The sequence below is a fragment of the Talpa europaea genome (genome assembly GCF_964194135.1).
Source record: "Talpa europaea genome assembly, chromosome: 5".
In the NCBI taxonomy this organism is placed as follows: domain Eukaryota; kingdom Metazoa; phylum Chordata; class Mammalia; order Eulipotyphla; family Talpidae; genus Talpa; species Talpa europaea.
The window spans coordinates 39,665,161-39,737,249 of record NC_140071.1 but is presented as its reverse complement, the minus strand read 5'-3'; the positions used below and the strand labels follow the sequence as shown (position 1 = coordinate 39,737,249).

The following is a 72,089-nucleotide window of genomic DNA, read 5'->3' as shown; positions in this document are numbered from 1 at the left end:
GGTACATTCACAAAGCCAGGAAATATGATCTTTCTTGATCAAAAAGGGGAGATTGATTTGTTAGTAAGATTTACATGCTTGACGTAGAAGAGACGGAGGTAGTAAAACTGTTCCATCTAAATGAGTTTCTGAGTGGACTATTGTGAACCTAAGACTGTATTAGGAAGAAGCTATTACACAAACTGCAAAAATTTCCAGGAGTCTTTTTTTTTCCTTTTTAAAAAAAGATTTATTTATGCATACAAGAGCTGGTGTACAGGCCAGAGATGCAGGGGGGTGAGAGGACTCACCAGAGACAGAGTGGGGAACAGAACAGGCAGACTGACAGAAATACACTGCTGAGGGGAGCAGCAGGCAAGTCAGAAGAAGTCTGCTGCACCATGTGGGTAGCTCCCTGGCTGGGGATGGAACTCGTGCTGTGAGGGCTGTGGATTGCTTCATAGTGCGGTGCTTAACCCCTTTGCGCCACCAGGGAGGCCCCAATTTCCAGGAGTCTTAATTAGGGGGAAGGTTGCCTTCCTAAGAAGCAGTTGGACATGTGGAGGAGTGCAAGGAGTGCTTTGGTTCTGTATTTTAGTTACCCCAAGTTTTTTAATGGTGGTGGCGAGTGCCTCTGGTGTAACCAGTGAGTAGGGAGTCAGGGATACAAAATATCTTTTTTTTTTAAGATTTATTTATTTATGCATACAAGAACTGGTATGTAAGCCAGAGGTGGGTGGGGGGTGTGTGTGAGAGATTCACCAGAGTCAGAGTGGGGAACAGAACAGGCAGAATGATGAAATACACTGCCGAGGAGAGCAGCGGGCAAGTCAGGAGAGGTCTGCTGCACCAATTGGATTGCTTCCTGGCCGGCTGGGGTTGGAACTCGTGCTGCAGTGGTGGCGATAGCTTGATAGCGATAGCTTGATAGCGATAGCTTAGTAGTGCTGTCTTTATCCCCTGCGCCACCAGGGAGGCCCTCATTTTTATTTTTTATAGGTTGTAACAGGTATAAAAGTTCAGACTGCTGCCTTTGCACCTACCTGTTCAAGCAATCAGAGAAGTAGCAAGGAGTAATAGGTAGAAAGAAAACTTGGACAGGAGGGTACCAAAGTTGTTTGTTGGAGAACCACAGTGATCCCCTCCTCTAGGTCAACTCCTCAGCCTGAGTGTTTGTATAGTCTTGTGCCAGCCTCAACCTCTAGGTATTTTGACAACTAGATGAGTCAAGACCGAGTTGAGACAAGATCAAGATCCTGGAGTTGTTCTTTTTTTTTTTTTCAGTAGAGTCTTGCCCTGGGGTGCTTGCTTCTATCCTTAAAATTCAGGTATGGTTAGTGAAAGCATTCAGTTGCTCAGGTTTTGGCCCTGAGTGGTGGTGTTGGTGGCTTTACTGAATATCAGGCTCAGGCTACAAATCACAACCTCGTTGATAAAGACACATGGGTGATCTAATCTGGCATTCCCTGGCTGTATGGGCTCCAATTTTCCTAGTTTGGGATCTTCAGGCTCAAGCTAGTATTTATAACTATCTTCCTGAGAGTTCTCTAGTGATACACGCTCTGTCCTGCACACCAACTCTGTGTGGCCCATTCCCCAGCACAGTGCTTGATTTCTCAAGTCCCCCATGTGGGTGTGTGCCCTTGGGTTACCAAAATCAACCACCCTGCCCTGTTGCGGATTATACTGCCCATTTGCCATTTTTCTTTTATTTTAGAAGGACTGGGTTGTAGGCCAGAGGTGCGGACTGGGTTGTAGGCCAGAGGTGCGGACTGGGTTGTAGGCCAGAGGTGCAGGGGGATGTGTGAAGGAATTCACCAGAGACATAGTGGAGAGCAGAGGTGGATTGACTGAAAAACACTGCTGAGGAACAGCGCGACAGCAGAGGTCTGCTACGCTGTATGTGGGCCAGCTGCCTGGCCTGGGATGTGACGCAGGCCAAAGAGGCGAGCGCTGAGATGTAGCCCCAAGGCCACCAGGGAGGCCTACATTTACCATTTTCCCTACCCTTTCCCACCACATCATTGCTCTTGCTGAATCACCAGATTACCTTTCAGGAGTTGGCAACTTTCTTTTGTTGTCATTTGGTTGTAAATATGCAGAGATGGTCCTGCGGTTGTCTTCACTCTCCTGCCTTGTTTTCAGACTCCACATGTCTGTTTTAACTTTTTTATTGAGGCAGCATGGGTTTACAACACTGTATATGATAAAGGGATAGGATCATATCCTTCAGATGTATGTTACCAGCTGCATACACATTACAAAGGCTCCTGTCGCCCTCCATCATCACCCAATAGGCCCCCTCCCCACTCTGGCCTACTTGCCCCCTCTAGCAGCCTCTTCTACTTATTTCCAGGCTTGGTATCGGTTTGATTGTATCTGACCCTTCCTTGTGTTTCACTGTGTTCCGCACACTAGTGACACCATCTGATATTTGTCTTTCTCCTTTGGCACATGCCTGTTTTCTTAACAGGGTGAGGACAGGCAATTTTATAACTTTTTTAAAAAATGTATTTATGCATACAAGAGCTAGGGTACAGACCAGAGGTGCAGGGGTGAGGGGTGGTGAAAGGATTCACCAGAGACAAAGTGGGGAGCAGAACAGGCAGATTGACTGAATTACACTGCGGAGGGAAGCAGCGGGTGAGTCAGGTCTGCTGCACCATGTGGATCTCCTCCCTGGCCGGGGATCGAACTTGTGCTGCAGTGGCGGAGAGCTTCATAGGTTGTGTCTTAACCCCTTGTGCCACCAGGGAGGCCCCGAGGACAGGCAATTTTAAATTTCCATTAAATCTATTCCATGGGGCCTTGCTGGTGGCGCAGGGGATAAAGACAGTGCTATCAAGCTGCTGCCAGCAGCTGGCTGCAGCACAAGTTCTATCCCTGGCCAGCCAGGAAGCTACTCACAGGCCACAGCAGACCTCTCCTGTCTTGCCCACTGCTCCCCTTGGCAGTGTATTTCAGTACATCTGTCTGTTCTGCTCCCTTCTCTGTCTCTGGTGAGTCCTCACACCTCCTGCACCTCTGGCCTGTACCCCAGTTCTTGTATGCATAAATCAATCAATCTTAAAAAAATTCTATTTTATAATAAGTAAAGTTTATGGTTATTGCTTGTGTCCTAGAAACGTTTACCCTCCCTTAAAGTTATCAAACATTCTTTTATGACTTCCTCTAAACTTTATGCTAGTTTCAGTTTTCATATTGAGGTACAAAATCCTTCTTCATTAATTTTTGTTTGTAGTATGAGGTAGGGATTAAAGTTCATTTATTTAAAATGTGGATATACAATTATTCTAGTACAAATACCTGAAAAAAAAAATCAATGTAGAAATGTGACTTTTTTACCTTGATCTTTATCTTTATCTCAATGACAGTTTTATTGTAGTTTTATAATAAAACCCTCAAGTTCTCTTTTGTCCTTTTCAAAATGCTATGGACATTCTAGGCACTTTGCATTTCCACACAAATTTACAATCAGTTTGTAAATTTCTAGTTTGCTTAGGTTTTGAATTGCATTTAATTTATAGAACACTGATTTTCCAACCCATGAAGATATTATATATCTTCATTTATTTGCATCTGCTTTTTCTTACTGTTTTATAGATTTTAATGTAGAAGTTTTGCACATTTTGGTAAAAAAAATTTATTCCTAACTTGCTGATACTATTTATTGTAAATTAATTGTAAAATTTCAATGTTCAATTATATGTTTCTAGTATTCCTAATAATCTTTAATGTTTGTAGGGTATGTAATGATTTATTAAAATTGAAAGTGATTTTTTTTGGTATATCCCATTTTCCCTGGACAAGTTTTGGTAAGAATTTCATCAATTTCTTTCATTTTAGGGGCAAATAATTTTTAAATTTTTATATATATTTTGCTTTATCTTTGTATATCTTTTGCTCTACTAAGGTTTGATTGACTATTCTTTTTTTTCTAAAGATTTATTTATTTATTTATGTATACATACATACATACATACATACAAGCACTGGGTACAGTCAGAGAAGTGTGGGAGGGTGAGAGAATTCACCAGAGCCAGAGCGGGGAGCAGAGCAGGCAGAAGGACCGAAGTACACTGCGAGGGGAACAGCGGGTGGCAGGTGAGGTCTGCACGCCATGTGGGACCCTCCTCTGGTGGCCAGGGAGCAGCCGGGGATCGAACCGGCGCAGAGCTCAACCGCTGCGCCATCGGGGAGGCCCTGATTGACTATTCTTATATAGCATCTTAAGCTCCAAATTTTGTTCTAAGCATTGCTCATTAGCACCACAACTTGATGTAATATATCCCTTATCTTTTAATTCAAAATAATTTTCATTTTTTTATCCTCACACGAACAACTCAAGCCTCAAATGATTTTGATACTGAATTCTAGTTTAATTTCGTTATGGTGAGAAAACTTCCTAAAAAGGAGTTCATACCCAAAAGCTTTTACGTAATTTTTCTTTTAGTGGCCCCAGAATATGACCATGTTAATCTTGAAAAGAATGTAATTCTGTCACTATTTGGTGCAGTCATCTATACAATCCAAATGTATCATTTTGTTTAAAATTCCATAATTTCATATTATATAAATATAAAATTGATTCTATATATCTTATCTACTTATCTGTGGTCAGTTCTTTTGGCTAGTAAGCTGAATTAAAGCTATTATGCATGAAAAAAATAAAGCTTTTACATATTATGGTGGATTTATCCATTTCTTTTACTTCAATTTTTGCATTCCATACTGAAGACATTTTGGGTACATAAAGATTAGGGTTGTGCTTTGTTTCTGTTGAAATGACCACCTTTATTATAATGAAATGAACTGACACATTTTTTAATGTACTTTGATCTGAAACTATAGTTAGTGACTTTTAGTGTTTAACCTTTTTTCACCTTTGACTTTCAACATTATTTTACTTTAGATTCGCCTCATAAACATACCATATAAACAGCTTTGTGGCAAGGAATCTGAAAATACTTTCGTATCAGATATTTATTCTAGCTAATCTAATTATAGATATAGTTGAGTTCATTATTACTTTTGATATCACATTCTTAGGTTTTATGCTTTTTCCTATCACTTCAATTAACATTATTCTATTTTCTTCTATTTTACCTCCCTTTTTTACTGTTTGTTAGTGATTATAATGTACATCCTTGTTTTAATCACTCAACTACAAATTATTACTTTCACGAAATAATTTTAATCCATTCACCCCCTCCTTTCCATTGTGCTGTCATGGGACACGAAAGATCTATTGAATTTTTGAAACAACATGAGACATTCAATTGTTCTAATGTCATCAATATTTATTTGCTCACCTGTTTATGGTGTCTTCTTCACACATTTCTATGTTTTTATCTACAATTATTTTCCTTCATTCTGTATGATAGTAATATATATTTTCAGTACAGTCCTAAGAAAAGTTTAGTCTTTTAAAAAAAATTATCTTTATTTCACTGTTACCTTAAATGGAACAGAATTCTATATTGGTTATTTTACCATAATAAAGACGTAAGTCGGTCAGGATGACCGAATAGGATCTCTCAGATGTGCTCTCCTCTACAGAGAAACAAATTCAACAATAAACAGAACAATCCCCTTTGTGAGAAATCCAGAAACCGGTTAAGGGGCTCCGCAACCCTGACAAGCACAAACAGTCCCATGAAGCTGGCTGAAAAATTTGGGCTATCGGTTGTCATAGTTTTACCTCCTAGATCAGTGTGGAAGGATCTGGAGAAAATCTCCAACTTCTAAATCTCTCTGGGGAGAGAGAGCTGGAGTATACATTTCCAATATTTTAGTTTTTCAGAACTACCCAAAGAATTGGTTTTGGTCTGTTTTGAAGTGTTGATGAGATTGCATGCTCTAGAAACCTGGGGGTTGCTGAGAATAAAAAACAACTGGACAATCTGCTGTGGCTGCAGAAGATCCAGACCTGCTAGTAGACAAAGGCCAATACTGATCAGTGGTCTTTTCCTTGCAGGATGGGGTTGGAGAAAGAAAGTGGAGTGTGCACCAGTATTCAGAGTTTTTTTCAAGGGGCTCTCCAAGGTTTTCTGTCCTACCACACTGATTCCTGACAGGGCAGCATACTCTATAATTGTGGGAGACTTGAGCCGTTCTAGAGAAGTGAGCTATGGTGCCGTGGATGGACACCAGAAAGAGGAAGAGATAATGGGCTCCTGAGAAGGAAACTGGAAAATCCTTCTTGCATGCAAAATCTACAAGACAGAGCCACAAAATCTGAAAGGCTTCCAGATTCTCAACAAATTACTAGCAAACCATATTGAACAGCACATTAAAAGGATTGTACATCAAATCCAAGTAGATTGTCTCTGGGATGCAAGGATATTTCAATATACACAAATCAATGATACACAACATATAAAAATATATGCATAAAAAGTATGAGAAAATTCTGTATCTTTACATAACAACTTTCAATAAATTAGATAAAGAACAAATTAGCTGAACATAATAAAAACTACTTATGAAAAGTCCATAGTTTACATCATATGCATTATGAAAAACTGAAAGCTTTCCTTTTCTTTTTTTAAAAAAAGGATTTATTTATTTATACAAGCACTGGGTACAGTCAGAACCACAGGAGGGTGAGGGAATTCACCAGAGACAGAGCGGGAAACAGAGCAGGCAGACCGACGAAGTACACTGCTGAGCAGCGGGCGGCAGGAGAACACTGCTGAGCAGCGGGCGGCAGGAGAGGTCTGCATGCCATGTGGGACCCTCGCCCGGTGGCTGGGGATCGAACCAGCGCTGCAGAGGCTGCGGGGCAGCTTCCCAAGCCAGCACTCAACCGCTGCACCACCGGGGAGGCCCAAAACTGAAAGCTTTTCATCTAAGATTAGGAATGAAACAAAATTACCCATTCTTGCTACCTCTATCCAAAATAGTACTGGAAGTCCCAACCAGAATAATTAGGCAAGAAAAGACATGAAAATCAGAAGGGAAGAAGGGAAATATTCAGTTTGTAGATAACATTATAAGTAGCAAAACCTGACAACTGTATCAAAAACTTGTTAGACTAAATGAATTCAGTACAATTGCAGGACAAAAAAAAACTGAACAGGGCCTCCCTGGTGCGCAACCTATGATGCTGTCCTCAGCCTCTGAAGCACGAATTCAAGCTCTGACTGGGGAGGTAACCACATGGCGCAGCAGACCTCTCCTGACTCACCCGTTGCTCCCCTCAGCAGAGTAATTCAGTCAATCTGCCTGTTCTGTTCCCCACTCTGTCTCTGGTGGATCCCCTTACCCCCCACACCTCTGGCCTGTACCCCAATTCTTGTATGCACAGATGAATAAATCTTAAAAAAAAAAATCAAATACAAAAATAACTGCATTTCTGCACACTAAAAATGAACTGAAAAAGAAATTAAGGAAAAAAATATAATTTACAATAGCACCAAAAAGAATAAGACTTAGGAATAAACTTAACCAATGAAATGAAAACTTCTACACTGAGAACTACATATCACTGATGAAATTAAATAAAACACAAAATAAATGGAAAGCTATGTTCATGGACTGAAATATTAAAATGTCTACAGATTCAATGTAACCCCTACTTGATGACATTTCTTCAGAAATAGAATAAAAAAACCCTAAAATTCAGAGAGAAACACAAAAGACCCCAAATGCCCAAAGCATTTCTGAGAATGAAGAACAATGTTTGGTACTTTTGAGAATGAAGGACAATGTTGGAGGCATCACATTTCCTCAATTTGAAATTACAGCTACATAATTAAAACATTGTGGTACTGGAATAAAAACAGACCTATAGCTCAATGGAACAGAATAGAGAAACCAGAAATAAATCCATGCAATTGGCCTTTGACAAGCAAGCAAAGTACACTATATAGAAAGGACAATTTTTTCAACAGTCTACATAAATTGGACTAAAGATTTAAATATAAATCCTGAAAATGTTAAGAGTCCTAGGAAAAAGCACATGGGAAAATCTTCATGACACTGGTATCCTTGATGACACTAAAGACAAAAGATGGTTAGACAAGTGGGACTACATAATATTTTTTTTTTTAAGATTTATTTATTTATTGATTGATTGATACATGCATACATACAAGCACTGGGTACAGTCAGAAGCACGGGAGGGTGAGAGAATTCACCAGAGCCAGAGCGGGGAGCAGAGCAGGCAGAAGGACCGAAGTACACTGCTGAGGGGAGCAGTGGGCAGCAGGAGAGGTCTGCGTGCCATGTGGGACCCTCCTCTGGTGGCCGGGGAGAAGCCGGGGATCGAACTGGCGCTGCAGAGGCTGCAGGAAGCTTCGCAACCCAGCGCTCAACCGCTGCGCCACCAGGGAGGCCCGGGACTACATAATATTAAAAAGCTTCTATAAAGCAATTGAAACAGTCAATATATGAAAAGGTAACTTACAGAATGGCAGGAAATATTTGTAAAACATACCTGATTATGGATTAATAAACTCTAAGATTCATACACAAATGAAGAGCAAAAAACAATCCAACTAAATAATGGGCAGAGGACTTGATCAGACATTTTTCCAAATACATACAATTTGTCAATGGGTATATAAAGATGCTTAACATCAGTAATTAGTGAAATGCAGATCAAAATTATAATATCACCTCATGCCTGTTAAAATGGCACAATCAAAAACCCATAAAATAACAAGTGCTGGTAAAGTTACAGAGAAAATGGAACCTCTGTATATTTTTGGTGGTATTGGAAAAGAGATACAGAAAGAGAGTAAGGTGACTCCTCAAAAAAATAAAAAAAAGAGCTATGGTATGATAGAGCAATCCTATTTCTGGGTATTTATCCAAAAAAAAAAAAAAAAAACAAAACACAAGATCTTGAAGAATGTTTGCACTCCCATTGTAACATTATTTACAGTAACCATAGGGTAGACACACTTAAATGTCCATCAAGGATAAAAGTATAGGAGTGGAATAGATTTACCTTTGGAATACTATTTACCTTTGAAAAAGGAAACCCCGTATATGCCACAACATAGATGACAGCATGCTTAAGGATATTAATAAGTGAAAGCCAGTCAAAGGCAAAAACTTCATGATTCTATTTATATGCTGCTACCACGTATAGTCAAACAGATAAGAAGCCAGAAGTAGATGGTGGTTGTTAGGGCAGAGAGGACAAGAGAAAGAAGAGTTACTATTCAATTGTTTAAGAGTTTTAGTCAAAGATGTGAAAATTCTAGAAATGTGCTATCCAACAATGTACACACATTCAACAAACTGCATTAAACACTTAAAAATTTAAGAAGGCAGATTCATGTTATATCTCTTATAATGTGATACACACACACAAAAAAAATGGAATACTCTTCAGTTATAAAAAAGATAAACTCCTGCCATATGTGATGACATGGACTGAACTAGGGGGGATTATAGTAAGTGAAGTAAATCAGAATTGGAAATACCAGGTGGTTTCAGTTACACGTGGAACACAGAGAAACAAAGGGTCAGATAAATGTCAGTTAAAGCCAACAAACCCTAGAAATCTGATTGTAGAGGATACTGGAGGGGTAGGAAAGAGGGGAGAGCAAAGTGAGGAGGGAGACCAATGGACTACGTACGGTGGACTAATGGTGTTTTGGTAGTGAGTGTGGTAGGGCAACACCTGAAGGGGAGATCCTGTAACTCTAAATCACAAACAACATTGTAAACCAGTGTTAACTCAATAACAAAAAAGTATACACAATGATTGGCTCATATGCTAACAGTTTAGTCAAATGCACCATCCACAAATGTTCTATTGGCAGCAATAGTGATATGAATAATAGTGAAGTAATTTGTGTTTTAATAGGAAGGACTCACTGTAAACTGATTTTGTTGATTGTGGACCTACCATAAGGAGGGGTCTACTTTATATAAATAACCCTCTAAGTAATGTGATCTGTAACCATTCCTGAAGCAAAAAAATAGCTTCATTTTTCTCCTGCCACCACAAAGAGAAATTGATATCACATTTAGATATATAGCCATACACGTAATGTAAATGATTTAATTTTACATATGACAAAACTGAGGTCAACAGAGATAATTCAGTTCTATTTAATTAGTATGTGCCAAATGCCTGATAAAAACAAATAGCTAACTACAGGCAGAAACAGGACAAGATGTTTCTCATTCTTAGACTTACATTCTTTCCATCCAATTATGTTACTTTAAGACAACAGTCTTTTGCCAAATGGGAGAAAGTAGAGTAACCACTTACAGGGAGATATGGGTGTGTGTTGGGGAGGGGGGGGATAATACCCACAATAGGATAGAAAAAAACATACTCTGAATCATTAGATAGGCTCAACAAAAATACTGGTAATAGTCTATAGCTAAAAAGGAGTTTAATAGTAATGGAAGGTAAGTATATGAACAGGCTGTATCTGTTGTTTTTTTTTTTTCTTTTCTAAGAAAGAAAACAAAAGAAGAGAAAAGGTGACATAGCTTTTTGACCATCCTTAGTCTCCAAATCAGTTTTCATCACATATTACCAGCTCAACTATAACCCAGGTTTACAGACACATCAAGACAAATGGAAGTTAAAAAGTGAGATTATGTAACAATTCAATACACTAAATTCAAGCTTTAGGATTGTAAGTGTGTTTAAGTCTGATTTTTTTAAACCACCTAAAGCTCCTTGGAGACACATGATGATCCACATTCAAAAATCACTTAGTTTTATTTTGTTGAATAGAGTCATATACCCATGATAGACCATTTTCAATTATGAGATGGCTCAGAAAGTGTGTATGAATTCATAGAACGTTGAGACCCTCTGCTTTGCAGTACTAAGAATTTAATCTTTCATTTGAAAGAATAAAATCTGTCCAGTGAAGTTCCAATTATAGATTTCATAATGAATTCTACTTATTGCTTCCTGGACCTATCAATTCCATTAATAGATGATAATGGATGAGTATCTCTTCTGAATCATAACTCAAGAAATGTCAGTATTTTACCAATGATATTTATATCAGAAACAATAAGACAATGAGTCCATTCTACTTGAATGCATTGGTTACTTAGGCATAGCAATTGGAATTCTGGGGAAAATACCAAAGATAATCAAAATGCATACAGATACCAAGATAAAATTATATGCTTTTCATTTCACACAAATCAATTGAGGTAGGAGGCAGAATAGAACTCTGATTTTTATATAGCATAATGGAAAGAAGGCAAAGTAGAAATATACAAATTATCTAATAAAATTCCACAGTCACAAGAAGCCAACACTATAGGGGCTCTTACTTAATTTGACATAAACATACTTTAAAAAACTGACCACTGAACCATTTATACTGACCAAAAGAAATTCATATTATCCAATATTAAAATAATATTATTGGCTTAATTTAGGCTATTGAAGTATTATTTGGAATCACTTCACAATATACATATCAACTTATGTTACACACCCTAAAACCAACACAGTGTTATGTGTCAATATATCTCAATTAGAAAACAGTATTGTTTACGTAAGTACAAACCCTTTTGTACTTAACACAATTTCTGATACAAAGACAAAATGTTTAAATAAATCAGTTAGTAACCATCACTCTCTTCACCTTTGCTTTGAAAGGCAATAAAGGCAAAAAATTAAACCAAACATTATTTAAATTATGAACAGGTTGTTAAGTTCACAGCACACTTAGGGAGAATTCGAGTTCAATAACAGTGCATGCTATCCCATGCAATAATGAATTCTATCCCTTCCATTCCATATTACTACACTGTATAATCTTTGAAACTCAAAATAAGTTTAATTGTAACTTTTAAAATGGATCTGTTTAGTAAGAATAGTTACAAATCCCAGATAAGGTTCTTTTCAAATGCAAAATGTAAGAACTTCACATATAAATGCAAGTTATACTTTGCTATAATATTATTATGAGATATTTTAGTGATGCTGATATAGGTCAAGATATATTTAAAATTCTTTTAGAAATACACTTGAGCTATCACTTGGCTACATTCACAATTCACTCCAACCCCAAATGTTTTATCCAATCTGATCACTTCTTACTCAGTCCTGTTTAAAATATCAGCTCTTTTCAAAATATTTTATCTATACCAAATGGCAAGAATATGCTATACTGAGATCACATGAATGAATTCTTACACGAAGCAAGCCCTGAAAATAATTCCAAAAGAAGACTCCAAAACTTCTTTCAATAGTGACAGCAGCACCAAAACACAGTCACAGTCTGTTGAGTACATCAATGAGTATTTATAAATTATACTTTAAAGTACTAGCTTATCTCATAGTAATTTGCTTTATGACTGTGATACTTCATTTTGGATTTTAGATGTAAAATGCATCAAAAATAACTTTACTCTTCTTAGAATTTTCCATTCAAATTACCTGAATTAATGACTTGTAAAGTGAAAATTTAATATAACTAATTCTCCACAATATAAATTTAAAACAAGCCCTGTTTAACATGGGTTTAAATAATACCTGTAGATTTGTTTACAGTGGGAAAGGCACTGATTTTTGAAAGTGACAAAAAAGAATTGTAATTTGGGAGAAATCACCTAAATATAAAATTTTAAGTAATCTCACACATAGGCAACACAAATAAATTGCTTGCTCTGATGAACTTTTAAAACATATTTTAATCTCATTCCAAAAAAGAAAATTCCTAGATACAAATACAATTCATTCAATCACATTTTAACATACATTCAGCAACTTAAAATATTATAAGGAACCGATATTTTCATCTTTTATAATCTCAATATATTATATATTTAATATATAATATATATATATACAATACATACAGATAATCAGCAGGATTACAAAGAAATTTTTTAAAAGTTTGATCAATATTGATAAATATTTTTAGACTATTAAAAAGAACTCTTTACGATCATAGAATAAAATAAAATAAGGGAGGTCCAAACCTAACAGCAAGATTGCAAATGTTCATATGACCAATCATCTTGAAAGATCCCTCAAATTGGATAGAATACATTATAAAACAATACTCTTGCCACTCTCAAGCAGCAGTACTTATAGATATTAAGCACATACGTCTCCATTATATTTAAAATTACTGTGCAGCTTTCTTTACTGTAATATACAGTAGCTATTTCTCTCTTTCTGTTGGATTTTGTTGTTTGAAGAGTGACTAATCTAGTACCAACAGAAGTGACTTTAGTTCCTTTCCCTCCCCCCTAAAGCATGGCTCAGTTTGAAGATTGTTCTATAGGCAGCCACTATGAATAACAACAGTACCTCAACACCATTAAGAGCAATCAGTCAATAAACTGGAGTCATATGAGAAGTTTCAAAGACTGCTGGAGGTTTTTGTAAACCAAGGTAATCAGAAGTATTACCACTGTAGATAGCCCTCTCACATCAGTTAATACAAGGAATTAATATTCCAATGCCACAGTATAGCACTTAACAACCTATTCTGTAATTTTAAATATTATATCATTAATTCACCCTGAGAATACAGAGGAAGCATTTAAAATAAGATATTCTGATATGTTTATTTTCCTTTGTATTTGCTTTCTTCTGGTTTTTGTCAGTCCTTCAAGGGCACACATATTTGAATTCAAAATATGACTTGAATATCCTGTTTTGTTAACTGAGATTCACGCCACAGTCAGATACTGGTGATAGAAAAGCCCAAAAAGGCTTGTGGAAAAAAGACAAGCAGCAATCCACCAGGTCAAAAAAGACAGAAGTCCTCGAAAAAGCAGAGGAGTGAAAATGTTTTTTAAGCTGCTCAGTGCCACTGTTATTTGAGTAACAGTTACCTTCATCTTCCCATCAGGAGATGGTAATTCAGAGTAAACAGAATGGGAGGGCGGACTATTATCCACCGGCAAAGTAGAGATAGATTCTGGATAAATTCCCCAAGAATGATTACCTAGAAAATGCAAGACACAAATGAAACTTGAAGAGTAATTCCAAAGCTTCTTATTAAGAAAAGTGTACATGTATTTAAATATATATGAGACATATTCTTTAACTTATATTTGAGATCAAGAACAAGTCTAGTGGCACAACAAATTTTATACTGAAAAGAAAGTGAAATAATTATATTTCTATATTGCTGTGCTGGTAAAAAATTCACTTAACCTGATCAGACTACAATCTGGCCTCATCTTTAAAAGTACATATATAAAAGCTGAAAGTTTAATTTATTTTTTAATTAACTGCACTAAAATCTGCTAAAATAATAAAAACAATTTTTCCTTGTATAATACATGAATCAACTACCTCTACTAGAGTGACAGATTCAATGAATTCTTAGAAATCTTTTCTATCTCCAGAATATCAGAATAAATTTCTTTCTGAGAAATTATCTATGATTTCCATGTTAGAGACTATTAATAGCTTCAAAAAAATTTTTTACCATATGCAGGATATGATTCATATAATTTACAATTGAGCTACTCCTTTATGTTCCATAGATTCCCAAAGGGCATTTATACCTATCATCAGCTTTATGGTATCTACTAAGCCCACCCAAATAATGCTTTCAGCTCCTTTGGGCTTCCTTGAACTTTCACACTGGCAGACTGCCTGACCTATGCAAAGGGAAATGATCAGTACAATAATGGATCGTTCTTAAATAAGACCACACAAGAATACAATACCTTAGTAAAAAAAGACTTACTGGAGAACTTTTTTCTTCCAGAGAAATCTTTACTCTTTCAACAATAAGTTATCTAAGGCAGAACTCACCAAAGGATTCTACAATTCACATATGTTTACAAGTACTCTCTAATAATTTAAATGTTTGACACTAACACAATTTTAATCTTGTAACACAAAATAAGAACAACAGTGCTCACTCGTTAACTCAATAAATCTAGGATTTAACTTTTAGAAAATAGTTATTATAAGTAAAGCATATGCTATAAAATCATATGACTTGCGTTTCAAAATCAAGATGATAAATGAACTTCTACAGTTAAGTTTCCCATATTTCTTATTAAGAACTTTTAAAGAGAGAAATCATTTTAAGAAACATATTTCTTTGTAGGTAACAAAAAGCATTATAAATTGTACGTAGAAAGTAAACCAATATGCTACCCAGTTGCAAGGGTATGCTTACCTAGAGTTTTTAAGAGCAGAGTGGTATGAAGCAGCATCACCAGAGGTGCCACATACTGCAGGGCAATGACACAAAGATAATAAAAGACTCGAGCCACCTGCAACCAACAACATTCTTAAGTGCCTAATACAGCTGACATGTTATGAATGAATTAAACTTACATATAACTGGAAAACTGAACTGTTTAAAAGAGATAAGAACATTAAATCTCTACTCTACATGAATATATTCAACTTAGGTAAAATTGTAGAGTATGAAAACACATGAGAAGTTGATAAACATTCCCAACTATGAAACAGACTCAAAAACAGGAGATCCAACAAAATTTCTATAAAAAGACAAATCATATTACAGATCTCTTCCACTATAATAGATGGCATTTTCCTTCTCTGGTATATCCACTACGCTAAATATTTACATTTCATGTCAAGTACTTAGAATACTGTTAAAAGGAATACACTTAGTCACTAAAACTATTTTTTCCTATTTGTTAAGTCATAATAGCTAGACATTACATTGTAATAACTTTCAAATCAATTAAGGGGTCCCATATGGCAAAATTAGGCATACTACAGCAATGCACAACCCAATTGTATGATACTTCAAACACACTTAAGCCTAGAAGAAGAATTGAGTGCATTTCTTCACACAAGAATGAGCTCAATGTCTCTGTGTTACCTTTTGGTTTAAGGTTATCCCATTTATTTAAAATACTATGGGATAAAATTACTATTAAAGGAAACTAAACTTTTTAAGAAACAAAACAGTATTTGCTAGTTTCCATTTTGACCCTCGTATAAAACTTACCATTTTCTGTAGCTCAACCGTACTTATTCGCCCTGCTTCTTTCTTCATTTGATCCACACATTTCTGGGCTAAGTTCAAGTAAGCTTGTAGATGATTACGCATCATGGCCAACCGCAAAGCACATAGCAGGATTATTAACCAGAGTCGCAGAGTATCAAATGTAGCTTCTGTCATTCTACAGATCAAAAAGTTGACACGGTATTCTCAAAGATCAATATACTAACATTCTAGTTATATGTGTTAATGTTGACCATTTAAGATGTAAAAAAATCTATACTTAGTTACAATTGGCTATATAAAATTAAAGATATAAAATTAAAGTTTGCTACTCTTCCATAGGTACTTGAATAAAAGAGTCAAATAGTTAAGTCCATCGTGAAAGAATTACAGTTAACAGCTATGCAGAAGAAAAAAAGTAGAATATTGGGATCCTTTTCTTTATCTACCCCTTTACTGGAAAAAAGTTATAAAATGAAAAGCCTCAATAAATGCTGAAAAAGCATTCAGCATCCAACATTCACTTATGATAAAAACTCTCTAAGAAATTGGAATAGAACCAATCTAAATCTTGTAAAATGTGTGTACGACAAACCCACAGCCAGTATCACACTCAATGGTGAAAAGGTAAACACATTTCCACTAAGATCAGGAGCAAGTCAGGGATGTCCATTATCCCTACTGTTATTCAACATATTTTTGTAAGTCCTAGCTGAAGAAATTAGGCAAGAAAAAGACATAAAAGGAGTCCCAACTGGAAAAGAAATGAAACTCTTACTATTCATAGATGACATGCTAATATACTTGGAGAAATCAAAGGAGTCTACTGAAAGCTTCTAGAATAAATGAATACAGTAAAGTGGCAGGATACAAAATTAATGCACAAAAATCAGTAGCACTTTTCTAATATTAAAACAATGTTATCAGAAGAAATGGATATAAGGAATACAGTTCCATTTATAATCAAGCCAACAAAAATGAAATAGCTGGGAATAAGCTTAACAAAGGAGGTGGAAGGACCAGTATAATGAAAAACATACAATTCTGTTAAATGAAATAAAAGACATAAAGAAATGGAAAGATAGCCCATGCTCATGGATTGGAAGAATTACCATCATTAAAATGACCATATTATCCAAAACAATGTACAGATTTAATGCAATACCTATAAACAAAAAAAGCTAATGACTTTTTAAAGGAAAAAGAACAATTATCAAATTAATGGGGAACCATAAAAAGTACCGAATAGCTAAAACAATCTTGAGAGAAAAGAAGAAAATTGGAGACATTACAATTTCTGACTTCAAACATTATCGCATAGCAACAGTAATCAAAACAAATGGAACAGAATTGAAAGCCCAGAAATAAATCCCTATATAGACAGTTAATCAGTGACAATGCTGTTATGGCTATATAATGGAGAATGGACAGAATTTTCAATCAATGGTGTTGGAAATATGGATAGCCATATACAAGAAAATAAAGTGAAACCCATATTTAACTCTATACACAAAAAATTCAAAATGAATTAAGGATCGGGACATAAAAATCGAAACCATAAAATACTAGAAAGAAAATACAGGGGACACATTACAGGATATTTACCACAAAGATGTACTTGGAGACTCAACCCCAACAGTAAAGGGAAACAAGAGCAAAAATAAATAAGTGGGACTATATCAAAATTAAAAGCTTTTGTAGCTCAAAAGAAACCATCACACACACACACACAAAAGGCAACCTACAAAATGGCAAGAAATACATGCATACCATATATACCATATATCTAACAAGGGGTTAATCTTTAAAATGTACAAAGTACTTACATAATCCAACAAGAGAGAAAGAAATGACCCAATTAAGAAATGGGCAAAGGACCTCAAGACACTTCTCTAAAGACATTCAGATGGCCCACAGACATACGAATCTGTCAAATTATCATTAAAGGTTCATTTGTGTCGTGAAAAAAACATCAACTTCAAGGAACACATCCCTCATTCAAAAATAAAAATAATTTTTTAAGGTCATGGTCATCACTTCTTATATTCTGAGACAAATTTGGACCAGGACCTATAAGTATATAATATGAAATGTGCAACGTGGAATAAATGACTACTCAAGGTTTTCTATTTTAATTTTGATGAGGCAAAGCAGTGAAAGGAACATTTATTAAGTACTTACTTCCACTTGGTTGCATTACATGTGTTCTTTCATTTAATTCCAATGATAACTTTGTGAGGTAGATACTATTATCTTCATTTTCCAGATGGGGAAACAGAAGTTCAGTGAAGTTAAATAATCTCCCTCAAGTGACAGTTTTAGTGAGAAACAGAACTGGGGCTTGAACCAGATCTGTCTGAACCGTTCCATTCCTCTAGCATAGTTCCCCCCAGGATAATGAGTTAACCTATCAAGCATAGTTATTATCACCTTTTAATAAATTGTTTTCTTACTATCTTCTATTAAAATACAGTTGTCTAATTTGGGAAATATGAACTAACATTAGAAAATAATGTTAAGGTATTGTTTTTAATTTTGTTAAGTGTAAAAATTTTTTATATGTATGAAATTGGTATTTCTGAAGGGTGCAAACTTAAGTACTGAGGAGTAAAAATCTCAAGTCTCTAATTTATTTGAAAAATTACTTCATCAAAAAGCAAGCCAAAATAAGGATGAAGCAAACACGGAAAATGTTAATAACTCTTATAGAAGCTGCCCTATAATATTAATTTGTTTATACTACTCCTTCCCTCTGACCCCCAGTTTTTTCACAACTGAGAAAAACTAAGAGAATTGCAACAAGTATCTGAAATATAGGTACGTCAACAACAGAAAAATGTCAGATAACAACTGGCTATTAAGCGAGAAAGCAGAAAAACTTACAAGTTTACAAGATCATTTAGTGCAGGGTAATAATTATTAACATTTATTAAAGAAGATCACAAAAAGCAATGAGTTATAAAGTTTTCTAATACATCTTTGAGGGTCTCTGTTAATGTTTTTAAAATAGTGTTCAATATTGTCATTAAAAAACGTAAGTACACATATAACATTTTCCAAAAGAGTCTTGACTATAAAATTAGACCTCCAAGACCCATACTTACAAAGGGACACTTTCTTTACCCAATGGTGGGTTCATAATGTAGTCTTTGGTGATTGGTTTTACCCAGAGCAGAACCATAAATAAAGGTGCCAAGAAGTTGATATGAAGTAATGTTCTGAAAGTAGGTAAGAAATAAACATAAAAATCCAGAAAAAAAATTAATAAACTATAGAAATTCACTTACAAAAATGAAGGAGGGAACTTATTTTCAGCCTTCTATATTAAGGTACTACTGACACTATAATTTTATATTTATCATTTCACACTGATTTGAATCCTTGCAAAACTACCTCATTATCTTAATTTTTCAGATGAGAACATTTAAATCCAGGTAAGTTAAATGGCTTGCTCATGGCAATATTAACAGGTTAGAGGAGATCTAGCTCTAAAATCTAAATTGTTCACTTTATTCCAGTGTTCCTTAATAATCTTATACAGCTTCACTGATTTAAAACACAGGTACTTAAATGATTCTCGAACTTTATAGTCAATGAGTCCAACTAATTTTCAGTGTAGAAGAGTCATTCTGATACATTGCAGGGCAGCTGAAACAAAATACTTATTATTTACAAGGAACAAGTGATTGGCAAAGTCCATAATACTAGAAGGCAACAACTTTTAACTTCAATATGTAATAACCATTAATAATCATGTATAATATTTTAATTACAATGTTAAAATCACAATAATACACGCATTTTTATTCCTGAAGTATTAGGAATATATGTGAAATTAATTTCTTATCACATACAAATCAAGGGTATTCACATTATTCATGACAAGATAATACAGCTAATACAACAAAAGGTTTCAAGCCTGAACTATAAGTTCATTGTTAATTGCTTTCCCAAGTTTGTGTCTTAAAGAAACAGAGGACCAGTGAAGATTTTCCTTATTTTAGAAAGAAGACAAGTTTTTCTGACTATATTATTGCCATGTACTGCATTCATTATAAACCATGATGAAGGACTAAACTTAGGTAGCTTAAAACACACTTATACACACTCTGAAATACCTCTACAGGGAAATGATAGTGATTGTATGAGGTAACAGGGCTAGCTCAGGAAATCATGAACAGCTGACAGAGAAAGGTGGACTCTGATTCTAACCACTGGCATTAAAACAAGTTCTAGTGCCTGGTCATGGGGGTGAGGAGAATGCTGCTCTTTGTGCCAGTCATGCAATTCTCACAACAGAACTAGGCAGCCCACACCCTTACAACAAGCTGAGTGCCACAACCAAAAGAAAATGGGGTGGAGGGGGGGAAGGTTGTACAATTAACTGAAAATAACATATTACAAATTTCCAAAGGGAAAAATCTTTTAAAAAAGAAGCCCTGTTTTACTGGAAAGGAAACAAACACGTCCCCTTCCCCCACTCAAACCACCACCAAATGCTTTAAATGTTTTTATAAAGTGACTCTTTCATCCCACAGCCTGGGTAAACCATCAGTGTGGGGGAAGAAAGCAGCAGTATTAGGTATGCAGTGTTGCTAGGGAACACTCTAGTATCAAGGAGCAGCCCACAGCGGTTTCAGTAGCTGGTGAAGGGCTCCCCTCCACCCACCCTTTCAGCTTATTTAAATCATAACACTGGGGTTAGTGGACTGAAGTGTGTGTGTAGAGGAGGGGGGGAGCCAGGTTTTGTTTTAAAAGAAGCCATTAGAGAGCTGGATGGTGGGTGAAAGGCAGGATGTAGCCAAGAGCATGCTGAGTAAAAGGAAGGGAAAAAAGAGGGATGAAGGAGTGTATAATGGGAGTGAGAATAAGTAAACACACTTATAAAGTATACATAGAAAAATGAGGATAAAGGAAAAAACAAAGACTGTTGCAATTAAAATAAAGGCACATGATATAGGTAAGAATTTGATAAGACTAGTATTATCATCAAATACAGGGTTTTTAAAGAGCAAAGATATTGTTAATAAGATCACTCAAAAACATGACTATAAATACATCTATCAACATGTAACATTCTCCACTTGGACTTCAACTGTAAAAAAGATGAGACAAGAATTTGTATCTGGACATGAGTTGAAGGAGGTAGGAACCTGTCATTTTGCCTATCTGTGATAATCACAGACAGGCTTTAAAGTACATGTAGAGATTCAGATATGATTTCTCCAATTAAGAACCAAAATAGAACTTGGTAGTTAAAAGTAATTTGATTAGCAGCATATAATAATAGCAACCCCCAAATAATGTATTATTTTAACAAGTCTTACAACAAAATTTAAGAAAAATATTTCTATGTATACAAATTTTACTTTCAAAAACTTTTTAACTAAAATATTTTCAGTAAAATTACAAAATTGGTTTAATAAAATAATTTATTAAAATTTAGATACTTTAAATTCTCTGATTTGAGTGGAATTTCCAGATTCAGCTGCAGAGATTACAATTACACACACATTGACTTCTGTGTTAAAAAGAACACAGATACTGATGTTTCCATTTTCACAGGTAAAACAGAGATTAGGTAATTTGATGGTATATTTTTAACACAGAACTTAGAATTTGGAAGTAAATAAAAGAAACTTGTTTATTGTAGAAAGAGGAATGTGATATCACATGATCATTTATTTTCAAGACAATAATTTATTTCATCACAATAATATACCTTCATAAGATGGAAAACATATATTTATCTGCATGTGCTTATGTACATTTTCCGCTTACTGTGTAATTTTTTCTGTTGCCAAATTCAGGGCATCCAGATGCATTTGAGCCAGCCGTAATCCAGGAAATGTCAAAAAAGCCCCAATGAGTGAACAGAAAATAGCCAGGAAAAATTTGAAAGTAAGTTTTGAAACAGGACCCCTTTAAAAAAAAAAAAAAAAGATAAATTTTCATTCTTCACTTCCTAGGAATCACCTATATTCTAATCAACTACTGCACAAACCATAATGACAACAACAACAACAACAAAAATAATATAAAGTAAACATCTATGAAGAGATTGCTTTTAATTCAATTATCTATAATGAATCTTGGAAAATTATAAACTGAGTCAGGCATCGCTTTAGTCACATTTGTAACAACCCAATCTGCAAAATCTGATATATGACTCAGATGTAAATTAAGCTTAACTTCTGGTGGCAGATTAAATAAGAACAAATTCAAATATGAATTCTCTATATGATGCTAATTTTATACAAATGTGAAATCTACAAGGAAAGGCATTTCTGAAAGTGGAAGTCTTACCTAAAGAATTCTTTTCACTGATTAAAACAAAGACCAATTTCTAATAAATGCTGTTCTACTAAGCTAAAATTACTAAAATTAAATTTAATGCTTAATTAAAATAAAAAACTTACTGAGACTCTAAACCTTGCTTTTCAAGAAACTGCATCGCACTGTCTGAAAAATTTGTAAACCCTGTAGGAAAAAAAAAATTTACTCATCACAGTGGTAATCAACAGACTCTTTATTTGGAAAGAAAATGCTAGCAAATGGACATCTTATATTTTAAAGTGACTTGTTTAGCCCTTTCATGTGACAATTAATTAGTATACCATAATGTAATAAAATTTGATTAGCAGAAAGTGTCTGAAAATATTTTTTTTTAAAGATTTATTTATTTATGCATACAAGAGCTGGGGTACAGGCCAGAGGTGTGGGGGGTGAGAGTATTCACCAGAGACAGAGCGGGGAACAGAACAGGCAGATCAATCGAAGTACACTGCTAAGGGGAGCAGCAGGCGAGTCAGGAAGAGGTCTGCTGCGCCATGTGCGTTACTCCCTGGCAGGCCAGGGGATTGAACTCGTGCTGCAGAGGCTGCGGACAGCTTCACAGGTTGCGTCTTAACCCCATGCGCCACCAGGGAGGCCCCAGAAAACATTTCTTGATATTTATACTTTCTCTGAGTGTGCACAAAATTTGCAATAAAACTTATCTTTATGTATGTGATAAACTTTAGCCTTAACGTATTTTAACTTTAAGAAAAAATCAGAGGAGGTGGTGTTAGGGGGAAAAGGATGTCCTAAAGCTAATTCCATACAGACTTTGTAGACTTCACCCCCCCACTCCAGACCAAAGCCAAAAGACACTGGGAACTCCAAATCCCATCACCACCAAAGGGAAGGTGGTGGGACCTGAGGGTGGGATTAAGCAGCCAGGTATGGTATAAAGCCAGACACATGGGCTTTGGAGGGGAATCCCCCATTTTTGGCTCTCTGCCAGCTTGCAACATCCAGTCAGCTCTGAGAGTGCCTTTGGGTTTCCAGGTCGGCGGATCGGGTAGGACGCATTAAAGACTTTATTTCCCTATTTTCTCCCTCAGTTGTACATTTCCTTATTTCCTTTTCCCTTGAAAATAAACCTTTTATTAACCTTTTGTGTAGTGGAGTAGTAATAAGTCCCTTTTAAGAGCGCGGGTGAGGACCCACAGCCAGGCAACCCGTTTTATTTTATATCGGGGTTGCCCTGTAACAGCTGTATTTTAAGTAACAAAAAACACCTAAAACAAACAAAAAAAAAAAGATGTTGCTTGGGAATAAAGGTCAAAAAAAGAAAAATGGAAGCACTATGTTACCTGATTTTAAACTATATCATAAAGAAATAGTAATTAAAAAAATGTGATTTTGGAATTAAAACAAACACATAGACCAACTGAATAGAATTAAAAGCCAGAAATAAATCCACACATCAATACACAATTTATGACAAAGAAGAAATGACCATACAAGAGAGAGAGACTTTTTAACAAATGGTGCTGGGAAAACTGATGGACACATGTAAAAAGATGAAGTTGGACCACTCTTTAACTCCATGCACAAAAATACATACTACGTGGGTTAAAGATTTAGACTGGCAACAACCAAAAATTAAAAAGCGTTTACAGAGTGAAAGAATTAGACTAAAAAGGCATCCTATTGAACAGGGAAGATATTCAGACATTACACAATTAAGGAGTGGTTAATATCTAAGATATACAAAGAATTTATCCTACTTAACACACACACACAAAATAAGCAACTCTTGTAAAATGGGCAGCAGATAAGACAATTTGTCAAATATATATATAAAAGGCCAAGAGAGATATATAGAAAGATGCTCATGATCACTTTTAATAGGGAGATGCAATCCAAAACCATGAGATAGCATCTCAACCTATGAGAACGGCATATATTAAAAAATCCAACAAGTGCCTGAGAAGATGTGGAGAAAGAGGAACCCTAATAATTGTTTGGTAGAATAAAAGCTGTTACAGCCATTTTGGAAAGCTGTGTGAACCCATTTGAGACACTTAAAATGGAAATACCAAATGATCTAGCAATCCCAGTTTTCATATTCTAAGGATCATAAAACCATCATCTCAAAAAATGACCCACTTCACAATGTTTGTCAATATTACTTACAATAGCTAGGATCTGGAAGCAACCTAAGTGTCCAATGACAGAGGATTGTATAAAGACGATGGGATATATCCACTTAATGGAATACTATTCAGCTATGAGGAAAGAAGCAATGTTGTAATTTACAGCAAAACAGAAGCAGCTCTGAGATGGGAGTTTATAAAGTAGAGTAAATAAAGACAAATACTGGAAAATTTCATATATGAGTGAAATAATCAAAAAGGATGAACTTATCAAGCAAAATAAATATTAATTAGTGAACACTAAAGTGAGGTTTCTGAGGTTAAGTGGATGAGAGAAGGGAGAAAGGTTCAAAAGGGTAAATAGAAGAAGACCTTGCCAAACAAAAAAGGAGGTAAACAGCATAAACTTTTGTGAGAATGTGCATACAAAGCATACAGGTCTGTAAATAAGAATATTAATTATAATATATTAGTGTCAAATTATTAAATATTACATAATATACATCTTAAGCAAAAATTTCAAAACTTATCAGGTAAAACTTAAAAATATTGAAGTAAAAAATATTGTCATCAGATAAAGCAAAACTGATTTTTAAAGTTGTGTGAATTACCTGTTTCAAGTCCAAATTCCAGATAGTTTTCTGTTACAATCAAGACTGCCATTGCTTTGACGAAGAAAAAAAATCCAAAGGTGACACAGACTGATCTTTCACCACCATCTTCTACTTTAAAATAGTGTGTAGTTAATGAAAATAGAACTTTGCTGCAGGAGAAAAGTTCAGGAAAAACCACAAATAACTTGTGGAAGTTAAACACAACCATCTTTATTGAACCTGAACTCCAATAAAATTTTACTACATTTATTTTGATTCTACAATATGTCTATCTACAAAGTAGCCTTTGGAATGAAATAAAAAGCTAATGAAAATCAGAACAGTCTTCCAGGAAATAGGATATAAAATCAAAGCAAGTCTAGTGAGATTTATAACATATTAAAATCAATGGAAAGTAAACCTACACAATAAAGTTGTAATTAGGAAAAGAATGTTTTTCAGTTTACTCTAACTCAAATTTGACAATAATTTTATGAACTACATTTTCAGTAGCATGAAAAGCCAGGGTAGAGGTTATTTTAGGGAACTACATTTTATTGGGCATGATTATGAATTAGTTTATATGTAGAATTAAACACATAAACATAGAAATCGTCTGTGTATCATTCGACAATTTAAAATGAGAATTAGTCACTGGTAATCTGTGGTATGAAAACTAAGGATCTGGGATCACCTCTTCATAATATGATTAAACAAAAATGTCTACAGCAAGTAAGTTCCAGTTGAGTATTCAAAGAAAGTCAAAGTTTGTATTAAAATAAAATGGCAAGGGGTCACCAATTGATTAAGTCAATGGATGATCCAAAACTGAGAAACAACCTGCATCTCCATGATACCAACTTGTTCTCGATGAAAGCAAGCAACAAACATACACAATCTGAAAAAAAAAAAACCACTTTTACATAAACTATATGTTATGCATGGAAAATAATTGCTGTCAATTAGTACTTAACATGTACCAGGAATTATCATTTAAATCGTCATTCTCATATTAGCCAACTATTATCATTACTTTATAGACTGAAATAAAAAGGGGGGCACAGGGAGATTAAGTAATTTGCCCTAAGTCACACAGCTAGATTAGAGGCAGGTAGGATTTAAACCTATACTGCCTGGCTAAGTCTGTGCACTTAACTTATTTCACTGCTTCTACAAAACTATATACAGCACCTACATTATGTAGTAGTTAAGTAGAAACACACAATTTTTTTTTTTTTGGATTCCTTTTATATCTTATTAGAAACAATCTAGTAGACTGTCAGGCCAAATAAAAAAATCAATATACAAAAATCTGCATTTCTATATGCAAGTAATGAATTAGAAATTTTTAAAAAATCAAGAAAATAATTTATAGTCATATTAAACAGTAGTAAACACCTGTGGGAAAAAAATCTAACAAAGCAAGTGAAAAACCTATTCAAAGAAAACTGTGACACTGCTAAAAGAAATGGAAGACACAAAGAAAGGAAGAGATACTCCATGCTAATGGATTAGAAGATTTAACATTGGTAAAATGTCCATGTTATACAAAGTAATATGCAGATTCAGTGCAATCCCTACCAAAGTTAAAAAAAAAATTCTTCAAAGAAATAGAGCAAACAATACTGAAATTTATGTGGAGTCACAAAAGATGCCAAGTAGCCAAAGCAATCTTGACAAAGAAGAAGAGGAATGGAGGTATCATGATCCAGGACTTCAAACTAATCTACAAGGCTATAGTAATCAAAACAGTTGGTATTGGCATAAAACGGACACAGATCAATGGAACAGAATATAGAGACCAGAAATAAAACCATACTTAAAAGCAGTTAATCTAAAACAAAGAAGCCAAGAGTATACAATAGAGAAAGGAAAGTTTCTACAAGTGGTACTGGAAAAAATTGGACATCCACACACAGAAAAATGAAACTAGGCCATCTTCTCACACTATATACAAAAATTATCTCAAAATGGATTAAAATGTAAAAACATAAAATATGTAGAAGAAACCATAGGCAAAACACACCACATCAATGTTTTAGAGATATCTTTGGGGATGAACTCCAACAGCAAGGGAAACAAAAACAAATAGGACTATATCAAACTAAAAGCTTCTGTACAGCGAAAGAAAATTGTCATTAAAACAGACACCCAATTGAATGGGAGAAAATATTTCTACATTATACATTTGACAAGTGGCTAACAGATATCTAAGATCTACACAGAATACAACTCAAGGGAAAAACAAGAACAAAAGATCCAATCAAAAAATGGGCAAAAGACCTACACAGACATTTCTCCAAAGACACACAAATGGCAGGCACATGAAAAATAGTCAACATAACTTAGCATGAGTGCAAATGCAAATTAAAACCACAATGAGATACAATCTCAAGCTTATGACAATGGCTCACATCAAAAAAACTAGAAACAAAGGGGAAAAAAGGGTACCCTTGTATGCTGTTGGTGGGAATGTAAGACTGGTCCCACCCTGATAGAAAACAGTATGAAGATTTCTCAAACAATTATAAAATATCTACCATATGATCCAGCAAGTCTAGGTATCTACTCAAATAAAGCAAAATCACTAATTCAAAGGACATATGCACACTTGTATTTCCCACACCACTATTTACAAGAACTAAGTTACAAAAACAACTTATGGGTCCAATGACAGAAGAGTGAATTAAAAAGACATGCTATATGTGCATGATGAAATACTACTCAGTTATAAAAAAGATGAACAGTCATTTGCAAGGACATGGATGGTTCTGGAGAGGATTATGCAAAGTGAAATAAGCCAGAAGGCGAAAGACAAATTCCAGATGATTTCACTCATATGTGGAATATAAAGAAACAAAACAAAGCAACTGACAAAACTAAACCAAAAAACATCATAGAAATGACTGCAAAATTGAGGCTACCAGAGTGGGAGGGAAAGGATGGGAACAAAGATGGGGGGAGCCCAATGGCTGATGGTAAAGGACTACGGGCTTTCTTGTGGTGTGTGTGATGTAGTGACTTTCAAACTGACGAGTTGTGAACCTAGTCCCCCAAAACATACACAGTGTTGTAAACCAGTGAAATCTCAATGGAAAAAAAATCTTTTTAAAGTCTACAGCCAGGGGAGATAAAAGCAAGACCTGCCCTACCAGGAGAACACACCCATACTGTTAACCTGGGTGAAAATAATATTGCTTGTAATGAAAGATGCTTCTGAGAGGAGTCAGTAAAGTGCAGGCAGAGAAAAAGTTAAAAACCTAAGCCATGTGCATATTTTAAACTCTGAATAGTTTTCAAATTAATCAAAGTTATAAGTTAAATTTATAAGTTATAAATTTAAACATTGTAGTTTAAATTTACATGATTTATTTTTAGTACGTGAATTAATAAAGAAAACTATAGTTAAGTCTGCCCTACTTAAACTTACTAATTTTTCCTCATAAAATAGTACATATACATATAAAAAGTATGTATATACACTTAAGAGTTTATTATAGAATTATTTACAAAATCAGGAATAATTAGGAATAATTTTACAAGACTTAAAACTTGATATAACTTTAACATTTAAGGTAAGTTCACACCAACACTACTGAAGAGTAGTGAGGAGAGTCTAGATACAGATGCTCAAATATTCCCTCCAGAAAATTTTCAATCCCGTGTTCCTTACTCATCTACTTCTTTTCCAAAACTTCAAATTAAAAGAAATTAAAGTGGTGGATCATTTTACTGATCTAACACTACAACCTCATCTCTGTTTTGGCATCATCAGAAAGAGGATACACATTGGGAGAGAGTAAGGTTAAAAACCAAAATACAAAACACGAAGTAAATTACTTTTGAGAATGAGCTATGAGCTTGTTCATTGCCTGAGAGTCCAAAATCGAGGTTGAAAACATTACTGCTTCATTTTTATTGAAAATGGATACTAGACTCCAGAGATAATTCTGAACTCCTTTACTCATCTACTAAAAGCAAAATAACATCTTTAGCCAAATAAAAGGTATTAAATGACCAAAGTGAAATTTCTCAACCACCAAACCTTGTTAACCAAAGAATAATCAAATTACAAAATATGTCAAGACTAAAGGAAAAAATCCACAAAATTAGATGCAACTTAATCAAGACACAAAGCATACCAGTCCTCACATCACTAGAACTTGTCTCATATAATCCTACACCAAAAACACCTAAGCATTATAACCCCAACAACCTCAAGTCTTATTAATTACTATATAAATCTTAAGACCAAGTGTTTTGAGTCCCATATTAAAACAAAACCTCATAACCCATATACATAAAACATCGTGGTATTTAATACTACGATCTGGCTATACCCCTTTGTTGAAGTTTCCATTAGTTTCCAACCTCTACTTAAATCAAAATAATATATTTACCATCTCTTGAGTGTAACAGTAGTAAGTCTTGGATCATTACTATTATCTGAACTACCATCCTCCCCTCCATCTAACTAATCAAAAATGCAACCAAAGCTCTACATCCTTCATGAGGTTTGTCTATACTTCTTCAGTACAGACCATTCTTCTTCTGAATTCATTGTACTCACTATTATATTTCATTTGATATCCTATTATACAATATCTTGAACTGTAGTGGTACATATACGTAAAGAAAGCATTCTCTACATCTTAACTGCTTGGTTGAATATTTATCTTTAAGTTTGTAAACAGGCTTAATTTTTAGGTCTAAAATAGCAAATTATTTTAATCTAGGATAATAAATAGCATACTTAATCAAGGCACTATAAGGTTTAAACTTAGTTTGCACATACATTGCTTTAAAGACCCAATTCTAGTATTAAGAAAGTGCTTTCTATACCTAAGTATCTTAAAATTACTCAAAGAAATTTTATCTGTTTTTCCTTTGAGAAGGAAAGATCTGATATTCTGAGAAGAAATGTTTGTGCCAATACACAAATGGAATGGACGGTATCCTAAAGAATGGACAGGTTTCTCAAAAATTTTACCACAAAATTTATGATTACTTTTTAAAATAGATGATGTTTCTACTCACAATTTTCATGTAAACTAAAAAAAGATTTACTATTGTGAAAGATTATATTCTTATTTTTGTGACCACTACCCAAAAAATTCATTTCAAATAAGTAAACCTGCAATTATTTTTTCATCAGAAAAGACAACCAAAATATTCAAAATACAGTCTCAGTGAAAAGAAACCTGCTATAGCACATACACTGAAAACTAGTAAACATTCTTTTAATCCTGCAGTACAGTATAGAAAGAGAAAACAAACAATTTGGATTTTTAAAAAAAATTAAAACATTTCTTATTTTCTTAGATAAATGTTCAATTGTTTTGTTTTGGATAAAAAGAAAACCTAAAATTCCCTTGGATATAAGCAAAAACTAACATGCATATTTAAAATTCCATCCCACAAAAGTTACAGTCAGCCTCAATCTAGTCAGATTGTAGAAGGAAATAATAGCCAAAGATTGTTGAAAATGTAAAACACAGGTTTTATATAACAATAAAAGCAAACAGATTAAAAAAAATCTCTATTAACTAAGTCTTCTGGATTAAAGTAAAACAATAAACACTATATTTAAATTTTTAGATTCAGAAGGAATTATCACTTCCCAGCTACAAGAAAGGTCATAATTTTAAATTAATACACAGAAATATGGTCTTATCTTCCAAGAAAGTCCCCTACATAACTCTAGGTTTCAGACCTAAAGATGAGTAATTTGGCATTGCTGATATCACAGATCTCCAAAAATTTACCAAAGTACCAAATTGTGACATAACATGCTATATATAAATTTTCAAGATGAAACAAATCCACTGTGTCAGATTCACTAGTTTTACTGTTCTTTCCTTACTACGAAATTCGAGCTCTTACGTAGTTCACTTCAGGGGTTAGTGTTTCATTTTTATAATAAATCTAAAACAGTACATTTTTGTAAAGTATGTAACAGTAATTTAGGATCTTTTAAGGAACCTGGAAAAATTGACCATGTTGTGCTAGCTGGCTATTTCCTACAGCAAACAAATACAGCATTTTATTTGCAGACAGTAATTTATAAATCTACACACAGAAATGAGTATTTAAAACAGAAAACCTTAGAATTTATTTCAACTTAAACCATTCACAACTTTTTGCTTTGTGTAAAATTTGCATGTCTGGCAACCAAGGCAAATTAAAATTTTAAAACACAGCTTTAAAAACATACACAATAGAGTTTTGTACCTTAAACCAGTCACATTGTAAAATACAAGCACTGTGGAAATGTGACTAATGATCCAATCCTTTAACCAAATATAATAGGACTACTGAGAAGCTTTATCATTCTTTGTAGAACAGCTTTATTCTCACTCAAATTCATGTAATTGACTCAATATTACTCTGTGATACAGCTTATTTGTAAGGAAAGGTTCTTTAAACAAAAATCCATGAGTATTTTAATTTTTAAAAGTTTACTTCCATCAATGGATCTCTAAATTTTTTACAAGCACCATTTTACCTTTTTACTTTTCCTTTATTAATAAGTGAAAATTATGTTCCATATTATAAAACCAGTAGATGTTCTGCAAACAACTCTAAGACCCCATGGGTTATCACCAAGAAAAGACAATTACTAGAAATGCTACATCCTCCCTATAAGGTTTTCTTTACTCTTTCTTTTCTCCACATCATGTAACTTGGCATAAACAGAATTTAAATACTCAAATTTGGTCAAACAAGGTGGTTAGAGTTACGAATGGGAAAGAAACTAGAGCTAAGAATTAGTTTGGGTTTAAGAGTGAAATCGGGGAGGTATGATAGCTGGGATCAATGTACAATTCAGTTGAAGAAGAAAGCAGAGCTGATGACAAGAGATGGCTGCTTTAGTTTCAAGATTTTCATGTCATACCTTTAAAAAAGTCTTTCTCATGCTTTTAACACTTTCAAGATTCTGTAGAAAGTATAACTGCTGTCCTACATAATAATGTCAAATAAAACTGATGGGGTAAAAAAACAAAATGATCACAGATATAAAACAATTTTCTTTCTGACTTTTTAGAGAACCAATGTTTAAGTTATATGTGTCTAATTTCAGGGGCATTTTAACAAAGGATACTTCATCAGTAACGACTGCAGAGAATTTCTGAATCAATGATGTATATGTGACTCTAGAATTAAGTGGAGCTATTGTCCTATGTAATCAATGGAGACATGTGTTTGACTATTAAACAGGCACACACAATAAGAAAATAAAGAGAAGCCAGAGTTCACTGCAACTATACTTGTTCATAGAGTATGAAAGGCATACCAAGATAGGCTATAAACATACTCCTTCTTGGTGTTAATATGGATATTGGGTATTTAGGCCTGGTTTCCAGCATGCCATTGAAGGTAATAGGTCATTTTCTTACTGCTATAAGTTTAAAGAAAAATCACATACATACATACTTTGCCTTTTCACTTCCCCCTTTGTGGAAGGCTAACGGCAGAAAATATCTTAGATTCTAAACCCTTCAGCTTGTTCTGTCTTCTATGGGACAGGGAGACAGCCAGCTACTAGATTCCTGCAGGGATGCTATTGTTAGGTGCCTTTCACAAATGCATTAGTTAAAACTAAGCAGAGCAAGTTCAGTACTAAAGACTGTGTGGGATGTTTGCGCTCACATTACTGGACATTACAGAGTGAAATGAAAAGATGGAACTTATTCACATCAACGGTAATTTGAGTAGTTAAGAATTACAATTTTCTAATTCCTGCTAAAATAGTATTAAGGGTTGTATTACATTAAATATAACTAGGTAACAAGAATATGCATTTATATATATAAATACTACAAATAATTTTAATGTCCATAAACAGTGAAAATGATGTAAAGAATATTTCATAATAAACAGCATTTTAGAGAACACAAGAATTCAAGGCATGAAAAAAGTATTATAGTCTAATTATCAAGTTAAACATTTTTAGTTTGTTTCATATGACTTGATGTCTAAGAATAAATTTTTATTTTGATTGAATGGCATTTTCCATACTTAATACTATAGAATCAAATGGTAACATTTTAAATGTTCATACTTTATCTGCTCTTGAAATTACTACAATCCTACTATCTGTGGATGTTTCTCAACTAAAACACTTGGTCAGTATTTCTACCTGGTACAATATATACTTTGTGAAAATGTTGACTCTTGAGGCTTTGTTCTTCTGATTAAATTATAGCTATATAAATCCAAAAGAGTCAACTGAACAACAATACAGTGGTGCTAACTGTAAAATCAACATATATTTAATATGGTGTCCATGTATAGGTATAAAAGTTAGTTCAACAAGAAGGAAAGTAAAAATTCTCAAAAACATAACAGAAAAAGAGAGAACACTAGAAAAAAGGTGTCAACAAAATTTTTTAATACAGTGTACACAGACAAGCAATAACTGACTTGGGCTTTGTGTTTTTCTGCTATGTTGGATCTCTAAAGAGAGGAAGACAGTAAGAAGACAGACAACTCATTCATAAAATTCCCTGGACAAGTCAGGAATTGGAGACAACAGGTATTTCTCCCTGCAGGCAGGGCTGCAGAATGGATAAAAACTGGACAATTGGTTGAACGTCTATATTAATAGTAATTACATTCACAAGATCTTCTGTCTTGCCCAATCATTAGATGATCATTCCTGAACTCTGGCAGAACCCAGAATTACTATCTTAAGATGTTAAACCAAAGGCTGGTTTGGGAGATTAAATGAAATAATGAAAAGCTGAAATCAGGGAAGAAGGGAAAGGCAGACTAAGTTTAAGTTAATGGCTATACTAAATACTGACTCTCTACAACACTGGCTATCAAACTTACACCCCAAACTTATTCCCAGGAGAAATGATAATCAAATAACCTGCAGATACTGATATTTAAAAGTTCCCCAACAATAATACCAGGTCCCTACTCTATCATTCACAAAAAAGGCTGCCAATCAATCAGCTTCAGTCACTTGCACCTAACTTCCAATTTTTCAATGCCTCCGTAAATATAAATACTCAAAGATGACATTTGAGAACAATCTCTAACATAACAGTGATTAAAGGAAAAAGGGGGAGGAGACTCAGAAAATAAACACAGCAACGTACATATTAAAGGAGATCTTTATACCTTAAACAAATGAAAAGATATCAATGTTACATATCCATGACACAAGAATGCTATAAAAATGGAATGTTCAAAGAAACAAGTCTTAAACATTTTTTTTACTAACAGCTGATATAAAAACTCAACAGACTGAGAAAAATAAGAAAATTAAATAATGGAAAGGAGAAATAAGAATTACTCAAAAAATAAATGAACTGTCTCACTAAAACCCTAAAAATGAATATGTAAAACACAGAACCTCCCCACCAATGACGGCTTCTGCTAACAGTAATGTGAAGGTGGCTTCCAGAGCCGACCTATCTGTGTACTTCAGTGTGAATCACTTAGTTGGTACAGTGGCTGAGATCTAGAATTTTTACACAGATGTATTTAGCTTAAAACTCATTCTACTCATCCTTGAAAGAGACAATCTCTCCTAGGTTATTAAATGATTTGTGAGTAAAAATGAAAAAGAGAAGTAAAGAGAACCCCTTAGGTTGGCGATCCCAGGGGGAACTCTGCATTCTTTGGGAGAGTTAAAGAATCTAGACCAGGGCTTAAAAATTTCAGAGAACTCTCTCCAACAAATTGAAACTGATATAATACCTGGTAGTTCGAAAATATTGAGAGATTTATGTATACCAAGAAAAGAGATTTGATGTTGAATTAATGACATGTACAAAGAAGAAAATGCAAATGAAATGTTAAGAATTTTATCTATGGGCCTCCCTGGTGGTGCAAGGGGTTAAAGACACAACCAATGAAGCTATCCGCAGCCAGTGCAGCACGAGCTCCCCAACTGGCAAGGGAGTAACCCACATGGCACAGCAGATCTCTCCTGACTCGCCTGCTGATCTCTTCAGCAGTGTATTTCAGTGGATCTGCCTGTTCTGTTCCCCGCTCTGTCTCTGGTGAATCCTCTCACTCCCACACCTCTGGCTTGTACCCCAGTTCTTTAGTATTACTGAAAAAAACAAAAAACTCAGCATTATTATAGTTAGAAGATGAGGTGGATGAGAAATTATCAGTGGTAGGTGACAGTCCAGGCAGATGTGTTCAAGTCTCCACTTTCAAATTAAAATGGCAATTAAGCCTAAAACTAAATTCAAACCATGGCCTTGTAAGGCATATGGAAATAAGGATATAAATATCAAACAGAAAGGAGTCAGAAGACACTCTGGAGAGGTGGAAATATAGAGGAGAATATATAAGAAAAATAGATAACAAAGATATTGCACAGGAGTAAAGGATATGAGTTTCCAGATTTAAAAACTAAACCTACACTTAACACAACTCATGATGAATCTTCATAACACTAAAAGAATGGAGAGGAAAAGTTTCTGGAGCATAGCGAAGGCATATGCCAAGAAAAAAGAGCATCCAACTTCTCAGAGCTTTCAAAATTCTGAGGAAAAGCTATTTCTTTCTTAGAATTTATACTAAAACTATCAACTGAGTATGGGGAGAAAAGGAATGAAAATAATTTTAGGTATGCAAGATTTCTTTTAATATACCATAATTTCTATGAACAGGATAGAATACATGCTGCCAAAAGGAGAAAATATCTAAGAAGTGAAAATCACGTGATCCAAAAAGAGGCACAGAGAATTCTTAAGGAGATAATGAAGAAAATTTCAGCATACCAGTTAAGGAGAAGTTTAGAAAACTGAGCGGATATTTCCATGGGAAAAAAATAGAAATGATATATCTGAACTACTAAGATTTAGAACTCTGTCAAGAGTTTGGCTTATTAGAGCCTCCCTGGTGGTGCAGGGTTTAATAGCACTATCAAGCTATCACCAGCTACTGCAGGGAGAGTTCAATCCCCAGCCAGGGAGCTAAGCCACATGGCACAGCAGACCTCTCCTGTCTAGACCGCTGTTCCCCTCAGCAGTGTATTTCAGTCAATCTGCCTGTTCTGTTCCCCACTCTGTCTCTGGTGAATCCTCTCACCCCCTGGACCTCTATCCTAGACCCCTGTTCTTATAAGCAATAAATCTTAAAAAAAAAAAAAAGAAAAAGTTTGGCTTATTATATGAAGAAAAACTGTTTAAAGAAGGCAATAAAACTATAATGCTTAGTCATAAAGAATATTTTCATAAGGGTAACTAAAACTGACTACTGAGTTAATTTAAAAACTGTCTCCTTACCGTTATTCTTACATGAAGAATGGAAAGCATAAGGAAGAAAAGAAAAGGAAGTCTAAAACTAAGAAAACCATCATCACTTAGTAGCTAAAACTATGCAAGGAAATTTCTAAAGAAATACCTAAAAGAATTAAAGGGGCACAAGACTCAGGAAAAACAAGGTAGGGAACTGGCATCTTTCCTTGTATTTCACTTTTTAACCTATTTACCTCTACTTTGAATTTTTTTCAATTAAATCAAGAAGATTTTAACATATAAAAATCTCCAATCATCTAAAATTGCTTTCTATTGGAAAGGAGATCTAATAGTGTTAGCTGCAATAGAAAAACAAATTCATAATGATGCTTTGAAGGATACATTGCAAAAGACAAAACAAGCAGGCACCAGACTAAGCTGATATTCATTTCCTGTGTGGGCTTCATAAAACTGTAGTAGACTTCAGTTACTAGATACACAACTGTAGCAGCCACTGTGAAATCCACCAGCCACTGGTATTCTGGAAAGTAATGTAATGCTGAAAAATAAGATTTTAAAAAAAGTCTTACTTAACTTTCATAAATGGCTTAGGAGGATTTTTCAATAGCTAAGTTTAAACACACTAGACTTTATTTGTTGATCTGCCATGTAAGGTTTACAAATATAATAATCTAAAATAGAGGCAACAGATTGAAAATTCTGGCATCCCAAATTAAATTTTAATGCTTCATAAATTGAACAATAAAAACAAACCTGTAATTATTACCAAAAAAGTAAACTGTTGTTAAAATTACTGCAAAATAAGTCAGTATTTTCTTATAGCTGATTAGTTACCTTTTATAGAAACTATAAATCAATATTTTTTAACAATCTAAGCTATGATAGATTTAACTTTAAGAATATAACTTGCTTACATTATTGCACTGCTTACATTATTAATTCTGTAAAGAGTTAAATTTTGTTAGTTATTAACTGCACTAATGAGAATGGTGATTTTAGAAGTTACTGCAGATTAAAATAGTAATAAATACTTTTTACTCCCTATTCTACTTCTGCAAGTAAAGCTGATGAAGTATCTGTCAAATGTCCATAAAACCGTATCTCTTCAACAAACCATTCCAAAACAAACAAAAACAACAACCTATTCCATTCTTAAGGGTTTACATGAAAATTATCATCATCCTCTAAAAATAAACATGATTCCATCTCCCTTCATCTCAGATATTCTGGCTTACTTCTGCCAGACTGCAGTCTAAAATACACCATGTTGTAGAAGGTCCCCTTAAAATGTGGAAATTAGCCATATACATAAATACCACTCCTATGGGCTCACTGGTACATAATAAAATGATCTACATTGCTCTGGAAAAATTTTAGTTGTATACATAATACCTGAGAATGTCAAACTAAGACTTGTCTAAAATATCAAAACACACTAAACAAACTTACATCTCTATGAAGTAGTATAAATTACTTCTTTTTTGATTGAACAAATTTTTATATGCTCCAAGTTAATTTAACACTCTTAATTTGCTTCAAGGTTTTTTATTGTTGTGATGAAAGAACAGTGTCTGAACATTAATCTGAAAGATTTATCCTCAAGTAGTTGCAGAAGTGCTACCTTCTACCTACTCCTCTACCCCTCTAAAATCACCCAGTTGATTCTTTGAGTAATTTTCTGGAAAGACAGGTAAATAAATGGAAAAGACAAATTTTCTTTATCTGAAAGTTTTCAATTTTTATTGACAGCTGAAATAAACACACTAATTCTTAATGCCTGTCCCATCATACAGGTTTCATGCAGGACACTCACAGCAAACAGCCAAGTGATATTCCAATGTTGTTGTGTTCCTTAAGAGAGTCTTATAGATAGTTGATACAAATTGAGAGAATTTCAAGAGAGTTATTGGGATATCAACAACACAGTGAACAAAAGTAAAAGTTATACAAATTCTTGGCTACAAATTTAACCTCAATATCATACTGTTCTTAATGTATTTAATAATATAATTATAGTTTTGCCTTTCAATATAGTACTGGAGTCAAAAATAACTTTAGGAGCTCATCAAGATGAGCGCTTTAGTTAAGCTCCTGAAAGAACCTAAAGATCAGGCAGAAAGCCCTCTATACACACACACACACACACATATCCCACAAATGCACCAATTTCATTCATAAATGATTACATAAATATAATCTTAAATATCTCCATTATGATGACTAGCTGAAATGCTCTTGATATTACATAACCAGTAAACTAATTCCATTTGTAATTCTCAAAATGTAAAACAAAATAATGAAGAAGTTAAGCTGTGTACCTAAGCCACATTACCTTAATTTTATTTTTTAAATTCCTTATAAGAGCCTAGTTTTCAACAACTGGCCCTAACACACTAAGTATAACCTTGGCCAAGTTATTTAACTCCTCTAATAAATTAAAAATAAATTATATATTGATAAATTATATATTGATATTTCACAGAATCCTGAGGATGAGTTAATATAAGTAAAGCATTTATGCCTGATATTCAATTTTAAGCTATTATTAAACTTAATTAGCTGACAATTAGTCAATAGATAATAGTCATTAGTAAAAATGTCAAAATCTATACTACAAATCAGGGGAGGAGGAATGTGTATATATGCTTTTTATACATGTCTTGTGAACATTTTATACAAGTAAGTACACATAAGAGAATTAGTAAAACAAATATGACAATCAATAAATCAAAGTGCTTTTTAAACGTTTTAAACTGTGCATGAAAAACAATTTAACAGAAAAGAGTTTGACATATTCAGTCTTTAGCTGTATTATTGACAATTGACATATTGTTCCTTAGTGTCATTTCTGGGTTCTAGAATGCCCTTTATGCACATACAATCTTTGTGGGTATAGTCACCTTTTAAATATATTTAAGCCACTTTGTATCACAAAATAATTCTGTAAGAGATGAAGAGAGATGCTAGGTAAACGTATTAAGGTTTTTCTGGGATGGAAAAAAACACAAGAAAAGCCAAATTATGTAATGCACTTTATAAAACATTACCAAAATTACTTTTTAAAAACACATTATTTCAATTTTTCATTTATCATGTAAATGAATAATTTCCAAACTTGATGAAAAATCAGAACCACTTGGAGCATTTGTAAAAATACAATCCCAGAAGCCATTCTAGATTTACTACATCTCTAAGACTAGGTAAAGGAAATCATTTTTAAGGAGCTGTTCAAGCGATTCTGATGTATAGCTAGACTTGAAACTCAGTATTTGATATCATCTTAGATACCTTTCTTTTCTATAATTCAATTAATTTCATGTAAATTTTACTTTAAAATCACTACATTTTATTATACAATTAAGTACTGAGATACAGGGAAAAAACTACAATAACTTATTTAGAAATACCCAATGGGTAAGAATGAATCCTGAGTAAAGTTTCTTGATTACTAATCAACAGGTGATTATTCTAAAACACTTTCTACTAAATTTGCGCATAAAGTGGAATTATTATAAACACAGCGATTCAAAATCAATAAGCAAATGCTTTTCTGCAAGCCATAGTATAAAAGAAGTGGCACAGATAGCAAAAAGTCTAGAATTTGAAACAATGAAAACTGTGATCTCAACATAAACTATTTAACAAGCTTGTGTGAGTCAGTCTCATCTGAAAAATGGGAAAAATAATTCTTACTACAAATTAGGTCAACAGAAAAGATTTTCAATTCAAGTGATGTCATTCTGAGCTTCCAAGCTCTTAGATTTCATATACCGAATAACAGACTTCATGATTAGAAATACAAACCAAAAAATTTAGCCACAATAGATAAAATGAAAGTACTTTCACCAGCATAATATAAAGCTGAGATTTATAGAACACTTTACCAAGATTTCCCTTACCTAAAGTATCCACTTCTGTAACTGACTTTGTTTCTAGATGGAGATCAATATCCTTTGGAATGGTTAGTGGCTTACTTTCAATGTGACCATTATATTTCCTATAAAAATCAGACAAGTGACACAAAAAACAAGTTACCTACACTGTTATCCAAGGGATGGTAACAGACTAATTACAAATGAAATCTTAAATTTCACAAGGAAAAAACAGCAGAATTTCTAATATTTCGTCAAAAAGGAGGGAGGGTACTCAAAAGCAGTTTTTTAAAAGGGGAGAGCTACAAAATACTGATATAAATTATGTGCATAGAGATTACAAGGGAAAGAATTACCTAAATGAGTGACAGAAAAAAAAATTTGTTCACCCCATTTCTCTTAATCTTTCTTCTATAGAGTTAAAGACAACCTAACACCTATTTCTTTAAGCACAAGAGGAAAAGCAAATGAAGGCAAAATGCATTACTCTTTGAAATACACATGTACACATATACATACAAACATACATACATATATGTAACATATCTATAACTACAAAAAAATCAGAGTTGAAGAAATCTATCAAAATTTATTTGCATGAGAAATTAAGAAATGTGAAAGACTATCTTGATATTACTTTCACTAAGAATCATAGAGGACAATCACAGAAGAATTATTCAGGTGCACATGTATCATTCCCAAATTTATTTTTTAAGGACAATCAAAACAGAAAGCAATAAACTAAGACCAAGAAAAAATTTTACATTTGTATTCTTGAACAAACAGGGGAAACCTCGGTAAAAATAACAGTATGTCAGTAAATCAAAAAATTATTGCTACTACGAATGAGATAGTGTCATTAGTGCATCTTTTTGCAAATATAAGGCATTTTCAACATAAAATTATTATAAAAATAAAATTAATAACTACAGGGCATAAGAATTCAAATTTTGTTAAAATAAATACTATACAAAACTTTCAAATGATGAATATGGTAGCTATGAATAGGCAGAGGTGGAGTGGTTAAAAACAAACAGAGAAAACTAAAAACTAACCTGGATTAAAAACCTCGACTCTTAATAGTTATCTGAACTTGGGCAACTCATTTAACATCTTTCACCAACAACTTCCTCATTAGTAAAATATAAACCAAACTGATAGCTAATATTGAGGGTTGTGTAGATTAATTAAAAACTGTATGTAAAAGTTCTTTGAAAACTATTAGGCAGGAATATTTTCTTAAAGAACGTAACTTTGAAACACAGACAAGGAGGGTTTATACCTAACATTCCAACAAGCTTTAAGGTACATTTTTAGTAAGTGAAAAAAAGAACAGTAGTACTATTAGAAGACAGTTTTTTTCAAAATACTAATTTCATGTTAAATAACCATTAATGTTTAAATAACTTTTAGCACCTACAAATGCATTAGCCCAGATTTATATAATATTTATGATATATGTATAATTCGGTAACAATCTGTTGTCAACATTTTATAATGTATTTGAGTCAGTTTCAGGTTCTAAGAAGTGAGGAAGCCAAGATCCACTCCGAAAGCAAATTATCCAGTCCAGCCCTTGAAAATTCAATTAAATAGAAATATTTTTTAAAAAGTTCCCATTTAAATTTATTCTTTATTTTTAAAAGGAAGCAGAATAGAATTGTTGAGTAAATCATGTGTTCGCTATCTTATATGCTGTATCACATGCTATACAAACACATTATTTTCTAGTCAGGAGGGTAAAAGGACATATGCAGCAGTACTTACTCGCACAGAGAAAGGTTTTTGTTTTGTTTAAAGAACAGTACAGTGAAAGACCACACAGAATAAGATAACAGAAAAAAAGATAAAAATTTAAGTTGGAGAGATCCTTCAAAATTACTGTTCCCGGACGTATAGTTCAGTGGTAGAGCAGTTGACTGCAAAATTACTGTTCCTTTTTCCACAGATGAAGCTGTGACTGGTTCATTTAAGTGAGGTTGATTAAAGCAGGCAGTTTTGTTCATAAACTTTGATACGATATTCAGCAGCAGAAAAGGACCTAAGAGACTATATTGTCCATTCCTTCATTTCAAAATGCAGGTTAATGTACCCAAAATCTTACTACTGAGTGGTAGCAAAACTTGGAAAAAAACTGAAACCAACCAATAACCTTTAAATAAGTTGTATGGTAAAGAAACGGCTAACTCCAGTCAACACACCCCCTCCAGTTTTAATATGATTATATTGTTTTTATAATTTAAACATAAAGAAAAAAATCAATAATTCTTAACTTTAAGAATCATTCTTCTATGCTCATATGTTGATTACTACATATCAGGTTTTTTTAAAGGACGATTCAGTGTTATTTTTGATCATGGGTTTTGATCTCAAATTTATCAACTACTTATAACATGATCAATAAATGTTTCTTTAAAGCAAAAATATTTATATTAAAAATAGATTATTTACATATGCATAAATTATGTCAGATATTTAACACTTTACAAGCTCAACAATAATACTTACCTATCTTTCTTGCTTTTGCCTTTATGTTGCTTCCCTGCAAGAATCCTTAGTTCCTCCTCTGTAGGATGCTGATACCATCTCAAACTAAGGGGAAAAAAATATGATCCTTTTAAATAAAGCAACTAAAATCACCAAAATTACTCATTTATTCTATAATTATCAAGTTTTTTGTGAAGACACTGTAGGAAAATATCAAGTAAAAATGTCTAATCTTTGAAACATACTACAGTTTAAGACTTTAAAGGTTTAGACTCAAATGCAGCAAACACTTACCAAGCACTTACTAGATGCCAGACTCTGCAATGCTGTCTGTAGGATATTTGTTAAAACTGGCAACTTATTAATATATCTTAAGATTAAATAGATTTACTATTAAAAGTAAATGGAATGGATTCTTCAGTCAAGTCAGCAGGAGCACATGAGAGTTCTCCACACAGCCTTCATTTTATACAGAAAGAACTGAGAGCTGCCTTAAAAAGTCCTTTGAATGCCTTCAAAATTATAAGTACTCTTTGCTTTGTTTTCCTATCTTCCCCTTCTTTAATTTAGTTGGAAAATTCTGAAAGTTTATATGTATGATAATTAGAGTAATTCATTATATTTGTAAAACATTTTACTCTTGGCTATATTTAAACTTCTTAATTTAGGGTTCCAACAATTGGGTATAGTCACCTCCATCATACAATCAAAACATCTGAGCACACAGTGAAATAAGCCAAAAAGAAAAAGAAAAATACCGGATGGTCTCACTCATAGCAGGAATCTAGAAAACTTAAATAAGGGACCAGGAAAATGAATAACTATAAGAAAGTGAAAATCAAAATCAACAAAAAACTATGAACCAGAGACACTTTTAGGGGGGCGGGGGCGGGGGCGGGAGGGGAGGGATTGGGGTCAGAATGGGGGGGCTGCAATTGTATGGGGAATATAACAATAAAATTTATTATAAAAAAAAAAAAACAAAACATCTGAGCACATCATTTATTCCCTCCCAAGCACCCAACTGCTCCTTCACAATTTGCTGTCTCACTGAACTTATCTACTAGCCACTTAAATGTAATAGTCTGGTCTTATCTCAACATGCCCAATCCACTTGCTATTATTTATTGTTCTTTAATTCTTAAATTCTAAACATGACATTACTCCATTCAACAACCTTAGTTCAGCAAGTCTTTCTCTAAGGCCTGACTATGACAAAACCCTCTAACTGGTCCTCCCTGTGCATTCTGATCCTGCCTTTAGCTGTTTTCCATAACGGAAATCTTATCAAGGAAAATAGCTATTTAAATCCTTCCCATGACTTCACGAAGTAAAGCAATGAGTAAGGCAAAGTCTTTGAAGAAGGTCCTGCTAGTATTCAGAAGGAGATTTGTATTTGTATTGCCAAATTTGTATTGCCAAATCTTACATTTTCAGTTACAAAAATCTAGATTTTTAAAGCAAAACAGCTACATGCTGTTAAAATGCTAGCAATACCAGAAATCATTAACAATTGATTTGCTCTTACTAAAAACAATGCAAAACTCACAATTTGAGTAGTGACTGTAACTGATGACATTAAAGAAAAATTTAACTCCATTAATAATTTTCTAATAGTTTGCATAAAGCTCAAATGTTTTATAGATATGTGCTGAAATATTTATGAATGCAATGGTAAGATCTGCTACAAAATAAGCTGGGGTAGGAAAGATGAAGGGGAGCATAGTGAAACAAGTTTGATCAACAACATTAATTGTGATGAATACACAGAAGCGCATTATATTCAAATTATACTGATTATATCATTCTGTCTGTTCTTTGCAATAGGTATGAAAATTTCCATTAAAGTTAAAAAAACACATAACAAGGCCCAAATGTTTAAGGGTTATGATCTGTTTCCACAGCTGTTCAAGATCTGATCGTAGTGTATTTCCTTTAGACTGGTCTACAAATCCCCACCTCCTACCCACTTAAAAATGTTTTCATTCCTTCTTACCCCCTTTTGTAATGACCAAAGATTGGAGAGGTCAAAGTAGGTACACTATTTTAAATAAGAGAACTTAGAAATTCGGAAGCATTGTTAGGTCCAGAGCAGTAATCTGGCTTCTCATTTGAACCTTGAGCATGCCATTTCAGCTACACTAAATGCCATTTTAGTCCACAAATTCTTTTATCCTTTGGGTTTTTGTTCTCTCAACTTGCAAACTCCTGTGCCCTATGCCCAATTTACTTTTCACTATTTATAGCACAGTCTTCCTTGGTTTTTGCCTAGCTCCCAACACAGAGTTTCAAAAGCACTTGGAAATTCTGAGTGATAGGAAGCAGCTATATGCTAATGAGGCAACTAAAGGTAATCCTCCAGATGTCTTCAGGAAGCTGGTTACCACAAATGTCACCCATGTTGATTAGAGTCAGGACTTTCAAACACCTGACCTCCAAGGAGGGTACAGAAATAAGATGCTAAATTTTAACATGTGGTCAGTGATTTAAATCATACTGAAGTAATAAAACTTCATAAAATTTCTAGATACTGAAGGTCACAGGTGCTTCCTGGTAGGTCAACACATGGATGTGCCTGGAGAGTGACAAGCCCCGACATCACAATTAGAAGATATGGGAACTCTGAGCTCCTTCACAAACCTCTTCCTATGTACATCCTTCATAAAAAAACTATAACCATAGGTATCGCAATGTACTTAATTCTAGTCTTCTAGTTTAGTATTAAACCTAATGGGGTTATGGGAACACTCAATGTGTAGTTTATAACCAGCTGGTCAGAAGTCTGGGTGATCTGGGTATCCCAAGAACTTGAGGCTAGTATCTGAAGCAAGGATATCCTTAGGGAGGATTTTGTCTTTAACATTAGGGTCTATCCTAACTCCATGTAGCTGGTATAAGGTCAGATGGCTTAAAATAGAACACCCACCTAACTGAAAGATTCTTAAAGTGAAGAGTTTTGATTCAACTGCTTTGCATAATTTAAAACTAGTACAAGTTACTGGCATATAGTAAGTACTCAAAAAGGATCACTGAACCAAAATGAATTCAGTTTTCCTTTTGGTTTAATAATACGTCCCAGTCAAAAATTCCTAAATTATAATGAGTATAGATAGGTGAGGACACACCTCCTAAAATTTTGATTGAAGTCTAAAATTTTAACTTACAGTCAATGCTTGTTATTCGCGGTAGTTATGGTCTATAAAGTCTCCGCGAACACTGAACCATTGCTCCTAGGGGAAATACAGGGTTAGGTTCCTGAGAGCCTTTGGTCATAATATTTTCATCAATGATCAATAACACAATTTTGATTTGTGTGTTTTTGTTTAAAGACATCTTATTTAATATACATTGTTGATGCATTAACATTAAATTCATGGCCAACAGCATTAAAATTCATGCCTGAACAAAGCTTACCTAAATTCTATAATTTTCAGTAGAATATTTTCCTGATTTCTGTGACTCATTACAGTGAATTTTCTCTCTATGGTACATCATAGCCTTTTTGCACTTAGGAACACTCGAAAGTATTTCAGGACTATGTTTGGAAAGCATTTTAAATAGCAAAATCATCAACAAAAAGCACAAAATATAAAAAACATGGCACTAAATAAACCACAAAAAGGACACTTATTTGCAACATGAAAGTCAAAATGAGAAGCATCAACTGAGAATGTGAGTGTCAGGTCACTCAAATTTTTTGCCACTCTGTATATCTGTCACAAGTATCACAAGTATAGAATTTAGGGTTACAAATTTCAGCACGTAAGCAAGTGACAAATATAGAATCCATGAGTGATGAGTGAGTACATATCATTCAGAAGGACACATAAGCAATAACTCATTTATAAAAACTAAAATTAGTTGTTTAGCTTTGAGAAGTAATAATCCATGAAATAACTCTTGATAGGAAAACATAGGTTACATTTAGAGCCCTATAACTATGAAATGTTTGAAGACCCTTGAGATTCTTTTCTAGGATCCATTTTCTTTTTTCAGTATGCTCAAGTTTGTTTGATCTTATTTTGTGAAATGCATTTTTCTAAAATGGATTACATTTATTACAGTCCTTACTGGAAAACTCAGGTCATCTTCATTAGTAACAATTACTGTTCAAAGCTAGAAACCAAGGATGCTGGATACTTTTAGGGCCACTTACTTTCTAGTCTGTTACTCATCTATCTATCTATCCATTCATTCATTTATTAACACTTGTGGAGCACACTGGGGATAAGTAGTCTGCTAGGCAAAGGAACAGCAATCTCCAGCTTTCTTGATGCTTATATTCCAGGTGGGGCATAACATAACCAAAAAAAAGGACGGAAAAATCATAAATTACCATACCACAAGGAAAGTACCAGGTGGTTAAGAATGAGAGCCAAATGTGTTAGATGAGGAAACCATTCTAAAAAGACATTTACCCAGCAACCTGAAGGATGAGAACAATGAAAGGAAGAGGATTCAAGGCAAAGACAGCACATCCAGAAGCATAAAGGCACAAAAGAACAGACTACTGCTGCAACCAATAGGCCAAAGAGGCAGTAACACCATGTACAATGAGAATAACATGCGGGAGGCTGAGGTGAGAGGAGGGAAACAAAACATTGCAGTCTTACGGCCATAGTGTGGAGTTTACATTTTATGCTAAAATAATGGTCTCAAAGCAAGGGAGAGAAATTTAATTCCATTTACAATGTAAGATCTCTTGCTGTTCTGTGAATTAGAGGGAGGCAAGACTAGCAGGGAGATATATTTTGGACATCAAAGCAACAAGTGTTGCTGGACTAAAGGTAGGGAGTGAAAAAATAGTAAAGACTGAAGGATATTATCTACATTTCTGATTTGAGGGAGATAACAGTACATTTTTGGAGAAAATAAAACATGATAGAAGGGTAACAGTTAATAAGGAAGTGAGAAAACTGAGTTTATGGAGACAATAAATGTTACAATTTTGGCTGTAAAGGAAAAGGGAATAGACCCCAAACTAAGAAATCAAGATGGAAGGGAGGCATGGCTGTGACTCTTCTCTATATAAAGGTGTGACTACTTTTAACAGAAGCTCTTTTAAAAAACACCAAAGTGTGTGTTAAGCAGAAACAATCCAACAGAAACCAAGAAATTAATCAGAGACAATGGTCAAAGAAACAAAGTGTGGGTAAAGGTCAGAATACAAAGCACACATATATGAATTGGGCTGTGACAGGACACTTTTTCCAAAAGCAAAAATTAAAATGCATAAACATTAACGAAACAAAAAGCGATTGCACATGTAGCTAGAGTTGAGGGTTTGGTGGTGTGAAGATGAGAAATGTAGAGCTCTAGTTTCAAAAGCATAAGGTTAAGAAAGACAAAACTTGAGAAAGTTATCTGAGAAATGGGACATGTAAGTGCTCGCATAGAGGGGTCATCTAAAGTCTGAGATCATAAATTCAAAGTAAAACCTAGACGTACACTTGCACAACCTTTAATGATCAGTGCTTCCTACACAGTATGAGTCCGTACCATATGGCTCCCATCCACTATACTTTAAGTTCTCATCTCAACCTTTAGTCTTTTTTGCTCTCATTTGGCCTATCTCAGCAAAACGACTTTCAATCTGCTTGCAACTGCTGCACAATGTCTTTCTAATATGAGTCTGAAAGACAGATATAAAAGTTTATTAGCTTTAGATTCTATGTAGCAGTTAATAATAATGGTTACCAAAAGACAATTAGAGAAAACAATTAGCGAAAAGTGCTATATATATAACATGTGAAGTAAAAGGAACATGATGTAAAATTGTACATACAATATAGTCACAACCACGAAGGGAAGATATAATAGAAAAGATTAGCTGGAAGAAATACAACAAAACTTATACAATGATTGTCTTGGTGGATGGGAATGCAATTCATTACCTCTTATTTTTCCTTTTCATCAATTTACCATTTTTTCCTACATTATAGGTACATATTGTGTTTGTAATTTAAAAAAAAAGGGATTAATAGGATGTTACTTAAAAACTGAACCTCTTCCATTTAAGTTAAATGCATTAATTTCAGAGTATATCATGACATTTACCTTAACTATTCAGTGGTTGTCACTTATGTTCAGATTCTCAGCAGTGTCTCAAATAATAAAGCCAATCTGGTGTTACAGGTCACTAAATTACTGAAGTAATTCTTTCAATGATTTTCTTGTGTAAATCTCTTACATAAAATAGCAGAATACAGCCTTTCTTACTAAAGTAGTTCAACAATGGAAAAAAAAAAAAAAAAACAAGCATCTGAAAATATAATGTGTATTGCCCTACTCGTTAAAAACATCGAGCAGCAATGCCCCTAAAACATCAAGTTGTAATGCCCCTGGAAGCAAACCCACTTTAAAAATATCCAGAGGTAAAAATTTCAGAAACTTAAAATGAAAATTTGACTATATAAAAGCTTAGTACAGAGAACAAACTAAAAACATTTTAATACATAGTGACATAAAACTCAACACACACAAACACAGGTTACAAAAGACAATTTTAGTCTCCATTCTAAATCCCTATAATTGTCACGAGAAAAAAAAATCCTTAGGGAAAAACAAAACCCCATAATATCTAAGATCTTTCACTATATGGAACTAAAATATAGTCTGTTATATGTACACATTTATAGTCTCTTGTTACTTATTGTAAATTTAAACAGAATATCATACATTCTGGAACTGGAAGTTAAGACGGCTAAGGCAAGGAGAGCAAGGACTCAGGCATTCTATAAGGGTAGTAGCTGAGGGTTTAACAACCTTTCCCTTAGGTCATAAGTCCCACCTACTGTGCATTTGAATAGTAGGTTTCTTTCACCAAAGGGAACTTGCATATTCTTAGATCAGGCAACATGCAAAAGAAAACAGGCAAAAAGAGAACAATTGAACATGAAGGTGTTATAACACCCTCTTTAGCCAATGTAGGAGGAAACAAATCAGAATAAATCCAACCATAACATATTTTCCATGAGGGACAAATGAAGGGAAGTAGCAGAACAAAGAGAGAGCCTAGGGAGATAAAGGGGTAGAGACTTTAGCTGAACAATCAGGAAAATGGGCAGCAGGTTCAGCAAGGAAGCTATTAGGAAACAAAGCAAAATCCTACTCCTCATGCAAAACCCACTATTCAAATGTACGAAGAATGTAACCTATCACTTACCTCTCCATGAAAAGAGGGGCCCAGCAAACTTCAAAACAAAAAGGAACTTTAATTACAACAGAAAGTAGAGAATACTTTAGCTAGAAATCAGTGGTATGCTGGACATGATAAAGAACTAACTTATGTTCATGCGACTTGAGAAAACTGTTGGAACAAGTATTTCTTGTGCTATAGAAAGCCCAGTTCACACTAAAGGTACACAGAAACCAGTTTCCCATGATTTTACTTCCCTTTGGGGAGGGAGGGAAGAATACAACAATCATAGCACTAAATTTTTCACACTGAATTTTTCAATTTCAATAATACATGCTTATAGGATAAGGACAGAAGAGCTTTTGATACTAAGTTCTTGTTAAAGCAGGAATTCTGTCAACAAAATCTGACAGTCATATAAAAAGGCATGTAAAAAAAGAATATTTTCTAGAAAAATATTTCTATAAAAACTGGAAGAGAAAACAAAATTTTTGTCATTTAGCAGGATGATATATATTTAATTTCAAATGGCAAGGCAAGAGATATAATTTGAATAGGTATTTCTTAAACTCTAGTTCTAGTTGGCATGTTTTTAATATCAAAATCAATACTGATATAATTTTTAATTTAAATTAAATAGTGATTATGTAGTCACAGAGAAGCCAAAGTTACATAGTAAGTGAAGAAACACCATATACTACCTATAACCTGAAAGACATCTTTTAAAAGATACAGCACAGTTAGAGGATGAAGGTAAAAAAAAATTTTTTTACTACACAAAATGCTCACAGCAATCACAGTGCTTGTAGAAAGGTTTTTCCTTGTCTCCTCCACCAAATTCAAAACTCAGTTCAAGTATTTCAGCTCCAGGATAAGGTGTATAGTAGCCGAATGAATTAGACTTTCTATTTCATTTCTCAGTATGGCAATGCAAGTCAAGTTACTTGTTTCATTCTTAAAAATGGAGAAAATATCACTAACATTGAAAAGAATTCATCATTTGTAAGTAAAATGAAAACTACAACTTCAAACCTCCCTTGCACTTTGGCAGAACAGGGCCCTAGTCTATGTCACATAGGCAGAAATGAGGTATTTACTTCTAAGCCTGGCCACTAGAATCACTTCGATTCACAGTTCAATTCTCTCTTTTCTTGCTAACTGGCACAGCATCTAACAGAGGACTCCAAGATAGCAGGAGGAACAGAGGAGCCACAAGACAGAAGCCTAGAATCTCTTCAAGCCTAGACGCCTTAAAGGATAGCTGAATAGTTGAATGACCATTTATGTTGTGAAAGATCAACCTGTACTGCTGTCTAATTCCTCTCTGATGCCTCGGTTTGATCCTGATTCCTGAATGAGAATCTTTAATGAAGTTCACTGAGCTTTTTATACTTAGCTCAGTCTGTACAGATCCAAATGAGACAAGTGATATAAATTTTGTCAGTACAAAGTTTTATAGTTTTATAACATTGTAAAGGTAGTAAAACAGAATTAAAGCAAGATCATGCAGACTTTTAACAAAATTAGAGATATACAATGCTAATGGCAATATATAAATTATTTAATAAGACCTAAAAAATGCTATCCAATATTTTAATATTAAAAATCAATATTAAAAATTAGATCACTAATTTAGAAGCAAAAATTGTTATTTCTTCAACATACTGACTTCAGGAAAATGGCAAGCTTACTAATTAAGTCAAAATAATAGAATTCAGTACCATTTCAAACCCTCCTTTCTAAAAGGGACAGAGGTAGATGACAGATCTAGACAAAGATTTATTTTATACGGCACTAAAAGAGAAACTGTAACTTTAAAGAAAAATGTGAGCATTTACAATGAGGTATAATACTAGTGGAATAAATATTAAGATAATACATGCAAAAACTAAAGTTTCTCCCGCCATATTAATGATTAACCTATTGTGGTATTTATACATCTAGTCACTAAAACAGTTCTATAAGTAGTTTTATTTAAGTCCCAATATACTCCCAAGCTATTCTATATTATTCAGTTCTAAGAAGTTTGTGTGAACCTCTCAAATTCTATTAAGCATTCCATAATAATAAAAAATGCCCTTAGATTTTTCTTTCTTCAACTCAGCAGTATCACATAGTTTAAAATGCAAACTATCATTTCTGATCAGTATTTTTTACAGGAACAATTTAAAGGAAATTTTAGATTTTCTGAATATAAAAACAGTACAATTTCATATCATAAAAGGTTGGTAAGCCAGCAACTATCCCTAAAGGATAAAATCATTGATCTTATGCTACAAAGTTAGGCAATAATTTTCAGTAATTTGGCTTTTGTAACCTAAAAACTTCAACATTAAAATTAAAGAAAGGTAGGGGCCTCCCCGGTGGCGCAGCGGTTGAGCGCTGGGTTGCGAAGCTGCCCGCTGCCTCCGCAGTGCCAGTTCGATCCCCGGCTGCTCCCCGGCCACCAAAGGAGGGTCCCACATGGCGCGCAGACCTCTCCTGCCGCCCACTGCTCCCCTCAGCAGTGTACTTCGTTCGGTCCTTCTGCCTGCTCTGCTCCCCGCTCTGGCTCTGGTGAATTCTCTCACCCTCCCGCGCTTCTGACTGTACCCAGTGCATGTATAAATAAAACAAAAAAACAAACAAATAAATAAATAAAACATGCATCTATAAAAAAAAAATTAAAGAAAGGTACATCATTTTGAAAATACAAAATAAAATAGGAAAAAAAGCTAACTAGAGCAGAAAAGTAATGATTACCAGAAACCTGCTTGTATCTTTGGAACTTGATTTGACATTAGAGATAGCATTTATTAATACTAAAGTTAATCTCCTAACAAAAGAAAGCGAGATCACATAAAAAATCTGTCAACTTTGTTACTTTTAAAGGCTGAGCTCCCCCTGAAATTAGTAGCATGTATACTTAATGACACATATTTGCACAAAAGTTAATTCTTTAATTCATTATCCAACATTAATAAAGAGAAGCTGATGTTCAATCTCTGAAGTTTTAGCTTTTACTGATGAATGTAAGTTTTATAGAAACAAATGGAAAGCAGATTATGTAAAAACAGAAAACTGCCTACAGACTAAATGGGAAGACTGTCAAGACCTTTACAGCCCAAAAGAGATTTGGAAGTCTCACTAGCACATCATTATAAAAAAGTTTAGACATACAATTCTCAGTAGAAAATAAGCTACTTTATTTTGTTTTACCAAATTTATTAACCAGATTCATTTATTTAGAATTAATGACAACTCACCAAGCTGATCTTTTACCCTTTACAATCTACAAGAAAGGGTTTTGCTAAATAAAAAAATGTAAACAATACTGCACAGGCTATAAATCTACATAGTTAAAAAATTGTCTAAGTCTGAATACTGTTTTTCTGTATTTCAAATTGATATACAGAAAGTATAAAGAAGGGCCTCTGGGTTAAGTCTCAGCCCTGTCACTACTGAGGCCTGAGTTCAATCCCCCAACCAGGAAGCTAACCCACATATGGCACAGCAGACCTCTCCTGTCTCGCCCACTGCTTCCCTTAGCAGTGTATTTCAGTAAATCTGCCTGTTATGCTCCCCACTCTGTCTCTCACATCCTGCACCTCTGGCTTACACACCAGTTCTTCCACGCAAAAAAAAAGTTCTTAACCTTTATTAAATAAAAAGTATAAAGCATAGAGAAGAATATGAAAAATTGAAAATAGAAAATAAATTCTATAGAGGAATCCATAAGTCTTCATTACAAGAAGAAAACCTTTATTTTTCTTTTCTTTTTTCATCTTTTTTTTCTTTATACTAAACCTATTTAAGAATAATGTTAGTTGAAGTATGGCAAACATTTATAATGTATATAAATCAAACCATCATGTTCTATGCCTTAAACATATACAGTGATATATAGCAATTACATCTTAATAAAACTGGAAGAAAAATTCTAGGGAGAAAATTTAAGTTTTACAGATAGCATGGCCTTGCGATAAAGACTCATTTGTCTTGCAATGTATGAAATCATTAGGAGGATGAAAACTATTCACTGTTTCCTAACTTCAAAAGTCTAAACAAAAGAAAATGGACATATTAAATCAAGTAACAGAATCTGAGTATTTATTGGAGATGAGTATTAGAGTAAAACTATAGTGATAATACCAAATATAATTTACCTTTCATGATTCCACAGGAATTGGGCATGTATTTCTATATGCATAGTTTCCTGCTTTTGCCTGATTATAACTCTTATATTTAACTTCTTTACTTTACTTTTATTACTTTACAAATTTCAGCCAGACAACCTAGTTCCTTTGTGGAAGGAGTGAGGATAGTGGAGAGTTTATAGTGCAGTAGACAAAATGAAAACCCTACAAAATAACTTCACCTCCTCCTTGTTAAAGTTTAAAATTCTTTGTAGTAAAACAAAGAAACACTAATGCTCATAATAAACTCTCAACTGCCATTAACAATAGTATAGATTGTTACTGAGTCATTTCTCAAACAATTTATAGTCTCATGCCCTTGCTAATCAAAATTTTAAAAGGTAATTAGGAAAGTTACATGGTATTTTCAGCAGGCATGGACAGAATGGGACAGGGAAGTGAGGGTAATGAATTCTTGACCATGACCCTATTATTTTTGTGCTAAATATAAACTATTAATCTCTCAAGAGAAAGAAGAAAACTAGATTTTTCTAATAATTTTCCTTTGTCATGTTTTTAGAAGACAGGAGTTAGTGCTTAATTTCTAGTAAGTTAATCATTCTGACAAACTAAATATATTTGAAAGTGCCAGTCATAATCAGCCTATCCTTGCCTTACCTGCCATTACAGAGTAGCCATCGAGCAAGAGAATAGTGAGGTATAATCTTCTGCATGACACTGGCCATCACCATCGTAACGACCAGCTGTATCCCTATCACACCCTGTGCAAAAAACAAAACAAAAACCAAGTTTAACAATGAATAAATTTAGATTTGAGGACATTGCTGGAAACATTCTCTATACATTTTGAAAATTACACTTTAAAAAAGATGAGTTTACTAGTTATATTATTCTGGCAATTAGGTGTCCAAGATTACATGTGTTTAAACTTAAAATATTAATCTCACGTCATAATTCTCTACAAGTTACTAAAGGGTGATATCCAAGTGAAAAAATTGGCATAAACATTCAAAATTTATTCCCAAGAAATATTCCCATTATGTAACAGTATCAAAATGAAATGAAAAGTAGTGATCTTTTTCATCTTTCTCTAAATGCAATCTTTTCTACACACTTAAAATACTGGTTTGACAAGTTATAAAAGCAGTATGTCTATTTTTTAATTCCAAGGTGGCAGTGAATGATTAAAGAGCATTAACTATATTAAGTGTAACAGCAGAACTGGCCTGAAGTCACTAGAAAAACAAAATTTAACTCATGTCATCCTCACAAACTTAAAGTCAGTGAGTCTGTACAAAAATCAGTGTCCAAAAATCCCCTAAGTTTGCTATGATCAATCCTTTTCCTCCTGTTCTTTGTAACAGCTAATTCAAACTTTCTCTCATTTCCTCATACCCTGAACCTCCCTCAAACGTCTAACTCTCCAACTTTAGTAGAAGACTGCTCCAGAGAAAATAACCACCACCAACCACCTCACAGTTACTTGCCTATGTACCAGTCATCTCCTGCACCATCTAGATATAGAGCATCCTCTACATACAGCAAATCCCTGTATCTGTGCTTCGCATACACCTGCTTTAATTTTCAAAAATCACAACCATTAAATAACTAGCTTCTGTAACTTCTTTAATCTCTTCTCTATTTAAAACCTTCCTATCAGCATATATAAATCCTCTCTCATCTTTCTAAAAGAAAACATTTTTCCTTCATTCTATAGCCCTCCCCCTTCTTCATACTTACAGTCATTTTTCAAAAACTTGTTTTCATGGTTTCTGTTTTCTCATATCTCCATGCAGTTCCCATCTGATTTCTGTTTTAGCCCACCCATCCAAACACCTACTACTATCAGGATCACTTCATCTTGCCAAATTATCTCTCCTTATCTTAAATCTCAGTGGTTATCCCACAAGGTCTACCACATCCCTTGTTCTACTCCTCCTTGATGACCAAATCGTATACTTTTTGCTGGCTCCTCCTCTAACCAACTCCAACAAGTAAGACTGAATTTCTACATGAAACCTAATATACCAAATAAGTAAATTAAAAAATACAAAAATGTTTATGAAGTGGCAGTACAGCACACTGGTGTAAGACCTAGGACCCTGGTCCCAAACTCCCAGGGATATAATCCACAGTCTACTAGCAGCATGTCTTTGGATAGGTTATTTGACGATTCTGTATCTCTGTCTCCTCTTCCATAAAATGAAGCTAATAATTCAACATACGTAATCAAGTGGTTCTGTTAGGGGGAAAAGGATGTCCCAAAGCAAATTCCATATAGGTTTTGTGGACTCCACCCCCACCCCAGGTCAAAGCCAAAGACACTGGGAACTCCAAATCCCATCACCACCAAAGGGAAGGTGGCTGGGACCTGAGGGTGGGGTTAAGCAGCCAGGTGGATACAAAAGGCAGACGCGTGGGCTTTGGGGCTCTCTCCATTTTTGGGCTCTCAGCCAGCTCGCAGCGTCCGGTCAGCTCTGAGAGTGACTTTGGGTTTCCAGGTCGTCGGATCGGGTAGGACGCATTAAAGACTTTATTTCCCTATTTTCTCCCTGAGTTGTACATTTTCCTTATTTCTTTTTCTCTTGTAAATAAACCTTTTATTAACCCTTTTGCGTGTGTCTGTAGTAGAGTATTCATAAGTCCCTTTAAAGCGCGCGGGTGAGGACCCACAGCCAGGAACCTGTTTAATATTGGGGTTGCTCTATAACAGTTCCTGGGAGAGTGTAGAAAAAAAGGAGCCCTCATATACTGTTGGTAGGAATGTAGATTGGCCCAGCATCTATGGAAAACAGTATGGAGGTTTCTCAAGAGACTATAAATGGATCTGTCATGTGACCCAGCAATTCTACTCCTAGGAATCTACCTGAAGAATACAAAAATACTGATTTGAAAGGAAACGTACATCCCTATGTTTACTGCAGCACTACACACAATAGCCAGGCTATCTATGGATACAACTAAGTGCCGAAAAACAAATGAACAGGTGAGTAGATTGATGGATTCAGTGATCAAAAAAGATAAACTCATGCCATTTGTGACAACATGGATGGAGCTGGATGGGATTATGCTAAGTGAAAAAAGTTAAGAGAAAGACAAATACCAATGGTGTTACTTATATGTGGGATACAGAAAAACCAAAGAATCAGTGAAGCTTAAAAACTGTGCCTTCAAAGCTGGCCACAAAACTGAAGGAAAAAGACAGGGAGGAGGAAGAAAGGACAAGAAGAAAGTGAGGAGAGAGCACAACGGAATATGATGGTAGACTATGGGTGCTCTGGTGGTGGGTGCACTGTGGCGACTACACCTGAAGGGGGAGATTCTATATTTTCAAATTACTAACAATGATGTACACCAATGGTACTTCAATAAAAAATCTGAACCAAATAAAGAAATCTGAAAAGTAACGATATATACATACCACCAAAACATAACAAAACTTTTTACAACTACAAAGTTGCATGGTAAAAAGTAGCCACTATTTTCAAGTGCTATTTGTTGTTATTGTCATTGTTATTATGTTACATCATTAACTATAGGATAACATTTTTTCTTAAATTTCAAAAATAGAGGCTTTTTCAAAAATGACATTTTCTAAGCGATAAAAGTCTAAAAAAAAGTTGAAAAATATTAAATTTCACTGACTATAACAAATTGTTCACTCAATTGTTCTTCACAGTAGCAAATGCACAACAATGGTGTGGAAGGTCAACAGTGAGGGGAGGAGTTTGTGTTTGTGTGAGGACAGGGATATAAGGAAACTGTACTTTCTGATTAATTTGTCTGTGAACTTAAAACTGCTATAAGAAACAAAGTTAAAACTACTATAAGAAACAAAGTTAAAAAAAACATAAACACTGTTAAAAAATGAAAAATGTAAAAAATTTTTTGCAAAAACTTTAAACTTAAAATCTAGCAACCAGGTTAAGATTCAGACCACTTAAATATTCACCTACCATCAAAAACTTTTACCTTTTTTTCTTTCACATTTCCTATCACTTGAATTTGCTATATTCTATTGTCTGTGTAGTTTGTGATAGAAGTTCTATGATCTCCATACAATGAATGGCACTTTCGGGCATAAAGAAAGAAAGAAAGACAGAAAGAAAGACAGAAAGAAAAAAAGGTCAAGAGATACATTAGCAAGTAGGTCAAAAACATAGTCTAATTGAAATTACAAACTTAAAAGCAAAAGATAATTTTTTCAGTCGGGGAAAGTTTTGTGGACAAAGTAAACGTCCATCTGGCTTGAAAGACCTAAGTATCACGGAATCTTCAAGGTCCTCTAATACAATCTTTCACAAACATATACAACAATTTATTAGAATGTGAGCTCTTTCACAACAGAAATCATCTTAGATCTAATAAATACTACAGGTATTATATGGCATTTCAGAAAGACTGATCTAGAAGATAAACATGATGTGAAGTGACGAACTAGGGAGGAGTATCTTACAGAACTCTTTTCTCTTACTCCAAATCACTGGGCATAATGAGAAATCGCTGATATAACCACTACTGAATATATGAGGGCAAAACCAAACAAAAACCAGCAAACTGGTTTGACTAGAATTAGGAATATCAATGAGATTTCTACAATAATCCAACCAGATACGAAATTTCAAATTCCAGTGGTTTCTTTGGCATAAGGAGTAAAATATGTTGTAAGATACTGTTGCAGGTTTCAGAGTGATAAACCCAGAGAAAGGCAGACACCTAATATAACTGGCATACTCTCAATGTTATAGCGATTGCCTGACTAAAAACTGCTCAATGCAAAGTGTAAACTCACTCCATTCCTTTTCTATGCCATTTCCATCTTTTAAAATGAAGTTGAAAATACGTTCTCAAAACCTCATGCATATGTGCTAAATATATCCTAGAAGTGTTCTTCCAACCTTCTCATAGAAGTCAAGAGATCTTTTCCTATAATGTTTCTAAGGAACAATATCACTTCTGTCCCATTACAAGACTCTATCTAATCTTTTGGAGAGGTAATTCTGGAATAATTTTTCAAAATTTTACAAGATTATATATTATCAACTCAATACATTATTAATATTAAACTTAAGATTTAGTTTTGAGACATTATATAATAGACAACTACAATGTATAGGCTAGAGATTAATATTGAAATATAAATTATTCATTATCTAAGAGACACAACCACCTGAAATTTACAAACAAGCCACTCTCACAACCTGCCTTTACTGTCTAACTTAGCAGCCACAGATGCTTAAATTCATAAAAAAAAAAAAAAAGAAAGTTATTTGTTATTTTCAACTAAAAGAGAATGCTTAAATTTAACCACAAACAAACAAACTTTCCAACAGACCACTGCTAAACTGGGCTGAGATGCAGTAAAACTACAAAGTCCATCATGGCTGAAGTCTCAAACACACAACCATATGGGTCATTGACTCAAGTAGCTTTAATGGTTTTATTAACACTTCAAAACAATAACTTGACCAAAGAGATGGTTTCTGTCTGGATTCATTGCCCCTAGGCCCTCACTCTCTATAACTAGAACTGGGGAAAGTCATTTATGAAATAGCTCATAAGCACCCAAGAAGGGTGAAACATTGGGGCAACTTAGGTTTCAACCTTTCCATATCTATTAACCTGAGGCCATAAAGAGCAAGAAAAAGTTATTTGCTTTTAGTCTCTAGAAGAATGATCATGTCAATTTTTGTCAGTAATTGTTTCTGGGTAGGTTAAAAAATTCTTACCAAGGAAAATTAAACAGTTTTACAAGAAATAAAATAAATGAAATAGCAATAATTTATCTGATTTATCAATATTTAAAATAAAGCTCCCAATACTAAAATATAAACAAGCTTCAATTTTTAAATTATTTGAACTTTAATAATGAGTCAACCTTAGTGGAGTTGACATGTTGCTGTTTCTTTAAGCAAGCTCTACTGCTGAAACAGAGAATACACTATTTACCATTAGAAGATAAGTTTGCATATGTACTTGGGGCTCAGACACCCCAAATGGTTGCAATTATCCTTTCCCTGAATAAGTTAGAAAGGAAAAAAGGAAAGAAAATATACCCAAGACTCTCACTTTCTGGTTTCTTAATTTTTTAAACGTTTTAGTGATACTGGACATGTTGAGGAAAAGACTCTTTAGAGATCTTCAAATAATTTACACTCCAGTAAAAGAAGATGTAATCTTTATTTCAACCTAGGTTCCCATGAAACTCAGAATTCACACTCTGAGCATTTAAACAAACCATCTCTCAACAATTTACAAGTATGAAATCAGTGTCCAAATAATCAAGATCACAGAACTACCCAGCCTGTAGGTTTAGCCAGAACAAGATGCTTAATTTCCAACCTAATACTTTTTCCACTAATCAATTCAGTACATTCAATGAACAACAAACTACTTGTGCTGAGTACTAAGTCGCTCACATGCAAAGGGAGAAACAACACAATCCTTGCCATTACAACAGCCATTTCACTAGAAGAGCAATGGACTATTATGATTCGAGTGATGATAGGATAGACAGATAATTCTATGAGAATACAGAAAACAGAAAAAGAAATTATTAGGAGCAAAAAGCTGTGAAAAGTGCATACTAGAAAGTAAAGCACAAAACAAGATCCAATGCACTCAGTCTGGTGAATTATCAGTGGTATCTGCTTCACATGGGATGACAATAGACCAAAACCAGATACTGAAAGGCAAAACAAAAAAAGTTTAGAATTTCACGTGAAGGTGATAGGAAACCAGTGAAAAGGAATATGATGAGATCAGTATTTAAGAAAAAAAAGTCTTAGATATTTTGCAAAGACTGAATGGGGAATAATCCAGAAGCAGTAAAATAACCGCTCAGGTATGAGAGGAGCTAGTAGCAGTACCAAAAGAAGCAGAGCTACAGCCTCTTCATAACGAATTACACGTAATTATATATTATGCCACAAATGAGTGAAAGTACCCAAATGACATTAAAAACCACTGTAAATCCAAATTATGTAAACATAGAAATCACTACAGATATAAACAGGAAAAGTAAATGGAAATTTAAACACAGGTTTTCTGCCTAACATGCAACCATTATCTTGTTATCTGAAACTTGGCAAAGAACATCTGTCTTTCATTGATTGTTACATCCCAAATACTTAGGGCAATGACATTTAGTATAATTCAAGGCATATAGTAGGGCATTTCATATTTACTACATGAATGAATGGCATTACAACAAAACCATCTGTCTTACTAGAAATTAAAATCCAAGATATCAAATTACATATCAAAAGAGTGTTATGACAGTATCAGAGCACCACATAGTGCTATGAACAACTATAGAAATTTAAAAAATTGGATATGAAAATTTCAGAGTACATAAGACTTAAAAGGTAAAAGGCAAAAATGCAAAACGGAAGGATATTCCAAGTCAAATGGCAAATGTGAACGGAATGACTATGGAGTAACAAAAGCCCAGTGGAACTAAGCAGCCTTTATTACAATGCAAAGAAATTTAAGACATAAGATGAAAAAAGAATTTTAGATGGTTGAAGTCATTAAAAAGATCATCTTGGAAGACTTTCAAACAGAGAGGGTAGGAGGATGAAATAATGCAAGTAACATATAAGGAAAATTAGACATAGTAATACATTGATCATTGAAAGGAAAACCTGAGACTAAAATAGAAGTGGCTGAAACTTGGAAAGAAAGAATAAAGATTAAGAATTCATTAAAAGAAAATTAAAAGTTTGAGTGAAGGAAAACAACTGAGAATAAAACTGAGCAATGTCTCAAAGGTTAGTTCAGGATGTTTTAGTCTGGAGAGGACTAACACTCCTCAGACAGACCTCCCAAGGGATACCACCTTGGCAGCATCTCAGCTTTTCAGAAAACGATCGATCTACATAAGACAGATTGTCAATAAAAAGGTTTATAAGCATTTTATCAATTAACTTACAGTAAAACAAACTATCAAGTGGATCAGAAGTTCAGGCTCACTAAGTGTTCCACTGCATTACTGTCTTGATACACTGAAGTCCAATTATAAAGAAGCTGTTTCATGAATAGTGATTTAGAGCAAAAGCTACATTTTACATTCTAGAGTATAAAAATATTTCAATACTAAATAATTCTGGATAAATATACTCAATTCTGGTTAATCAAACTTTTTCTAGACCTTCAGCTGATAAAAGTACATTCCAATTGATATATTCTTCCCATAGTCTAAACTTACCTGAAAATTCTTTTGATATGCAAATATCATCAACTTGGCTACTATTTATTTACCTTAGATCTTAGACCCTAATCTATCAATACATCTAAGTTCAAGGTGAGAGAACAACTAAATTCTTTGTTTATCAAACTCAAAGTATTAACACGCCCTCACTGCTGCCTACAAATAATATGGGATAAGAGCTCTGGTAGCGTGCCCAAGTTTATGGGTGCACTTGAAAGAATGGGAGTGACTTAATGTACATAAAAGTGCTGGGAAAGACTAGTTCACAAAGATAACATGTGAGCTTATATCACAAGGTTAAAGAAGTTAAGGAAAGGAAAGAAAAAGTAGTTCATGCAGATATATCTGTACAACTAGAGTAAATGGTATGATCTGAAAGTGAGCAAGCTCCACATTGAGACTTTTGTACAGACTGCAGACAATGGACTTTTCTGCAGGTACTTGGAACTAAGTCCAGGAGCTTAAGCCCAGAAGTAACCAAAATAAATATATTTTGTAAGGATAATTTTGTAAACATAGTGGAAAAATTGAGTGAAGGAGTAATTACAAACAGTTAAATTGGAAATTCACCAAAATAGTCCAACCAATACCATAAGAACCTGAGCCAAAAGAGTTTCAAAAACAGTAACAAATTTCAAAAATGAAAAAGAAGTTGTTTAGAGGATAAGAATTAAACACAAGATTAGTAATTACCTCTGCAAGAAAAGTATCAGTAAATAAGGATAAAATTTAGGGGACAATACAGAAGAAAATCTGATTACTAGAACGGTTCATATAAAAAACATCTTTTGTGGGCCTCCCCTGGTGGCACAGCAGTTGAGCGCTGGGTTGCGAGGCTGCCCGCAGCCTCTGCAGCGCCAGTTCGATCCCCGGCTACCGGTGAGGGTCCCACCAAAAAAAAAAAAAAAAAAAAACATTTTGTAAGTGAGAAAATGCACAAACTCAAGACAAAAGGGAAGGAGTCAATGTTAGGGATTGCTTTATATTCTAGAAAGGAGCTATTGTGGAAATTCAATTGCTTAAGAATCAGAAGCAGATGAGAAAAAAGGGGTAAGTACAACTTTATGAAACATTCTTACCGAATAGAAGCACAAATAGCTACAGGGAAGTATTAATTTAAAAAACTGAGGTCTTGGGCCTCCCCGGTGGCGCAGCGGTTGAGCGCTGGGTTGCGAAACTGCGCGCGGCCTCTGTGGCGACGGTTCGATCCCCGGCTGCTCCCCGGCCACCAGAGGAGGGTCCCACATGGCGTGCAGACCTCTCCTGCCGCCCGCTGCTCCCCTCAGCAGTGTACTTCGGTCCTTCTGCCTGCTCTGCTCCCCGCTCTGGCTCTGGTGAATTCTCTCACCCTCCCGCGCTTCTGACTGTACCCAGTGCATGTATAAACAAAACAAACAAACAAACCAGCAAACAAATAAATAAAGCATGCCTCTATAAAAAAAAAAAAAAATTAAAAAAAAAATTAAAAAACTGAGGTCTTCAGCTGTTACATGAACTTGGTTAGAGTAAGGAAAACACTAGCCAAGATTCCAGATGCTCTGCTTTCCTTCCAGAGGATACAGTCATTTTGGAAACGCATTATAAATAATTTCAAAGCCCTCAGATCACCTCCTAGGAACCAGGATAGTGTGGAGTTACTCTCCACTTAAAAGAAAGTGTGAGCATAGAAGGGGGGAATGGGGGAGAGTAGCCGAAAATCATGAGACTTATGACAAAACTGTAACACAGATATTGAAAGAACCACTGTTAAGGAACGACAAGTCTGTATAAGTCAGCAGCCTAAGTACATAAGAGAAACAACAGATCTGGAGTTAGGACCTTGTAGAGGTTAAATCTACAGGAGAAGTAGCTAGTCATGAGACACAAAACACCAAAGTGGACAAAGCTTAAGAGACCTTGAAGAATAACCAAGGTCAGGATCTTGGCAATGTGACCAAAAAAGTTGAGAAACTTAAGAGAAAGCTCTGATGAACACATACATGTGGATGATAGAACCACATGGGTGTTTTAAGATGGTTACTTCCAATACCTCCTTTAAATTATTGAAAGCTATCTAGATTTAATTCAGAAGAGAATTTCTTCTATGTAATACCAAAGCAGATAAAGATAACAAAATAATCATGAACAGGCAAGAATTCCTATATACTTCTAGAATCCCAGAATTGATTATGAGTTATCCTGGAGTTTCTGTTTTGTTTTTAAATATAATCCCAACCCCTATATACACAGCAAACTAGCCAGAAAATAAGCAAACCTTTGCCAAATACATGAAATGAAAATAACAAAATTTCTGGTAGGGAAACAACTAAAGAACAAAGTCACCTATTGATACTTAATATACATTTACTGATTAAACTATATGAAAAGACATTTCATATAGTTCAAATTAATAAAACAATAGCCGTAAATATATAAGAATGCAAAATGGCAGAACAGGAATTATAGAACAAAATCATCAACTATGATTTGAACTCAAGTACATGGCTTTCAAATTTAATTATTTCCATAATTAGTTTGGTTTGAGAACATCAGTGCTTTACAGCACAAAACACAGTTTCAATTTCTTTAAATTAAAAAATAAGCAGAAATTTTGTTCTTTTCCAACTCAGCAGAAATAAGAAATTTAATATACATTAAAAACTAAGGTCATAATCATGAATCTTCAATAAATTAGGTAGATCTTATTGATAAATCTTTTTTTCATCTTAAATATCTTAATTAGATCTACTACATAGTAGTTGTATGAATCCAACGTAACTATATTCAAAAACAGCAGCTCCAGACTTTCTGCTGAAGAGGAGAGAAAGCCATTGTTTAGAATTTGATTAAATTTAAAAATAAACCTAAAGACATTTTCCTTGATATAAGCAGATAAGGCAAAGTGGAAGGTCAAGAAATAGAGGGCAAGGATAAGGATGCCCCTTCAGAAGAATAAAGGACATTCTAATTAAATATAATTCATGAACCATTTTAAGACATTAGTTCTGAAATTATTAAAAGATAATTTTCCAGTTACAGTAGATTAAATTATGCAACATCTCATTTAAAGTAATACCACAGTCCTTGAAATGTTGACAAGGAATAAAATATTTTTAAAGATGTTACACCCACTTTATCTCTAGTCAAGATATGCTTAAGTGTTTCCCTCCTAGGACTCAAACGCAATAAATAAAGGCTCAAAGAGTCATCCCTTAATTCTAACTCTTTTCCTTAATTTTTCTGACACTGCAGAACATCTCTATAGATCTACATTCAAAGAAACTATTAGTTATACTAATCAGTTACAAGATAGTTATATAAATCAGTTACAAATCATTTCATTCAGACGAATTCCTCGTCTCAATGGTCACTTCCTATAAAAGCTTTCTTGACTTTCCAGCTTTACAAAAAAAATGTATAATATCAATCATTCCAAAATAATCTTTATCATCCTCAACTGATACTATCAATGTAAGAGTTTCTCCTCCACTTAAACTGTATTCATCTACTTTCTTCAGCCTCATCCCACTCCCAGGAAAACGTCTCGCATGGCAATTTTTCATTAGGGGTTGAATATTTTTCTTTTAGATAAAATAAAAGGATAAAGCATAATTTTCCACTGTTTTTCATTGCATTCAGGTTCCTACTGTGTACAAAGCACTAAATTTTATTTGATATAAAGAAAATTGTTCACTTTTACATCATATACTGTATGTGCTTTCTATGTTTCCCAGAAGTATATCAATTTTTACAAGAAAATTCTCTCAATTTAATACAATAGGCATTTGTGTTATAAATTCTTTAAAACAAAGTAAAAATTAAAACTTTGGTAACTGCACTAATGAAGTTTCATTAATCAAAGTTAAAACAAAAATTTCTGCTTAAGTCTAAATTTTTAAAGCCATATACAATATCCAAGAAAATGTAATGTGTACCCCTAATATTAACTATTAGGAAGATGCATTCATTGTGAATATTATAATGTGTTGAATAATTAAACATGGTAGATTAAAGCAGTTCTGTCACTACCTATCTATATGGCAATTAGGTAAGATGCATTCCTTATCTACAAAAATGACAAAAGTTGGAAAAGATCTCCAAAACCCTAAAAGAGTTTACTGTCAAATATTGCAATTTTTTAATTAAATACACAATAAGTTCATTGGCATTCATGACTTACCATTTCTAAACCACCATCAAAGATTCTGATTTTTATTTATTGCTAATGGGAATAATTACCCTTCCTCTTAAGGATTAAAATGTTCTAACAGGAAATGTTAAAATGTTCTAAAATGTTCCTTCCAGGAAATCAGAGGTCCAAGTTAATGTAAAAGAGTATACCTAGGCCACTCTCCAGCATTCTCACTTCAATTATTTGTCTACAGGAATTTTCCTCAGGAAACTTGTAAATGCAGTTAGTTCTATAGTTTTCTTTTTTTTTCAATATACTTTCTTTTACACACACACACACATACACACACACACACAGTCAACTTCTGTTATTAAATGACTCATTTTCTTTACACTCTAAAAATAAATTTTAGTGACTACCACAAGAAAGACTGATGATCTTTAAACACTTCTGATATGAATGACTGAGATGCTATTAAAATCAAGAATAAGTATTCAATAAATGTTAAAAGTCAAATGAGAAAATAGTTTTAGTCTTAAAAAACTAGTGCTTCAGAGTTAAAGTTATGACTTACATTCAATGGATGTTATCAAAGCTTTCTTAGTTGTTCCTCTTTATTAGAAAACATATCTTTTGGGCAATTCTAATTCCAGTTATCCAGATTTTTCTCTTACTTCCATCCTTGTCTTAAAGATTGGGTTAGGAAAAGACTGGCATATTCAATATGAAATATCTAATCAAACAACTAAACTGCCTAGTAATATACGCTAGTGACGCTTCATTTTCCTAATGAATCTAGTAAGGGAAGGGAGGAGACAGTATACACAAATTTATACTAGTGAGCTTATCTACTAATAAAAGCAAAACTTTTGAGTAAAAAGCTTCATGGCTTCTCTCTGAGCAAGAGTCTAGTCATGCAACACTTATCTACATATCCCCATAAACCATAAAGAATCGAAATTCATTTTCTAATCAATCACTTATTATCATACAAATGGCCCAAATCTCCTGACATAAAAATATTTAATAAACATTCAAGTTAGTGAACTTTCAATAAAGCTGAATCCTCCTGTCTGACCTTTTCTTTCAGAAAAAAGAAAGCAGGCAGCTATGGCATTGCTATTTCTAAGTGGATCAATGCATTGGAGCAAACAGTGGCAGTGAAAAGGTGAGAGATAACAAAAATCAGCTAAACACTATGTAAAGGGCATGAAGAGATAACTATATAATAAAATAAGCAATTCAGATTATTTCAAAATGTTCCTATTACTTATCACAAAGATAAAAGTATTAAGCTTATTTTAAAAAGAAAAGTAGCAATAGCCTTCAAGTGCTAAGTATATGTGACATTAGCTGATGGCAGTCTATAGTCATACATTTTTATAATATGGAACAGAAAAACTTTCTGACACTCCTTCATAAATAATTTCTCCTAGAAGAGGAAAGTCTCCCTTTCTCTGATGCCCATTGGTATTTCCATCTCATCTCTTCTTTACAACCCAAATCTCTCTACTTTAAGAATTTACTGCAAAGACTCATCAAAAGGATTTTCTAGAAATATAATCACTAAAAATATTATTTCTATAGGAAAATAATCTGAAATGCAATCCTTTCATAAGTTGAAACTTAATGATAAACAGTAAGACTAGCATAAAAGCAGGGTGGCCAAACAGCCTATGTTAGAAGTCAAATCCCATCACAATTATCTGTATAATTTGAAAGTTATTCTAGTTTTTTGTGCCTCTAGTTTGACATCTATAAAATAGAGGTTAAAAAAAGGAGATTTAAAAAAATCATTTAATTCACAAAGATTTCAAATAGTTAAGTAGATTAAAGAATGACTGCTAAATAAATATAGCTATTATTGTTACAGAGGAAAAGTAAATTCAATTTATTGCCTGACCTACTTTTACCTACCCTGAAATTCCAATAAATTCTTTGTGAAACTTTTCTTGAACATCATACAAGCCAAATATTCCTTTCTTTGTTTCTTCACTATACATTCAACTAAATGTACGTCAACAATGTTCACAAAATCACAGAACACTGAGTCAAACTGTAGAGGTCAAAAAGACTTTCAATGCCACATAATTTTCCAAAGTCATTTTCAGAGTTATCTGTGCATGAGTACAATGGTTTTTGTAATATGTAAATATATTTTTAAATAAAATATAATCAGAGAGTTCTAAGAAAAAGCACAGTATCATAGTATGAAAAGCTGAAACTATTTCAGGTTTTTTCTAAATGTGTTGTTTACAGCCAAAACACAAAGATATGTAATCTACTCTTAACAATAGGATTACTACATCTTTTCTTATATGTTATGAATGTAAAATCTGGATATTTTGATGGAATAAGTTGCATTCGCTCAAGAACTGTAGTAACTCAAAAGACTAAAAATCATGTGGCACAAAACACAACCTATTAAAATACTATCTACTACTATATTTTAAAAAAACATTTCTATAATCTTTCTGTTCATTGAAATGTAACATATGGGCCTCCCGGTGGCGCATCGGTTGAGCGCTGGGTTGCGAAGCTGTCAACAGCCTCTTCAACGCCGGTTCGTTACCCGGCTGCTCCCCAGCCACCAGAGGAGGGTCCCACACGGCGCGCAGACCTCTCCTGCAGTCCGCAGCTCCCCTCAGCAGTGTACTTTGGTCCTTCTGCCTGCTCTGCTCCCCGCTCTGGTGAATTCTCTCACCCTCCTGCGCTTCTGACTGTACCCAGTGCTTGTATAAATAAATAAATAAATCTTAAATAAATAAATATTTTTAAAAGTCTTAAAAAAAAGAAATGTAACATATAACTTTTTATAAGATTTACACAATTAAAGGCAATAAGAGCTTTGTAACTAATACACTATTTTTTGAGAGTATGAGTCATAAATATGTATTCACAGACACTAGGCATAAAGGTAACTAGATATAGGCATTTATAGGTAGTAGGCATCGATATGAATTCAAATTTGCTCCTTCAGGTTTTCCTGAAAGCCCGATCAAAAAGAACCACCCCAATCTCTTATTGTCACCTTACTCTACATTTCCTTTGTTGCATTTACCATAACTGACATATCTAATTTAATTATCATCAGACTCTCCCAATAAAACATAAGCTCCATAAGGAGAGGTTGTCTCTGTTTTATAAACAGGTCCACCCATGGCAAGAACAGTACCTGTTATATATGGTATTTAATAAAACTTTTAAGATAGTACAATTTCTTAAATGTTTGGTTAGAGAAAAGGTACAATCACGTCAATCAAAACTAAGAGAGAGGTCATTTATTTCATCAGGACATTACAGGTTATTTTCATCTGTACTCAAGGGTAGATGGTACACAAAGAATAAGATCACACTTCACATAAAGATAAGTTGATTTGTGTAAAATTCCTTTGGGGCAAGTTGTTTTCATTCACGTATAAAACCATATTACAACAGGGCCTCCCCGGTGGCGCAGCGGTTGAGTGCTGGGTTGCGAGGCTGCCCACTGCCTCTGCGGCGCCGGTTCGATTCCCGGCTGCTCCCCGGCCACCGGAGGAGGGTCCCACATGGTGCACAGACCTCTCCTGCCGCCCGCTGCTCCCCCCAGCAGTGTACTTCGGTCCTTCTGCCTGCTCTGCTCCCTGCTCTGGCTCTGGTGAATTCTCTCACCCTCCCGTGCTTCTGACTGTACCCAGTGCTTGTATAAATAAATAAATAAACAAATAAATAAACAAATAAATAAATAAATCTTTAAAAAAAAAAAAAAAAGAATCATCCTTGAATGAACCATACCCTAACCAAGAGGACAGTCTGCCCTCACCAAAATTAAATCCTTTAAATTGCACATACACCAAGACAGAAAACATTCTGGGCCAAAGAGCACAAAGACTCCACAAATTTTAAAGAATATAAATAACACAATGTTTGCCCTCAGGTAATTAAACTAATAATCAAACTAATAATCAATTAAATTAATAATCACTAACAGAAAATCAGAAAATTGCAAAATATGTGGAAATCAACACATTTCTAAATAACATACAAATCAAAGAGGAAATTAAAGAGAAATTAAATGTATATGAAATAAATGAAAATGAAAACCTAACTCATCAAAATATATAGGATGCACTGAAAGCAGTGCTTAGAAGTAAATTTACAGCAGTGAGGCATATATTTAAAAAAGACAAAAATCTATAATCACCTAAGATTCCACCTTAGAGAAATAGAAGAGCAAATTAAATCCAAAGCAAACAAAAGAAAATAATAAGATTCAGAGCAGAAGTCAATAAAACCAGGAAATCAATCAAGCCAAAAGATGGTTCTTTGAAAGGACCAATAAAATCAATAAGCCATTACTCAGGTTAAGAAAAAAGAGAAGACACAAATGACTGGGATCAGAAACGAAAGAAGGGACATCACTATAGACTCTATAGATATTTTAAAAATAATGAAAGAACACTACAAAAACTCTATGCCCACTAATTTGACAGTTCAGTTGAAATGGACCAATTCCATGGAAGACATAACTTGCCAAAATTCACACAAGAGACCATCTGAGTAGGCCTCTATCAATGAAAGAAAATGAACCAATAACTCATAATATTCCAAAACAGAAACAGTAAGCCCGAATAGGTCCACTGGTAAACTGTCTAAAACATTTAAGGAAAAAATTACACCAATTCTCTACAATGTCTTTTGAAAGACAAAAGTAGAGGGAACACTTCTTAACTGAGTCTATGATGGCAGCATCTCCCTGATATCAGAACCAGACATTTTAAGAAAACTACAGATTACTAACTTTCATGAACATAGATGCAAAAATCCTAAACAAAATATCAGCAAATTAAATCGAACAACATATAAAAAGTATATACCACAATCATGTGGAATTTATTCCAGGTATATGAGATTAGTTCAACATTCAAAAACCAACTAAAGAAAATCCAACATACAACAAATTGCAAGTCAGATTATTACTCTGACAGCACAAAAGTCTCCAATATTTCCATGTATAATGTCTGCATTTCCCTCCATTTCAAACTTAACTGCAAAATTCATTGATGATTAAGATTCCTAAATGACAAATACCATTGGAGTCCAAATAAGCATTTTTATCAAGCATCAGAGTGATTTTTATGCAAACTCAAGTCTGAGAAGTGGTGTCCTAACTCACTTTCCAAAACTCAGTTGAAATCAACTATCACATGACCATTAGAATTGTTAGAATTATTTTTAATTTTTTCCCTCAGTCCTCTTTGAGCATATTTAATGTATTTCTCTTACACCAACATTATCTTTTACCAACCACCTCCACAATTCCTTAAAAGAAAATATTCACATAAACTCTAAGCAGAAGTTTACATACTTCCTCCCCCCCAAACTATTGCTCAACCCCAGCATGGAGTTACTACAGATGCTAAATAGATAAGTCATGAGCTATCTGTAATTCCAACAGCTAGTTCTAATCTACCTTTCTCCCATAAGTCAGTTTAAAAGACAAAAGATTTCCATTTGAGTAAAGCTGGTCTGGTACCAAAGTTTTCAAAAAGGGAAAAAGTATGACAGGACAAACAGGTTTACTCCTATAGTGTTATTTTCTATGGAATATCTTCATAACAATTTGAACATTAAAAATAACTGCATATTCAATATCTTTAATCAGGATCATAATTCTATTAATTGCTCACAATAGGCGAACATTACTACAGGCACGCATCTACTGAATTTTGGTCTCCATAATAGGTCAGAGAGAGAACAAAACGATTTTATAATTGATTTAAACAAAAATAAAACCAAGGTGTCCTACAATGTGATTTCCACTCAGAAGGAGTAGTTAAGATAGACGTGAAATACTATGCCAAACGTATGAACAAAGACTCCAAATATTACCTACATGATGTATATAGAAAAAATAAATAAATACAAAGGGAAAACTTGAGAAACCAAAAGCGCAAAGGAAAAAAATAGAAATCAGACTAAATTTCATTTAATCAGAAACATGCCTATGGGGGGGGTGGGGAGAAACC

At 34.0% G+C, this 72,089-nt stretch overlaps 1 protein-coding gene across 1 annotated transcript; it reads right to left on the bottom strand.

Annotated features, from left to right (window-relative positions):
* Positions 1 to 13,605: 13,605 nt before the first annotated feature.
* TMEM161B (transmembrane protein 161B) lies at positions 13,606 to 54,513 on the bottom strand (the record flags this gene model as incomplete). Its single annotated transcript, XM_084233801.1, has 11 exons — positions 54,416 to 54,513; positions 42,506 to 42,589; positions 40,025 to 40,122; positions 36,507 to 36,663; positions 24,916 to 25,067; positions 22,301 to 22,361; positions 21,663 to 21,803; positions 18,986 to 19,099; positions 15,885 to 16,059; positions 15,078 to 15,174; positions 13,606 to 13,883 (listed from the first exon to the last, which is right to left on the bottom strand). Exons 1-11 carry the CDS (start codon positions 54,487 to 54,489, stop codon positions 13,606 to 13,608), a joined length of 1,431 nt encoding a protein of 476 aa, XP_084089927.1. The 5' UTR covers positions 54,490 to 54,513.
* Positions 54,514 to 72,089: the final 17,576 nt, after the last annotated feature.